The following is a 72,089-nucleotide window of genomic DNA, read 5'->3' on the forward strand; positions in this document are numbered from 1 at the left end:
AAGAGGCCATAAAAAAAGAAGGCCCAAACAAAAAAATGATGAGAGAAAGAGAGAAGGGACAATGTTACTATCCTTTTTCCACGCTTGTGCTTCAAAGTAGCACCATGATCTTCATGATAGAGAGTCTCTTATGTTGTCACTTTCATATCCTAGTGGGAATTTTTCATTATAGAACTTGGCTTGTATTTTCCAATGACGGGCTTCCTCAAATTGCCCTAGATCTTCGTGAGCAAGCAAGTTGGATGCACACCCACTTAGTTTCTTTTGTTGAGCTTTCATACACTTATAGATCTAGTGCATCCGTTGCATGGATATCTATTGATGGGCATCTCCATAGCCCATTGATACGCCCAGTTGATGTGAGACTATCTTCCTCTTTTTTGTCTTCTCCACAACCACCATTCTATTCCACCTATAGTGCTATGTCCATGGCTCACGCTCATATATTGCGTGAAAGTTGAAAAGGTTTGAGAATACTAAAGTATGAAACAATTGCTTGGCTTGTCATCGGGGTTGTGCATGACTGGAGCATTTTGTGTGACGAAAATGAAGCATAGCCAAACTATATGATTTTGTAGGGATGAGCTTTCTTTGGCTATGTTATTTTGAGAAGACATAATTGCTTGGTTAGCATGCTTGAAGTATTATTATTTTTATATCAATACTAAACTTTTGTCTTGAATCTTTCGGATCTGAACATTCATGCCACAATAAAGAAAATTACATTGAAAAATATGTTAGGTAGCATTCCACATCAAAAATTCTGTTTTTATCATTTACCTACTCGAGGACGAGCAGGGATTAAGCTTGGGGATGCTTGATACGTCTCCAACGTATCTATAATTTTTGATTGTTCCATGCTATTATATTATCTGTTTTGGATGTTTAATGGGCTTTAATATGCTATTTTATATTATTTTTGGGACTAACCTCTTAACCGAAGGCCCAATGCCAGTTTCTGTTTTTTTTCCTATTTCAGTGTTTTGCAGAAAAGGAATACCAAACGGAATCCAAACGGAATGAAACCTTCGCGATGATCTTTCTTGGAACGAAAGCAATCCAGAAGACTGGGAGTTGAAGTCTGGAACTCCGCGAGGCGGCCAAGAGGCAGGAGGGCGCGCCCAGGGGGGTAGGCGCGCCCCCACCCTCGTGGGCCCCACGGAGCTCCATCGTTGTACTTCTTTCGCCTATATATACTCTTATACCCTAAAAACATCAGGGGGAGCCACGAAACCACTTTTCCACCGCCGCAACCTTGTGTACCCGTGAGATCCCATCTTGGGGCCTTTGCCGGCGATCTGCCGGAGGGGGAATCGATCACGGAGGGCTTCTACATCAACACCATAGCCTCTCCGATGATGTGTGAGTAGTTTACCACAGACCTTCGGGTCCATAGTTATTAGCTAGATGGCTTCTTCTCTCTCTTTGGTTCTCAATACAAAGTTCTCCTCGATGTTCTTGGAGATCTATTCAATGTAATACTCTTTTGCGGTGTGTTTGCCAAGATCCGATGAATTGTGGATTTATGATCAAGTTTATCTATGAATAATATTTGGTTCTTCTCTGAATTCTTATATGCATGATTTGATATCTTTGCAAGTCTCTTCGAATTATCGGTTTAGTTTGGCCTACTAGATTGATCTTTCTTGCAATGGGAGAAGTGCTTAGCTTTGGGTTCAATCTTGCGGTGTCCTTTCCCAGTGACAGTAGGGGCAGCAAGGCACGTATTGTACTGTTGCCATCGAGGATAAAAAGGTGGGGTTTATATCATATTGCTTGAGTTTATCCCTCTACATCATGTCATCTTGCTTAATGCATTACTCTGTTCTTATGAACTAAATACTCTAGATGCATGCTGGATAGCGGTCGATGTGTCGAGTAATAGTAGTAGATGCAGAATCGTTTCGGTCTACTTGACACGGACGTGATGCCTATATTCATGATCATTGCCTAGATATTCTCATAACTATGCGCTTTTCTATCAATTGCTCGGCAGTAATTTGTTCACCCACCGTAATATATGCTATCTTGATAGAAGCCACTAGTGAAACCTATGGCCCCCGGGTCTCTTTCTTATTATATTGCATCTCTTTTATTTACATCGCATCTCGTTCTACTATTTTACAATCTTTACTTTCCAATCTATACAACAAAAATACCAAAAATATTTATCTTATTATCTTTATTAGATCTCACTTTTGCGAGTGACCGTGAAGGGATTGACAACCCCTTTATCGCGTTGGTTGCAAGGTTCTTGATTGTTTGTGCAGGTACTAGGTGACTTGCATGTTATCTCCTACTGGATTGATACCTTGGTTCTCAAAAACTGAGGGAAATACTTACGCTACTTTGCTGCATCACCCTTTCCTCTTCAAGGGAAAACCAAAGCATGCTCAAGACACAGCAAGAAGGATTTCTGGCGCCGTTGCCAGGGAGATCTACGCCAAGTCAAGACATACCAAGTACCCATCATAAACTCTTCTCCCTCGCATTACATTATTTGGCATTCGCCTCTCATTTTCCTCTCCCTCGCAAGTTGCCACTCCCATGAAGAAGCCCATAGCTAGACCCAAGCCTGAAACTGAGTGCTTCTACTGCAAAGGAAATGGTCACTGGAAGCGGAACTGCCCCAAATACTCTGCGGATAAGAAGGATGGCAAAGTGAACAAAAGTATATATGATATATATTTTATTGATGTGTACTTTACTAGTATTCATAGTAGCCCCTGGGTATTTGATACTGGTTCAGTTGCTATGATTAGTAACTTGAAACAGGAGTTATAAAATGAACAGAGACTAGTTGAGGGCAAGGTGACGATGTGTGTTGGAAGTGATTCCAAGGTTGATAAGATCACCATCGCACACTCCCTTTACCTTCAGGATTAGTGTTGAACCTAAAATAAATGTTATTTGGTGTTTGCGTTGAGCATAATATGATTGGATCATGTTTATTGCAATACGGTTATTCATTTAAGTCAAAGAATAATTGTTATTCTATTTACATGAATAAAACCTTCTGTGGTCATACACCCAAGGTGAATGGTTTATTGAATCTCGATTGTAGTGATACACATATTCATAATATTGAAGCCAAAAGATGCAAGGTTAATAATGATAGTGCAACTTATTTGTGGCACTTACGTTTAGGTCATATTGGTGTAAAGCCCATGAAGAAACTCCATGCTGGTGGGCTTTTGGAATCACTTGATTATGAATCACTTGATGCTTGCGAACCATGCCTCATGGGCAAGATGACTAAGACTCCGTTCTCCGGAACAATGGAGCGAGCCACTGACTTATTGGAAATAATACATACCGATGTATGCGGTCCGATGAGTGTTGGGGCTCGTGGCGGGTATCATTATTTTCTGACCTTCACAGATGATTTGAGCAGATATGGGTATATCTACTTAATGAAACACAAGTCTGAAACATTTGAAAAGTTCAAAGAATTTCAGAGTGAAGTCGAGAATCATTGTAACAAGAAAATAAAGTTTCTACGGTCTGATCACGGAGGCGAATATTTGAGTTACGCGTTTGGCCTTCATTTGAAACAATGTGGAATAGTTTCGCAACTCACGCCACCTGGAACACCACAGCGTAATGGTGTGTCCGAACATCGTAACCATACTTTATTAGATATGGTGTGATCTATGATGTCTCTTACCGATTTACCACTATCGTTTTGGGGTTATGCATTAGAGACAACTGCATTCACGTTAAATAGGGCACCGTCTAAAAATCCGTTGAGACGACACCGTATGAACTGTGGTTTAGCAAGAAACCTAAGCTGTCGTTTCTTAAAGTTTGGGGTTGCGATGCTTATATGAAAAAGTTTTAGCCTGATAAGCTCAAACCCAAATTGGAGAAGTGCGTCTTCATAGGATACCCAAAGAAATTATTGGGTACACCTTCTATCACAGATCCGAAGGCAAGATCTTTGTTGCTAAGAGTGGATCCTTTCTAGAGAAGGAGTTTTCTCGAAAGAAGTGAGTGGGAGGAAAGTAGAACTTGATGAGGTAATTGTACCTTCTCTCGAATTGGAAGTAGCTCCTCACTGAAATCAGTTCTAGTGATGCCTACACCAATTATTGAGGAAGTTAATGATGATGATCATGAAACTTCAGATCAAGTTACTACCAAACCTCGTAGGTCAACCAGAGTACGATCCGCACCAGAGTGGTACGGTAATCCTGTTCTGGAAGTCATATTGCTAGACCATGATGAACCTACGAACTATGAGGAAGCGATGATGAGCCCAGATTCCGACAGATGGCTTGAGGCCATGAAATCTGAGATAGAATCCATGTATGAGAACAAAGTGTGGACTTTGGTGGACTTGCCCGATGATCGGCAAGCCATTGAGAATAAATGGATCTTCAAGAGGAAGACGGACGCTGATAGTAGTGTTAGTATCTACAAAGCTCGACTTGTCAAAAAAGGTTTTTGACAAATTCAAGATGTTGACTACGATGAGATTTTCTCACTCGTATCGATGCTTAAAGTCTGTCCAAATCATGTTGGCAATTTCCACATTTTATGAAATATGACAAATGGATATCAAAACTGCATTCCTTAATGGATTTATTAAAGAAGAGTTGTATATGATACAACCAGAAGGTTTTGTCAATCCTAAAGGTGCTAACAAAGTGTGCAAGCTCCAGCGATCCATCCATGGACTGGTGCAAGCCTCTCGGAGTTGGAATATACGCTTTGATAAGTTGATCAAAGCATATAGTTTTATACAGACTTGCGGTGAAGCCTATATTTACAAGAAAGTGAGTGGGAGCACTATAAGTATATGTGAATGACATATTGTTGATCAGAAATGATGTAGAAAGATGGCTCTCTAAGGCGGCCCGTACGATCCTCATCAACTCGTCCCTCTCCAGCCTCCTCCTAGTCATCATGAGCTTCTACAGCTTCCCCGAGACTCTCCACCATGAGATTGGTTCGGTCTAGGCCCGGTTCTATTGGGCGGGTGAGGGTGACAATCAGAAGTACCATATGGTGCGCTGGTCCGAAATCTGCAAGCCCCGGGTCCAAGGCGGTCTTGGTATCATGTCATCCAAGCGCATGAACCTAGCGCTCCTCACTCGTTGGCTCTGGCGCATTGCGAATGGCGATGGAGGCCTGTGGTTGCAGATCGTGCGCCAGAAATACCTTCGTGGGTAACCCCTCGCCTTTTGCGTCCGGACCGGAGGGTCTCAGTTCTGGCAATCTGTCATTCAGCTACTACCGGTCCTCCGCATTGGGACCTCCACTCGATCGGAACTGGGTCATCCACGTTGTTTTGGCTGGAGCGCTGGGCTGGGGACCTCCCCTTCGCTGCAAGGTTCCCTGACCTCTTTTCCATCGCCGTTGACTCAAGGATTTTCGTTGAGACGGCCCTTATTGACTTAGGGCGCCTCGCGTTCCGGCGGCCTTTTGGGCCCCAGGAAGTTGCCGCTTGGCACGATCTCCTTGATGTCGTCGCTCTTCATGAGCCTGACCTGTCACAGCCTCATGACTGACTGTCTTGGTGCCTTGAGCCTTCGGGCTGCTTCTCCACGAAGTCCTTGTACCGCGCCATTGCCCCCTCTCCTAGCCCGGCTGTCTTCGAGTATATCTGGACCATCCGTCTGCCACTCAAGATCAGAATTTTCATGTGGCAATGGATCCGTGGCCATCTTCCCTCTGGCGTGGAGGTGATTAAGCGTCGTGGTCCAGGTGACGGTATCTGCCCCCTATGCGGGACGGAAGAAACTTCGAATCACATCTTCTTCTCGTGTGTGTCCGCCCAGTTCCTCTGGGGATGCCTCCGCGAGGTGATCGGTGGGGTTTGGTGTAACACCAACTTCCCTGACCTCCTTGCCGAGATTCAGGCCACCCCCATATCGGGCCACCACATTAGGTGGCTGCTCATTGGGGTTCTCACCTGGACGCTCTAGACTGTGCGTAATAAGCTTGTTATTCAGTGGGTTCCTCTCCGCCGCGCTACTGATGCTGTGTTCAAATTGTGTGGTTATTTGCAGCTCTGGCGGCTGCTTAGCCGTCACCAGGACCGAGATGCCATCAACACCATCATCTCCGACCTACGCGCGATGGCTCTCCGCTTGGCGCCGCCGCTACCTCCTCCATCGCCCGAGCCAGATTAGCTCCTCCATGCTGCTACGACTGTCCCGCAGTCGCTTTTTTGTTTCTTAGGGCTTGTCGAGCTGTGCCCTCAGCAGAACCTATTCGTACTCTATGTTCGTGTGACTGTGTGTGTGTGGGTGAACTTATGTGTACCGTTTGGCTGTGGTGGTTTGCTTTATTTATAAAGCGGGGCGAAAGCCTTTTTCGGTAAATGATGTAGAATTTTCTGGAAAGCATAGAGGAGTGTTTGAAAGGAGTTTTTCAAAGAAAGGCCTCGGTGAAGCTGCTTACATATTGGGCATCAAGATCTATAGAGATAGATCAAGATGCTTGATAAGATTTTTCAATGAGTACATACCTTGACAAGATTTTTGAAGTAGTTCAAAATGGAATAGTCAAAGAAGGAGTTCTTGCCTGTATTGCAAGGTGTAAAGTTGATTAAGACTCAAAACACGACCACGGCAGAAAATAGAAAGAGAATGAGAGTCATTCCCTATGCCTCAGCCATAGGTTTTATAAAGTATGCTATGTTGTGTACCAAACCTATTGTGTACCTTGCCATGAGTTTGGCAAGGGGGTACGATATTGATCCAGGAGTGGATCACTTGACAACGGTCAAAATTATCCTTAGAAGACTAAGGAGATATTTCTCGGTTATGGAGGTGATAAAGAGTTCGTCGTAAAGAGTTACGCCGATGCAAGCTTTTAGACCGATCCAGATGACTCTTAGTCTCAATCTGGATACATATTGAAAGTGGGAGCAATTAGCTAGAGTAACTCCATCCAGAGCATTGTAGACATAAAAAAATTGCAAAATACATACGGCTCTAAATGTGACAGACCCATTGACTAAGCTTCTATCACAAGCAAAACATGATCACACCTTAGTACTCTTTGGGTGTTAATCACATAGCGATGTGAACTAGATTGTTGACTCTAGTAAAACCCTTTGGGTATTAGTCACATGGCAATGTGAACTAATCATGTGGTGATGTAAACTATTGGTGTTAAATCACATGGCGATGTGAACTAGATTATTGACTCTAGTGCAAGTGGGAGACTGAGGGAGTGCTTGGATCTCTCGCCCGCTCACCTCCCTAGGCAAGGCTAGCCTTGCCAACGGAGGCTAGCCAAATCAGCTCGCTCACACAAACGAGGAAAAATCTGGAAACTGCAGGTAATGAGACGAGTTGCCGAGGAACCAAATGCTTCGCTTCTTTGCTTTGCGGGGCAAGGCAAGAGCTTGCCCAGGAACCAAATGTGCCCTGAAGGAAATATGCCCTAGAGGCAATAATAAAGTTGTTATTTATATTTCCTTATATCATGATAAATGTTTATTATTCATGCTAGAATTGTATTAATCGGAAACTTAGTACATGTGTGAATACATAGACAAAACAGAGTGTCCTAGTATGCCTCTACTTGACTAGCTCGTTAATCAAAGATGGTTATGTTTCCTGACCATAGACATGTGTTGTCATTTGATGAACGGGATCACATCATTAGAGAATGATGTGATGGACAAGACCCATCCGTTAGCTTAGCATAATGATTGTTTAATTTTATTGCTATTGCTTTCATCATGACTTATACATGTTCCTCTGACTATGAGATTATGCAACTCCCGAATACCGGAGGAACACCTTGTGTGCTATCAAACGTCACAACGTAACCGGGTGATTATGAAGATGCTCTACAGATGTCTCCGAAGGTGTTTGTTGGGTTGGCATAGATCGAGATTAGGATTTGTCACTCCGTGTATTGGAGAGGTATCTCTGGGCCCTCTCGGTAATGCACATCACTATAAGCCTTGCAAGCAATGTGACTAATGAGTTAGTCATGGGATGATGCATTACGGAACGAGTAAAGAGACTTGCCGGTAACGAGATTGAACTAGGTATGATGATACCGACGATCGAATCTCAGGCAAGTAACATACCGATGACAAAGGGAACAACGTATGTTGTTATGTGGTTTGACCGATAAAGATCTTCGTAGAATATGTAGGAGCCAATATGAGCATCCAGGTTCCGCTATTTGTTATTGACCGGAGATGTGTCTCGGTCATCTCTACATAGTTCTCGAACCCATAGGGTCCGCACGCTTAACGCTCGATGATGATTTGTATTATGAGTTATGTGATTTGATGTACCGAAGTTTGTTCGGAGTCCCGGATGAGATCACGAACATGACAAGGAGTCTCGAAATGGTCGAGACATAAATATCGATATATTGGAATGTTATATTCGGACACCGGAATGGTTCCGAAGTGTTTCGGGTATTTTCTGGAGTACCGGGAGGTTACCGGAACCCCCCGGGAGAGTAATGGGCCTTAATGGGCTTTAGGGGGAAGGAGAGAGGGGCCTCAAGGGGTGCCCCCCCATGGGCTGGTCCGAATTGGACTAGGAGGGGGCGGCGCCCCCCTCCTTCCCCTTCCCTCCTTCTCCTAGTTGGAATAGGAAGGGTGGGGGCGAATCCTACTTGGACCGGGAGTCCAAGTAGGACTCCTCCCTATGGCGCCCCCTCCTATGGCCGGACTCCTCTCCTCCACCCCTTTATATACGTGGGAGGGGGCACCCCAAAGGCACACCAAAGTTTCTCTTAGCCGTGTGCGGTGCCCCCCTCCACAGTTACACACCTCGCTCATATCGTCGTAGTGCTTAGGCGAAGCCCTGCGCCGGTAAACTTCATCATCACCGACGCCACGCCGTCATGCTGACGGAACTCTTCCTCGGCCTCAACTGAATCAAGAGTTCAAGGGACGTCACCAAGCTGAACGTGTGCTGATCGTGGAGGTGTCGTACGTTCGGTACTTGGATCGGTTGGATCACGAAGACGTTCGACTACATCAATCGCGTTACTAAACGCTTCCCCTTTCGTTCTACGAGGGTACATGGACACACTCTCCCCGCTCGTTGCTATGCTTCTCCTAGATAGATCTCGCGTGCTCGTAGGAATTTTTTTGAAATACTACGTTCCCCAACACCTCCTCCTTCCTTGTCGCCTCTAGGGGGGCGACCGGGCAAAGGCCGGTCGGTGCCGGTGCCGGCGGGGCATCCTCGTCCCCCGCGCGGTGGGGTTGGCGCGGGTCAACACCCCGAGCCGGGGCGTGTCTCTGACGCCGGGCGCCACGACGGTTCGTCTGCAGATGGGGCGCGACGGGCGGTGCGGTGGCGGTATGTGCCTGGGGCGGCGGCGGTCGTCTGTCCTTCTCCTCCGACGGCAAGGGCTGCGGTCGGCACAGATCGCGGGCGGCTGCCTCTTCTCCGGCGCGGGCTGGCGGAGGTGGCGGCGCGGCAGCGGTATGCTGGACCCCCTCCTCTACGCCCGTGGTGGTACATGAATTGGCTGCTGGTGGCGACTCCTCTTGTGGTCTGGTTTGGTTCGGCTAGCCGGTGGGTGGCAAGGGCGTCGTGAGGGCGGAGGCAGGGGTGCCTCCCGGACTCGTCGTCGCCGGGATTTGGAGGTGCCAGATCGGGCGTCTCAGGTAGCTACAACACAGCTAGCCACCGACGTTTTCCCTGCCTAGATCTGGCTGTCGCCCGATCCTGCCAAAGGAGCTTGTTTGGGGCGGAAAGAGGGGTCTTTGCTGCCCCTTAACCGGTTGACGATGTCGGTGTGCGGCGGCGGCGGTCGTGGAGTGGTTCGGGTGCCGGGGTTGCGACCTTTGTGGTGGGAGGCGCGATGCTCGTGCGCGGAGCTCGCGGCTCGGATGTTGACCGGTTACCATGGTCGTGCGGGCGGTGTGGTAGCTTGGGTACGACGGTCGGTGGTGGTGGTTCTGCAGCATGCTTGCAGCACTCCGTCTCGAAGGCGAAGAGGGCTTGCCGGGTAAAAACCCTATCTGGCTTTGCCAGGTCGGCGGCAGCGGCGCCTATGGGCGACTGCGTCGTCTCCTTAAGGCGTCCACGTGGTTCCTCTTTCTCCTCTGTGTTGCTCCGGGGGAAACCTCGATACTTGGGTGTCATGCCCTTGTTGAAGGCTCCGCCTTGGAGTAATCGGTTCGTCGTGCACAGCTCCGATTCTTCATTGTGATTTGTTCACAGTTGAGGTCTCCGGCGACTTCAAGCAGAGCTCTCTCTTCCTTCCTGTAGATGGCTTGGAGTTGTGTAGGGTGGTGTAGCTGTTCTCAACATTCTTATATCTTGCCCTGTTTGTGTTGGTGTAGAGTTGTATGAGGTTGGCTGGATCGTTGCTTTATATATAAAGAGGGGCGAAAGCCTTTTTCGGTAAAGCAAGATATTTTTTGTTGGTCCCTTACGTAGAAATTCAAGAGATTATTAGGCTGGTGGATAATATGGGTTGTGAGGGCATAGTTCTTCGTGAGAGATGTAGAAGTTAAGTACTTTAGAAATTCATATTATTACTTTATTTATATTTTTCGTGACACATTTCATATTCCGTGGCTACGCACGGGCATGCAACTAATTTATACTATAATGGTTGGACATGTTATCACATTTATCTGAGATCAGCCGGAGGAGGCGGCGGATCAGGCCTTTATATATATGGATGGAGATTGGAGAGAGTACCTTTGATCGGCGGAACCCTTATTTATATGTATATATGAGCAGAATGTCAAAAAAACGTATATATGAGCATACTTCGTAAAAGGAATGGACAGTTTTAATAGCCTTTTAGATATGATTTCACAAAGAAATTTGCCTATTTTCACAGGATATATCCCAAATTTTAAAGGACAGCCCGAGTGCAAAGCACCATCCTGATTTGTCAAATCGACAGCAGCCAAACAGAACCGAAAATGTTCATACAACCTCAAACGCCAAAACCAATTTCAGTTCAATGGACATTATGGTCGATCATACAACGGAATAATCAAACTCCTTGGTGCTAAACAAGACAATCACGGTCTTGCCTGGAAAAGATCTTGGAGATCGATTATATCAGCGAGAACTCCTGCGGCGGTGGTGTCGTTCCCGGCTCCTGCACCCTGGATCACCAGCGGGGAGCTCTCGTAGCATCTGCTGTATATCTCCACCTGATCAGGATAAATGATGCATTTGTAGTTAGACACTGGTTTTTAGAAAACAAAAGGTGAACTTTTAAAGTAACAGAGCAAAAAATTGGAGACCAAAAGGATTCCTTCGCCATTCAGGACGCTAATTGATTTGATAATTCATGGGACAGCGCCACTTTGAACATTAAAACATGTAAGACTTGATTCTGCTGTTGGTCCAAAAGATATCTATGGAAACTAGTAGAAGCTGAGATTTTTAATCAAACTGCTTCTAGCACATTATAAGCCAGTTTAAGCAGTACTGACTTCGGTACTTTTAGTGTTACCTCCGTTTATCCCAAATTGTCAACGGCACCAAAAAGAAGGGGCAATGCAACCAGTAAAAGGTAGAGCATTCTTTGCATCAATAAATGGTCTGGAAGGGTTGACAAGATACTGGCCCGTCTAGTGGAAGGCAAAAGAAACCCTACTCAGACCCAATAGGCAGGCTATGGCTTCTCTCACCATGCTTGTCTCTGGACAATCTGGAACGAAAGAAATGCTTGGATGTTCTGCAACAAGTGTGCCCTGCCGCCAATCCTTCTCAGCACCATCATTGAGGAGGCCGAGCTTTGGGTTACCGCAGGAGCTAAGAAACTAGAGCCTATCATTTTTCATGAGTAAGTGTCATGCCGTTTTTGTGGGTGCTTTGTAAAACTCTAAACTCTATTCTCTCCTTATTTAATGGATGAGGCAAATCTCATGCCTCCCTTTCGGAAAAAAAAGGCTGCTGACAGAGAAGTGGCATATGACAATGAAGGAACAAGAAAGAGAAAAATATAACATACCACATTGTCACTTCCCCTCAACCTCCCCAGTGCAGAATCTTTTGGGACCTCTTGAAGGCCCACTTGGCACCTACAAAATGGGGATATCAAGAACATTGAGACTAACCTACCAGCATGCACAAAATAAGCATTTAAAGAAAATGTCAAACAAACAGCATGGTTTTTTTATTTCAGCAAATGAGCAGAAAATAAATACTGCTGTAGTTTTGGAGAATAGATTGGAGGCTTTGATGTACAGGTAAAAGCACTGAGTGATGATGCAAAAGGACATTGCACAATGCACAATCCCATCAAATTGGGCAGGATACATACCCTGTCTTTCCAATGACACAAACATAGCGCAGAACATTTCCCCTCAAAGATGCTGCCTTGACCTTTTCTTCAATCGTCTCATCAAGTTTTGCCAACCCACTCTCAAGGAAATCCGTTGTGGACATAACCTCAGGTCCTAACTCACTCGGATATAAACTCTCAACCTGAAGAGAACTACAAAATTAGCTCATCTAAATAGTATAGAGTACCTATTCAGTTACACAAACTTCCACGCTAGAATGTAGGACAGTATATATGATGCAGCTTTCCGGCAAAAATAGGAACTCAAAAAAGCAATGATTTTTTTAGGTTAAAAACGGAAACTATTGGATCAATCAAATAATATCTTTACAGGCATTGGAGGGTACTTTTCCAAACTGTAGCATGTTATCTAATCTACTCACTAGTAGTCAAGAGAAGTCCTATGAATAAAAAACTAAGTGCCAGCATATGAATATATGAAGCAAGTTATCGCCAAGTAGAGTGATTTGGAAAGGAATTGATTCACCCAGAAGCTACTTGATCGTTTGTGAACAGTGAGACTAAGAGTAAGGTGGAACATGCATATTGGTTAAGCTATAACAACGAAAAACAGCATCCCGTGCACAAGGAACCATGTTTGTACAAAAACAAGCACATCAGAATAATTCAAATTGCTGAACAGTATTGAAGGTAGGCATACATTGATATTCTCCATGCTGATCTGCTGCCCGAGAAGCCTAGCTAGGATCAACGCCTGCACATATACCGAATATGTTTGACAAATTAAAAAAGGATCAAATGGAAGTTATTAAACATTTGAAACCTGAACATAAGTTCCCTTTCTAGAGAAACATAATATTATTTGATGTACACCAAATATAAATGGCTATCCGGAAGGTGAAGGTATTGAAATTCAAAATAGGATAAGTAGATAAAGTAGGCCTGTCCTGTTTGAATTGGATGGGCATTTTGCGTATTTGGTTGTACTGGTTAAGATTTTTTTTCTATCGGATCCTAGCAATAAAACATAAACTCATCAAAAGTAACATGAAACAGCAGTTAGAATATACATATCAGTTCACTACTTCACTTAACAGAAGAAGAAAAATACTGCCAAAGGCTAAACAAAGACACAAGTAAAGTGAATTCTGTTGATATTCATGAGTAGAGCACAGCTAACTAACTCAATGCATGAAGAGACGTGAGCTATCTAACCTTTCTAGCCACATCCATCCCACTGAGATCATCACGTGGATCTACAAAAAATAAACAGCAGGGTAAATATACTTCCCATGCAAAGCATAAGTTAAGCAAAGTACCTAGTCCTTAGTTAAAAACCAAAGTATATTCACCTTTAGCATGCTTTCACAAAGAAAAGTCAAAACACAAAAATATAACTCATTTAGTGAACTGGTTTTTCTGATTTCTTGTGTTTTTAGTAAAGTAGGTCAGGCCTATAGCTACGTTCCAAAACCTCATGCCTTAAGACAACCACAAATGCACGTTTTAGATTTTATTTCTAAAGTTTACTAATGAGAAGTAGAAAAATAGCATGAGAGCACATCAGTATATTTCCATCCTATAGTCTAAACTTTACCAATTTTCCATATACTCATCAAACAGCGGTCTGTTAGAAGAACTATATATATTAATATGGCATAATACAGATAAATGTAGCAACATATTGCTTCAGTCCGAATAAAATTACCCATTCTCCTTCCAACCCAATGATACACACTATACAACTATCTTTTACTTACATACCATAGTTTCCTGGAAATAAGCTTATAGTATCAACGTAATTTTCTTCTCATTGACCAATGGTAAACAACTAGACATATATAAATATCAGGATGACAGATATGAGGTGAGTATACATCTTTTAGACCTGGTTCTGTATAACCAAGAGCCTTGGCAGTTTTCACAACTTCACTAAAAAAATTTCCATCCTCCAGCTCACTCATCACATAGCCAAGTGTACCTACAATAGTGTATTAAGGAAAGAGTGTATTGTATTGTAATTTGTAAAACACTGCATTATCATAACAAACATGCTACAAATTATGTACCACTCAGACTGCCAACGATTCGGGAAACTGGATCTCCAGATGCAATAATGCGGGTTACAGAAGCTATTACAGGCAAACCTGCTCCAACCTGGAAGTAAGAATTGCAAAGATTGGTGGATGTCCTTTGTAAAAGTTGAAACATCAGATATCAAATAAACAGTGGAAAGAACCAAATAAGATAATGTAATATACACATTATCTTTTTGACATAAAATGAACAAGAATAATGTATGAACATGAGTGATGAACAAACTATCAGAATACTTCACAAAAAGATGACCAAATATACAATATGAAAAGAGCAAGAAATCAAGAAATGATTACTAGTAGCTTTTGCATACAGTAGATTCAAATCTTATCTGGCGGAAGTGGGACGTCAACTTTTTAAAATCCTCCTGCATGAAAAGCAAGCAAATCAGGTAAAGCACATACGAAATTTATCTCATTGACTGAATATAAACCAGTGAATCTTATACATCACTTGGTAAGACTAGGCGTCGAGATAGCCTTACATAAGCACATGTAAGAGGTTTTTTGTTTGCCAAAACAACACAGCATCCATGATCCACGGCATCCTTCAGCACACCAACAGTGTCATAAGTTGCAGAACAATCAACTATCACCAGACCTACAAAAAAGTGTTCCAAGTGTATCACAAGCAGTAAAGAAGATCCGTAGATGGAAAACAGGAAGTATCACCCAAATCATCACACAGAGCAAAGCTGGGATCTTCATTTTATGTTTTCTATTGATTGAAACAAATAACGTGGCTAGCATAATATATGGTGTCCGAGGGAAAATGGGTTGGTGTGTTGCCTGTGATATACTATGAGCAACAGAGTACAGAATCAACAAACCGGTTGTTCTTCCAAGCATGGTAGCAGCATCGATGACTTTCCCCATTGCCTCCGGCTTGTTGAACACCTGACAGTGCCCTGGAATTCCACAACCAATCCAGTCATACATCAAATTCCGTTGCATGTGCAGGAAGAAAAGTAGATTAAACTCCGATTTTACATAGTATTCTGATGAATGTCGCACCCACTTGCGCCGCAACATAAGGACCGATACGGATGGAATGAAACTTTACATACCGCGAGCGAGCAGCGAGGACAGGGGCGAGCCGGCGGACTTGGCGGAGCAGAGGTCGTTGAGGAGCGCGTCATCGAGGCCGCTGGCGCGGACGTCGTCTGCGACGAGCAGCGAGGAGCTGTCGGCAACGCCCACCACCCGGATGGCGACGCCCTATAATCAGAACCAAGTAGCACGCATGAGCGACGAGAGCGCCGCCGAATCGGGGAGGGGAAAGAGGCGGGTGGATGAACCTGACCTGGTTGGCGTGGAGAGACCTGCAGGAGACGATGTGGCGGAGGAGGTGGCGACCGACGCCGCCGCAGCCGAGGAGCACCACCGGCAGGACCGCCCTAGCCTGCGCCTGCGGCATTTGGAAAGTCGGATCGGCTTCGATTCGTCTCGTCCAGAGAGCAGCTGCTGGAGTGTTCGTAGCGCCGGCAGCAGAGTTTTTAGCTGCTCCGTTGGGGGTTCAGCAGTTTGGGCCGTACCTACCGCGGCATGGCCCAGTCGTGTACTGTGGTCGCTGACATATATGTTGTGATTCTCCTGCAAAAAAATACGCTAGTAATGCTATTTAGCGAACGTTTGCTCGGATGGCATTTGCGAACGTTTGTCACTGGATTTTATGTTGCGGGAATATGACAACTCCTTTTAGCGAACACAGCAACATCCTTTTGTTGCCACAATTTGCCACATGTTTCTAAAAGAAATTGCCATGTGTATTCTAAAGTACACCCGTTCCTAAATACAAGACCTTATAAAGATTTCAATATGGACTACATACGAAGCGAAATGAGTGAATCTACAATCTAAAATATGACTATATACACTTGTATGTAGTTCGTATTAAAATCTCTAAAAAGACTTATATTTAGAAACGACAGGAGTATTTGGGTAAATAACATTCGCAAATGCCATCCCGGAGTGAACATTTGCTGGCTAAAGGGGTCCAATAATTATGTTTAGATTTTGCTAAAAAAAAGTGTGATTATAGCTACATTTTAACCATCCAATAAAATCTAGCTATAAAACCCATAGAAACCTTACAAAATTTTATTTTATTTTTGCGAGAAAACCCCAACCAAATCTGCAAAACCAGCTTATCCAAAACGAGATTACCATAATCCTCAGATACCAACCACGTCGCAACGTTCGTTAACTAGAGACAGGGATCAATTATACACAGGAATGAGATTAATCACGCGCAGAATACATCTCGGTTCACAAAATCAGGGCAGGATCTTCATGACTCATCAGGCTCAGGAGCACCTGACATTTTCACTATAGCATAAAGGTTTTCCTCGTGTGTACATTCAATCATTGATACAACATAGTAACAGTGTGATAACTGCTCAAAGATAGAGCTTACAAAGACATGTCAACACTCTGGCAGCACTTTAACATGCCTACATATTCCAGTCATTTGTCCAGCCGCCAGTTGCTTCTGCGGCTCTGCCAATCCATTGGAAGCTTTCAGGACTGCAATCCAGTGAAGAAAATAGCACTTGTTAGTGTCATGCATCATTTATATCTGAATATCAAAGTCATAATGCAACCATGCTGAACACTGGAAAAAGTTTGTACTACTAGAACCCCAAAAAATAAACACCAGAGCGAAGTTGACCAAAAAATTGCCATTTCAGTCATGAGTGTTAGATAGAAACCTTGCTGGCTATATTGTTGGAGAGCCAGTCCAACCCTTCATACAGACCCTCCCCACTTGTGGCGCAAGCACTCTGAATATACCTGCAATAGAACGGAAAGTAACACCATGCTTATCAGAAAGCCTTAGCAAAATTATGATCTAGGTATAAAATTAGCAAGGGTCAAATACCAGTGTCGCTGACGCAGAGAGTGTAGACCAAGCTTATCTGTTATTTCAGCAGCATTCATGGCATTGGGAAGATCTTGCTTGTTAGCAAAAACAAGCAATACAGCATTGCGCAACTCATCCTAGTGACAGTTAGCAAACATTACTGAGGGAATTCGGTAAAAAAAACATTACTGTAGGAACTGACTTCACAGGTAGACATAGACAAAATTCAAAAGAATGATATACCATTGTAAGGTGAGAAAAGTATATGATAATGTAGACTTATTAGTTATTAATGGTGCAAAATCAAGTTCTCAAAATCACCATATGTAAAGCATGCAAAGTATTCTAGTTGCCGGGACACAGTATTATTGATATCCCCAAGATGTACCATGTGCAATAAGATAAGATTCTTTTTTTTAGAACAATAAGATAAGATTCTTCAGGCTGTAAAGTTTTACACATGTACTCTGAATGTAATGTTTAATACTTCTATAATACATGAGTTTCCAAAAATTAGACCGTGCATCTACAGAAGATAACACAGTCCAACATTTCAACAGGTATATATAGCACTTGCCTCATTCAGCATCCTGTGGAGCTCATCTCTTGCCTCAGCAATACGGTCTCTGTCGTTGCTGTCGACAACAAAGATAAGGCCCTGAGTGTTCTGGAAGTAGTGCCTCCACAAAGGCCTTATCTGTTTTGAAAATGGCATACATAAATCATCAGCTTTTCTTTACATAAATAGACTTTTGTCAATGAAACACTTTAGTAACTGCAAACAGGTGATTAGCATTTTATTCATGTGACGACAAAAAAGGAAATAACAGCCAAAGAGTAAACCAAGAAGAAGAAAATAGCAAAATCCTAACCTTGTCCTGGCCACCAACATCCCAAACAGTGAAGCTGATGTTCTTATACTCTACTGTCTCCACGTTGAACCCTTGTGTAAACAAAATGTCAAAACGATATCATCAGCGATATAATCCTTACTTCAGCCTCCCAACCAAAACAAGAAAAAACAATGAGTAAGCAACCACAACATTAACCTCTACTAACAGAAGTACAAACACCCTTAATTCGGCAAGTACTTCACTACTAACAGAAGTAACATCTGAAATAGAAGCCATATTGCAATAGAAGGGCCCTAACTGGATCGCTGCCAACGTTTTGGATTTGAAATGCAAATTGCTACTTTTCTCTACTTATTATTCTGGCAAACCTGAACATGTTTGACCACGGATTCCAGGACAACTTCTAATAGCAACCTAAGCTGCTGAACCTAACAAAATAGCTCTAACCGAACGAGAGTATCACAAAATCTTTGATTCAACTTACGCACCAGGCACCCACAGACAGACGAAGCAGTAGCTAAACGATAGGGGGTTCAACTGGCACAGGTACAAAATCAATTGCTCCAAGTACAGAACCCAATTGGTACCAGGCTAGCAGCACAGAAATCTAGCACACTAGATTAGACAGAAGTGAAAGAAAGCATATGGATAATTCAGGGTTCTAATTTTTCTCATGCTATACTAACGGCGGAAGCAATTCACGCGAGCCCGGCCAGCGGTTCCACCGCACATACAATTTGGGCGTGTGAGCGTGAGCGCGACAGGAAGAAACCGGAGCAGAAAATAGCAGCGCGGCGAACAGCGGCGGTACCGATGGTGGGGATGGTGGTGACGATCTCGCCGAGCTTGAGCTTGTACAGGATGGTGGTCTTCCCGGCGGCGTCGAGGCCGACCATCAGGATCCGCATCTCCTTCTTGGCGAACAGCGCCCCGAACAGCGTCCCGAACGACAGCCCCATCGATCTCCCTACCGAACTTCTCCTCCGTCGCCTCCTCCTCTGCTCTCCTCTCCTCTTCTCGCCTCGGATGGAATCGCCCAAAGCACAAGCGAGTAGAGGCAACGGAGTCGCAGAGGGAGGTGTGGATGCCTTTGGAGAAGAAGAAGAAGAAGAGGAGAGCGTGCGTCCTACGCGAGGCGGAGGGATTCGTTTTGACTGACGTCAAGTGGGCCCAGCATGTAAGCGAGATGTGAGAGGGCCCCCTCCGTGATTTTTTTTAGGGGGTTTGTGGGACCAGGTTGCCGCTGAATAAGGGCGGCGGCGGGATGGGAGCTGGGCCGTGGACTGGGCCAAAATCACGTTGTGCTTTTTGGAAAACCTTCAATTTATTCATCATCGATCATCGCAGTACAACTATCAGAAAAATATTTAAAAAAAACGAATATCAGAAATAAAAAAAACACCTTCAGATCCTTGGATCACCCAGCGATGATTTCAAGCCGTGAAGCGAACCGAAGGTGCATCGCCGGCATCGCCCTTCCCTCATCGGAGTCGGACAAAACTTATTGTAGTAGATAGTGCGGAAATCGGCGTGCTAAGGCCCCACAGGACCAACGCACCAGAACAACTACTGCTGCCGATTACAGAAAATCATAGATCGTAAGGGTTTAACCTGTAAACACACGAATTAAGAAGTTATCCACGAAGACTCGCTGAAGACCAACACCGACCAAATCCCTCGAGATCCACTAGAGACACACCTCTACACACTCTCCAATGATGCTAGACGCACCACCTGAACGGGGGTTGAGAGGAAAGGACATTATTCCTTCTCTAGGGAGTCACCGCCTCGCCTTCTCGAGTAGAACACAAACCCTAACCAAATACAAAAACCACCTAAAGACGAAGCAGGAGCCCAAATAGCAATCGTCGGTGGTTAGAGGGAAAGCAGGGATTATGCCTAATTGATGGATGTTAAACCCCCTAATCAGTGCTTCTTCTTACAATTATCATCTTGTTTAAAGTCTCCTCCAAAAATCCAACGCGAAAAATATGAGTGTATGTGGTATGCCATGAAAAAACTTCTTCCAAAAACATAGTGGGAAAATAAGGAGAAAATGAAATAGCACAATGCTTGTATTATTATTGCCCAATTGAAAATCTTCCATGAGAAACCATATAGGAAAAAACCTCATAGAGGAAGAGAGTGCAATATCAAAGATCTAAGGATCTCAAACAGGTTATCCTCGAGCGTACTCCCCCTGAACCTTGCAAATAACAAAATCATCTCATACCAATTCCATTAACATATTTCTAGAATGAAGGACTTGGTAAAGACTTTATGAACAAAACACTGAGATTATCACGTGACTTCTTTTGCAAAAATATTTAGCTCTCCGATTCTTTGCAACTTATGGGACTAAATAATTTCAGAGCAGTACACGTTCTAATATTGCTCTTTATAACATGTCTGCATCTGCCTAATACATACAACATTACCTTCATAGTAATGGTGGGGGTTCCTACCAACCGATCTCACTTGAACTTTCGAAGAAGTCACACAAATTCACATGATGCTTCATATAAATCAATGATTTTAGAATGATTAGTGAATGCAACCACTAAAGTTTGTCTTCTCAATTTCCAAGAGAAGGTTGTACCTTCATTTGAGAAGACAAAACTAGTTTGCGATATGGGATTTTTTTTTCTGGAATACGCTCGAGATCATATCATTGCATTGATAGAGAAGTCAGAAGTTACAGGGTTCCTACCCAACTACGTACACGGAGAGGCGTAGATGGGCACGATGGGAGCAGAAGAAGAGGGGGATGCTTAGCCCCAAATACACAACTTCAGATTACGGGGATGATCGCATTCAGTCCTTTCGCGCCGGCAGGAGCCGACTCGTGCACGCTGTCTTGGATGGTGGCTAGTAAGCGTGTTGAGGAGGGTTGTAGGCCATCGAAGATACATGCATTCCGGTGCTTCCAAAGGGACCATGTCGTGAGAATGGCAAGCAGGGCAAGGCCCTTGCGCAAGGCCACAGGTGATGAATCCAGCGTTGATGAAGCCACTCGAAGAACCCAATAGCACCATCCGAAGGTTGTGGTTAGACAACACCAAGATAACACATCATGCCAGATTATACGGTCAAAGACGCAACCAACCAGAAGGTGGTCCAAGGTGTCCTGATCTTAAGAGCATAAGATGCAGACGTGGTCATGAGGTAACCCATGGCGAGCAAGTCGATCTACTGTCCAACAGCGATGTTGAGCAGCCAGCCAAAGAAAAAAAAATCACGCTCAAGGGGGGCCAACTCCTCCAGATCAGCCTCCAGAAAAGGGGGCGTAGTGCTACCAAGGAAAAGCTCCTTGTAGGAGGAGGCCACGGTATAGGTACCAGAACTCGTCCATCACCATAGCCAAGAGTCGGGCAAGTCCGTAAGAGTCACCTGTTGTAGTAGTCGCCAAACGTCGATGTATTCGACAAGAGCAGCTGGCCCAAGGGCCCCGTGGATGTCCAGAATCCAACTCCGGTCAGAGAGGGCATCTCGGATAGTGCAGCAAGTTGCCATCGGTATGGGACTAAGGCCGTGAGGAAAGGAGCCTTCAGAAACAGATTGGCCGTTTAGCCAATGATCAGTCCATAACTTGCAAGTGCGACCATCACCGAGCATTCAGGCGGTTGATGCACGGAAAAAGCTGCGGACCTCCAGATCATGCAATAGCGTCAGGTAAGACCAGGGATGCGATGGATCGGTATCCTGCAGCCAGAGCCATCGGACGCAAAGTTAGACACCTATACGCTGGAGGTCTCGGACACCAAGGCCACCAAGCTCGTGAAGGAAATATGCCATAGAGGCAATAATAAAGATGTTATTTATATTTCCTTATATCATGATAAATATTTATTATTCATGCTAGAATTGTATTAACCGGAGACTTGATACATGTGTGAATACATAGACAAAACAAAGTGTGCCTAGTATGCCTCTACTTGACTAGCTCGTTAATCAAAGATGGTTAAGTTTCCTGACCATAGACATGTGTTGTCATTTGATGAACGGGATCACATCATTAGGAGAATGATGTGATGGACAAGACCCATCCGTAGCTTAGCATGTTGATCGTTCAGTTTTATTGCTATTGCTTTCTTCATAACTTATACATATTCCTTTGACTATGAGATTATGCAACTCCCGAATACCTTAGGAACACCTTGTGTGCTATCAAACATCATGTAACCGGGTGATTATAAAGATGCTCTACAGATGTCTCCGAAGGTGTTTGTTGGGTTGGCATAGATCGAGATTAGGATTTGTCACTCCGTGTATCGGAGAGGTATCTCTGGGCCCTCTCGATAATGCACATTGTTGGAAATATGCCCTAGAGGCAATAATTAAATGGTTATTATTATATTTTCTTGTTCATGATAATTGTCTATTGTTCATGCTATAATTGTGTTATCCGGAAATCGTAATACATGTGTTAACACATAGACCACAACATGTCCCTAGTGAGCCTCTAGTTGACTAGCTCGTTGATCAACAGATAGTCATGGTTTCCTGACTATGGACATTGGATGTCATTGATAACGGGATCACATCATTAGGAGAATGATGTGATGGACAAGACCCAATCCTAAGCATAGCACAAAAGATCGTGTAGTTCGTTTGCTAGAGCTTTTCCAATGTCAAGTATCATTTCCTTAGACCATGAGATCGTGCAACTCCCGGATGCCGTAGGAGTGCTTTGGGTGTACCAAACGTCACAACGTAACTGGGTGACTATAAAGGTGCACTACGGGTATCTCCGAAAGTGTCTGTTGGGTTGGCACGGATCGGGACTGGGATTTGTCACTCCGTATGACGGAGAGGTATCTCTGGGCCCACTCGGTAATGCATCATCATAATGAGCTCAATGTGACCAAGTGTCTGGTCACGGGATCATGCATTACGGTACGAGTAAAGTGACTTACCGGTAACGAGATTGAACAAGGTATTGGGATACCGACGATCGAATCTCGGGCAAGTAACGTACCGATTAACAAAGGGAATTGTATACGGGATTAATTGAATCCTCGACATCGTGGTTCATCCGATGAGATCATCGTGGAACATGTGGGAGCCAACATGGGTATCCAGATCCCGCTGTTGGTTATTGACCGGAGAGCCGTCTCGGTCATGTCTGCATGTCTCCCGAACCCGTAGGGTCTACACACTTAAGGTTCGGTGACGCTAGGGTTGTAGAGATATTAGTATGCGGAAACCCAAAAGTTGCTCGGAGTCCCGGATGAGATCCCGGACGTCACGAGGAGTTCTGGAATGGTCCGGAGGTGAAGAATTATATATAGGAAGTCCAGTTTCGGCCACCGGGAAAGTTTCGGGGGTTATCGGTATTGTACCGGGACCACCGGAAGGGTCCCGGGGGTCCACCGGGTGGGGCCACCTATCCCGGAGGGCCCCATGGGCTGAAGTGGGGAGGGGAACCAGCCACTGGTGGGCTGGTGCGCCCCCCATGGGCCTCCCCTGCGCCTAGGGTTGGAAACCCTGGGGTGGCACTTGGCTTGGGGGGCAAGCCACCCCCTTGGCCGCCGCCCCCCCCCCCCCTCAGATGGGATCTCCAGGGGGCCGGCGCCCCCCAGGGCTCCTATAAATAGGGGGGGAGGGAGGGCAGCCGCACCACAGCCCCTGGCGCCTCCCTCTCCCTCCCGTGACACCTCTCTCTCCCGCTTGTGCTTGGCGAAGCCCTGCCGGGATCCCCGCTACTTCCACCACCACGTCGTCGTGCTGCTGGATCTCCATCAACCTCTCCTTCCCCCTTGCTGGATCAAGAAGGAGGATACGTCGCTGCTCCGTACGTGTGTTGAACGCGGAGGTGCCGTCCGTTCGGCGCTCGGTCATCGGTGATTTGGATCACGACGAGTACGACTCCATCAACCCCGTTCACTAGAACGCTTCCGCTCACGATCTACAAGGGTATGTAGATGCACTCCTTCCTTCTCGTTGCTAGTAAACTCCATAGATGGATCTTGGTGATGCGTAGAAAATTTTAAAATTCTGCAACGATCCCCAACAGTGGCATCATGAGCCAGGCCTATGCGCAGTTACTATGCACGAGTAGAACACAAAGCAGTTGTGGGCGTAGATGTTGTCAATTTTTCTTGCCACTACTAGTCTTATCTTGTTTCGGCGGTATTGTGGGATGAAGCGGCCCGGACCGACCTTACACGTACGCTTACGTGAGACAGGTTCCACCGACTGACATGCACTAGTTGCATAAGGTGGCTAGCGGGTGTCTGTCTCTCCCACTTTAGTCGGAACGGATTCGACGAAAAGGGTCCTTATGAAGGGTAAATAGAAATTGGCATATCACGTTGTGGTTTTACGTAGGTAAGAAACGTTCTTGCTAGAAACCTATAGAAGCCACGTAAAAACTTGCAACAACAATTAGAGGACGTCTAACTTGTTTTTGCAGCATGTGCCTTGTGATGTGATATGGACAGAAGATGTGATGAATGATATATGTGATGTATGAGATTGATCACGTTCTTGTAATAGGAATCACGACTTGCATGTCGATGAGTATGACAACCGGCAGGAGCCATAGGAGTTGTCTTTATTTTTTGTATGACCTGCGTGTCATTGAATAACGCCATGTAAATTACTTTACTTTATTGCTAAACACGTTAGCCATAGAAGTAGAAGTAATCGTTGGCGTGACAACTTCATGAAGACACGATGATGGAGATCATGGTGTCATGCCGGTGACGAAGATGATCATGGCGCCCCGAAGATGGAGATCAAAGGAGCAAAATGATATTGGCCATATCATGTCACTATTTGATTGCATGTGATGTTTATCATGTTTTACATCTTATTTGCTCAGTACGACGGCAGTAAGTAAGATGATCCCTTATAATAATTTCAAGAAAGTGTTCCCCCTAATTGTGCACCGTTGCGAAGGTTCGTTGTTTCGAAGCACCACGTGATGATCGGGTGTGATAGATTCTAACGTTCGCATACAACGGGTGTTGACGAGCCTAGCATGTACAGACATGGCCTCGGAACACATGCAATACACTTAGGTTGACTTGACGAGCCTAGCATGTACAGACATGGCCTCGGAACACGGAAGACCGAAAGGTCGAGCATGAGTCGTATAGAAGATACGATCAACATGAAGATGTTCACCGATCTTGACTAGTCTGTCTCACGTGATGATCGGACATGGCCTAGTTGACTCGGATCATGTTTCACTTAGATGACTAGAGGGATGTCTATCTGAGTGGGAGTTCATTGAATAATTTGATTAGATGAACTTAATTATCATGAACTTAGTCTAAAATCTTTGCAATATGTCTTGTAGATCAAATGGCCCACGTTGCCCTCAACTTCAACGCGTTCCTAGAGAAAACCAAGCTGAAAGATGATGGCAGCAACTATATGGACTGGGTCCGAAACCTGAGGATCATCCTCATAGCTGCCAAGAAAGATTATGTCCTAGAAGCACCGCTAGGTGAAGCACCCATCCCAGAGAACCAAGACGTTATGAACGCTTGGCAATCACGTGCTGATGATTACTCCCTCGTTCAGTGAGGCATGCTTTACAGCTTAGAACCGGGGCTCCAAAAGCGTTTTGAGAAACATGGAGCATATGAGATGTTCGAAGAGCTGAAAATGGTTTTCCAAGCTCATGCCCGGGTAGAGAGATATGAAGTCTCCGACAAGTTCTTCAGTTGTAAAATGGAGGAAAATAGTTCTGTCAGTGAGCACATACTCAAAATGTCTGGGTTACATAACCGCTTGTCTCAGCTGGGAGTCAATCTCCCGGATGACGCGGTCATTGACAGAATCCTTCAGTCGCTTCCACCAAGCTACAAGAGCTTTGTGATGAACTTCAATATGCAGGGGATGGAAAAGACCATTCCTGAGGTATATTCAATGCTGAAATCAGCGGAGGTGGAGATCAAAAAGGAACATCAAGTGTTGATGGTGAATAAAACCACTAAGTTCAAGAAAGGCAAGGGTAAGAAGAACTTCAAGAAGGACGGCAAGGGAGTTGCCGCGCCCGGTAAGCCAGTTGCCGGGAAGAAGTCAAAGAATGGACCCAAGCCTAAGACTGAGTGCTTTTATTGCAAGGGAAGTGGTAACTGAAAGCGGAACTGGCCCAAATACTTAGCGGACAAGAAGGCCGGCAACACCAAAGGTATATGTGATATACATGTAATTGATGTGTACCTTACCAGTACTCGTAGTAGCTCCTGGGTATTTGATACCGATGCGGTTGCTCATATTTGTAACTCAAAATAGGAGCTGCGGAATAAGCGGAGACTGGCGAAGGACGAGGTGACGATGCGCGTCGGGAATGGTTCCAAGGTCGATGTGATCGCCGTCGGCACGCTGCCTCTACATTTACCTACGGGATTAGTTTTAAACCTCAATAATTGTTATTTAGTGCCAGCTTTGAGCATGAACATTGTATCAGGATCTCGTTTAATTCGAGATGGCTACTCATTTAAATCCAAGAATAATGGTTGTTCTATTTATATGAGAGATATGTTTATGGTCATGCCCCGCTGGTCAATGGTTTATTCTTAATGAATCTCGAACGTGATGTTACACATATTCATAGTGTGAATACCAAAAGATGTAAAGTTGATAACGATAGTCCCACATACTTGTGGCACTGCCGCCTTGGTCACATTGGTGTCAAACGCATGAAGAAGCTCCATGCAGATGGACTTTTGGAGTCTCTTGATTACGAATCATTTGACACGTGCGAACCATGTCTCATGGGTAAGATGACCAAGACTCCGTTCTCCGGAACAATGGAGCGAGCAACCAACTTATTGGAAATCATACATACCGATGTGTGTGGTCCAATGAGTGTTGAGGATCGCGGTGGCTATCGTTATGTTCTCACTCTCACTGATGACTTAAGTAGATATGGGTATGTCTACCTAATGAAACACAAGTCTGAGACCTTTGAAAAGTTCAAGGAATTTCGGAATGAGGTGGAGAATCAACGTGACCGAAAGATAAAGTTCTTACGATCAGATCGTGGGGGAGAATATTTAAGTCACGAATTTGGTACACACTTAAGGAAATGTGGAATAGTTTCACAACTCACGCCGCCTGGAACACCTCAGCGAAATGGTGTGTCCGAACGTCGTAATCGCACTCTATTGGATATGGTGCGATCTATGATGTCTCTTACCGATCTACCGCTCTCATTTTGGGGCTATGCTTTAGAGACTGCCGCATTCACTTTAAATAGGGCTCCGTCGAAATCCGTTGAGACGACACCGTATGAATTATGGTTTGGGAAGAAACCTAAGCTGTCATTTCTAAAAGTTTGGGGATGCGATGCTTATGTCAAGAAACTTCAACCTGAAAAGCTCGAACCCAAGTCGGAGAAATGCGTCTTCATAGGATACCCCAAGGAAACCATTGGGTATACCTTCTACCTCAGATCCGAAGGCAAGATCTTTGTTGCCAAGAACGGGTCCTTTCTGGAGAAAGAGTTTCTCTCGAAAGAAATAAGTGGGAGGAAAGTGGAACTTGATGAGGTGATGGTCACCCCTTCCGAACCGGAAAGTAGCGCAGCGCGGGAAGATGTTCCTGTGGTGCCTACACCGACTGGGGAGGAAGTTAATGATAATGATCATGAAGCTTCGGATCAAGTTACTGCTGAACTTCGTAGGTCCACAAGGACACGTTCCGCACCAGAGTGGTACGGCAACCCTGTCCTGGAAATCATGTTGTTAGACAACGGTGAACCTTCGAACTATGAAGAAGCGATGGCGGGCCCGGATTCCGACAAATGGCTAGAAGCCGTGAAATCCGAGATAGGATCCATGTATGAAAACGAAGTATGGACTTTGACTGACTTGCCCGATGATCGGCGAGCCATAGAAAATAAATGGATCTTTAAGAAGAAGACAGACGCGGATGGTAATGTGACCATCTATAAGGCTCGACTTGTCGCTAAGGGTTATCGACATGTTCAAGGGGTTGACTACGATGAGACTTTCTCACCCGTAGCGAAGCTGAAGTCCGCCCGAATCATGTTAGCAATTGTCGCATTCTATGATTATGAGATATGGCAAATGGACGTCAAAACGACATTCCTTAACGGCTTTCTTAAGGAAGAATTGTATATGATGCAGCCGGAAGGTTTTGTCGATCCTAAGAATGCTAACAAGGTATGCAAGCTCCAGCGCTCCATCTATGGGCTGGTGCAAGCATCTCGGAGTTGGAACATTCGATTTGATGAGATGATCAAAGCGTTTGGATTTACACAGACTTATGGAGAAGCCTGTGTTTACAAGAAAGTGAGTGGGAGCTCTGTAGCATTTCTCTTATTATATGTGGATGACATACTATTGATGGGAAATGATATAGAATTCTTGGAAAGTATAAAGGCCTATTTGAATAAATGTTTTTCAATGAAGGACCTTGGAGAAGCTGCTTATATATTAGGCATCAAGATCTATAGAGATAGATCAAGACGCCTCATTGGTCTTTCACAGAGTACGTACCTTGACAAGATATTGAAGAAGTTCAATATGGATCAGTCCAAGAAGGGGTTCTTGCCTGTATTGCAAGGTGTGCAATTGAGCACGGCTCAATGCCCGACCACGGCAGAAGATAGAGAAAAGATGAGTGTCATCCCCTATGCCTCGGCCATAGGGTCTATTATGTATGCCATGCTGTGTACCAGACCTGATGTAAACCTTGCCGTACGTTTGGTAGGAAGGTACCAAAGTAATCCCAGCATGGAACACTGGACAGCAGTCAAGAATATCCTGAAGTACCTGAAAAGGACTAAGGATATGTTTCTCGTTTATGGAGGTGACGAAGAGCTCGTCGTAAAGGGTTACGTCGACGCTAGCTTCGACACAGATCTGGATGACTCGAAGTCACAAACCGGATACGTGTATATTTTGAATGGAGGGGCAGTAAGCTGGTGCAGTTGCAAGCAAAGCGTCGTGGCGGGATCTACATGTAAAGCGGAGTACATGGCGGCCTCAGAGGCAGCACAAGAAGCAATCTGGATGAAGGAGTTCATTACCGACCTAGGGGTGATTCCCAATGCGTCGGACCCGATGACTCTCTTCTGTGACAACACTGGAGCTATTGCCCTTGCCAAGGAGCCCAGGTTTCACAGGAAGACCAGGCATATCAAGCGTCGCTTCAACTCCATTCGCGAAAGTGTTCAAACGGAGACATAGATATTTGTAAAGTACATACGGACCTGAATGTAGCAGATCCGTTGACTAAACCTCTCCCTAGAGCAAAACATGATCAACACCAGAACTCTATGGGTGTTCGATTCATCACAATGTAACTAGATTATTGACTCTAGTGCAAGTGGGAGACCGTTGGAAATATGCCCTAGAGGCAATAATAAAATGGTTATTATTATATTTCCTTGTTCATGATAATTGTCTATTGTTCATGCTATAATTGTGTTATCCAGAAATCGTAATACATGTGTGAACACATAGACCACAACATGTCCCTAGTGAGCCTCTAGTTGACTAGCTCGTTGATCAACAGATAGTCATGGTTTCCTGACTATGGACATTGGATGTCATTGATAACGGGATCACATCATTAGGAGAATGATGTGATGGACAAGACCCAATCCTAAGCATAGCATAAAAGATCGTGTAGTTCGTTTGCTAGAGCTTTTCCAATGTCAAGTATCATTTCCTTAGACCATGAGATCGTGCAACTCCCGGATGCCGTAGGAGTGCTTTGGGTGTACCAAACGTCACAACGTAACTGGGTGACTATAAAGGTGCACTACGGGTATCTCCGAAAGTGTCTGTTGGGTTGGCACGGATCGAGACTGGGATTTGTCACTCCGTATGACGGAGAGGTATCTCTGGGCCCACTCGGTAATGCATCATCATAATGAGCTCAATGTGACCAAGTGTCTGGTCACGGGATCATGCATTACGGTACGAGTAATGTGACTTGCCGGTAACGAGATTGAACAAGGTATTGGGATACCGACGATCGAATCTCGGGCAAGTAACGTACCGATTGACAAAGGGAATTGTATACGGGATTGATTGAATCCTCGACATCGTGGTTCATCCGATGAGATCATCGTGGAACATGTGGGAGCCAACATGGGTATCCAGATCCCGCTGTTGGTTATTGACCGGAGAGCCGTCTCGGTCATGTCTGCATGTCTCCCGAACCCGTAGGGTCTACACACTTAAGGTTCGGTGACGCTAGGGTTGTAGAGATATTAGTATGCGGAAACCCAAAAGTTGTTCGGAGTCCCGGATGAGATCCCGGACATCACGAGGAGTTCCGGAATGGTCCGGAGGTGAAGAATTATATATAGGAAGTCCAGTTTCGGCCACCGGGAAAGTTTCGGGGGTTATCGGTATTGTACCGGGACCACCGGAAGGGTCCCGGGGGTCCACCGGGTGGGGCCACCTATCCCGGAGGGCCCCATGGGCTGAAGTGGGGAGGGGAACCAGCCACTGGTGGGCTGGTGCGCCCCCCATGGGCCTCCCCTGCGCCTAGGGTTGGAAACCCTGGGGTGGCACTTGGCTTGGGGGGCAAGCCACCCCCTTGGCCGCCGCCCCCCCTCAGATGGGATCTCCAGGGAGCCGGCGCCCCCCAGGGCTCCTATAAATAGTGGGGGGAGGGAGGGAGGGCAGCCGCACCACAGCCCCTGGCGCCTCCCTCTCCCTCCCGTGACACCTCTCTCTCCCGCTTGTGCTTGGCGAAGCCCTGCCGGGATCCCCGCTACTTCCACCACCACGCCGTCGTGCTGTTGGATATCCATCAACCTCTCCTTCCCACTTTCTGGATCAAGAAGGAGGAGACGTCGCTGCTCCGTACGTGTGTTGAACGCGGAGGTGCCGTCCGTTCGGCGCTCGGTCATCGGTGATTTGGATCACGACGAGTACGACTCCATCAACCCCGTTCACTAGAACGCTTCCGCTCACGATCTACAAGGGTATGTAGATGCACTCCTTCCTTCTCGTTGCTAGTAAACTCCATAGATGGATCTTGGTGATGCGTAGAATATTTTAAAATTCTGCAACGATCCCCAACACACATCACTATAAGCCTTGCAAGCAATGTGACTAATGAGTTAGTTGCGGGATGATGCATTACAGAACGAGTAAAGAGACTTGTCGGTAACGAGATTGAACTAGGTATGATGATACCGACGATCGAATCTCGGGCAAGTAACATACCGATGACAAAGGGAATGATGCATGTTGCTATGCGGTCTGACCGATAAAGATCTTCGTAGAATATGTAGGAGCCAATATGAGCATCCAAGTTCCGCTATTGGTTATTGACTAGAGATGTGTCTCGTTCATGTCTACATAGTTCTCGAACCCGTAGGGTCCGCACGCTTAACGTTCGATGACGATTTGTATTATGAGTTATGTGTTTTGGTGACCAAAGTTTGTTCGGAATCCCAGATGAGATCACGGACATGACGAGGAGTCTCAAAATGGTCGAGAGGTAAAGATTCATAAGTTGGAAGGTTATATACGGACACTGGAATGGTTTTGAAGAATATCGGGGATTTTTTGGAGTACCGGGAGGTTACCGGAACCCCCCGGGAAAGTTAATGGGCCTCATGGGCCATAGTGGAGAGAAGGAGGAAGGATACAAGAGGTGGCGCACGCCTCCCCCCTGCCCAATCCGAATTGGACAAGGGGTGGGGGCGCCCCCCCTTTCCTTCTCCCTCTCCCCCCTTTCCCCTTTCCCCTTTCTGTTGGAAGGAAGGGGGCGAATCCTACTAGGAGTGGAGTCCTAGTAGGACTCCCCCCCTTGGCGTGCCTCCTCCTGGCCGCCGGCCTCCTCCTCCCCTCCTTTATATACGGGGGCGGGGGGCACCCCAAAGGCACATCAATTGTTCTCTTAGACGTGTGCGGTGCCCCCCACCACAGTTTACTCCTCCGGTCATAGCGTCGTAGTGCTTAGGCGAAGCCCTGCGCGGATCACATCACCAACACCATCACCACGCCGTCGTTCTGACGGAACTCTCCCTCGATCCTCTGCTGGATCAAGAGTTCGAGGGACGTCATCGAGCTGAACGTGTGCTGAACACGAAGGTGTCATATGTTCGGTACTTGGATCGGTTGGATCGTGAAGACGCTCGACTACATCAACCGCGTTAACCTAACGCTTCCGCTTTCGGTCTATGAGGGTACGTGGACACACTCTCCCCCTCTCGTTGCTATGCATCTCCTAGATAGATCTTGCGTGAGCGTAGGAATTTTTTTGAAATTGCATGCTACGTTTCCCAACAGCTCAAGAGGGCGGCAAACCTCGGGCCAATTTACTAGGCAGGCGCCGCTCTGACGTCCCTATGACCATGCCACAGGAAGTCACGTATAACCTGGCGAACCTTCTTGAGGATGGGAGGTGAGATGGCCATGGCAAGAAGAATGTGGACAGGCATGGTGGAAAGCACATGCCAGACATGCGCTAGCCACTCACCATAGGAGAACAAGGATGCCTTCCAAGTCACCAATTTCTTGATAAGCTTGTCAGCAAGCGGAGGCAGCTACGATGAGGGAACCTTGTGGATAAAGAGCAAAAGTTCAAGGTATTACACTGGGAAGGTTGTGACAGGGTAAGAAAGGGCCGTCGCAATGCCTTCGGAGACCACTTGCGAGCATTGGATTGGCGTAGCCGAGCATTTATTATAGTTGATGCACAAACCGGATGTCATACCAAAGGTGTTGAGTAGTGCACGAGCTGCCTGCAACTCGTCGATGTCAGGGTGGCAGAAGATGACCACATCCTCGGTGAAAAGAGAGATGTTGGACGCTACGTGATGAGGGGTAAGGCGCCGGAGAACTCCAATCTGAATAGTGTGTTGGAGAAGAGAGTTGAGCGCATTGATGACTATGGTGAAGAATATCGGCGATAAGGGACTACCCTAGTGGAGACCACACACATGCGGGATTGGTGGCCCAACAGTACCATTCATCAAGACCCAAGTAGAGGCGGTGGAGATGAGGATGGAGGTCCACTCGCGCCAACGAGGCCCAAAACCAAGGTGCTTGAGAACCTCGAGGAGAAATGGCCAAGATACCGAATCAAATGCTCGCGCGATGTCAAGCTTGAGAAGCACCCGCACTAACCAGTGGTTGTGTAGTTGCCTCACTGTTTGTTACACTAGCATGAAGTTGTCATGGACGCAGCGCCCACCAATGATATGGGATTATGGGGATCTGATATATAGCCAGCATCAGGATATCCAACCAAGATCATATCTTGATTTTTCACATTGATAGAGGCAAAGGTGTCCCGTCTTTCGATGAGATGGTGATACGTCTCCAACGTATCTATAATTTTTGATTGTTCCATGCTATTATATTATCTGTTTTGGATGTTTAATGGGCTTTATTATACACTTTTATATTATTTTTGGGACTAACCTACTAACCCAAGGCCCAGTGCAAATTGCTGTTTTTTTGCCTATTTCAGTGTTTCGCAGAAAAGGAATATCAAACGGAGTCCAAACGAAATGAAACCTTCGGGAGAATGATTTTTGGAACAAACGTGATCGAGAGGACTTGGAGTGGACGTCAAGAAATCAACGAGGAGGCCACGAGGCAGGGAGGCGCGCCTGCCCCCCCTGGGCGTGCGCCCCACCCTCGTGGGCCCCTCGTAGCTCCACCGACCTACTTCTTCCTCCTATATATACCCATATACCCCGAAACCAACCAGGAGCACCACAAAACCCTATTTCCACCGCCGCAACCTTCTGTACCCGTGAGATCCCATCTTGGGGCCTTTTCCGGCGATCTGCCGGAGGGGGATTCGATCACGGAGGGCTTCTACATCAACACCATAGTCTCTCCGATGATGTGTGAGTAGTTTACCACAGACCTTCGGGTCCATAGTTATTAGCTAGATGACTTCTTCTCTCTCTTTGGATCTCAATACAAAGTTCTCCTCGATCTTCTTGGAGATCTATTCGATGTAACTCTTTTTGCGGTGTGTTTGTCGAGATCCAATGAATTGTGGGTTTATGATCAAGATTATCTATGAATAATATTTGAATCTCCTCTGAATTCTTTTATGTATGATGTGTTATCTTTGCAAGTCTCTTTGAATTATCAGTTTGGTTTGGCCTACTAGATTGATCTTTCTTGCAATGGGAGAAGTGCTTAGCTTTGGGTTCAATCTTGCGTTGCTCGATCCCAGTGACAGAAGGGGAAACGACACGTATTATATTGTTGCCATCGAGGATAAAAAGATGGGGTTTATATCATATTGCTTGAGTTTATCCCTCTACATCATGTCATCTTGCCTAATGTGTTACTCTGTTCTTATGAACTTAATACTCTAGATGCATGCTGGATAGCGGTCGATGTGTGGAGTAATAGTAGTAGATGCAGAATCGTTTCGGTCTACTTGTCGCGGACGTGATGCCTATATACATGATCATGCCTAGATATTCTCATAATTATGCACTTTTCTATCAATTGCTCGACAGTAATTTGTTCACCCACCGTAATGCTTATGCTATCTTGAGAGAAGCCACTAGTGAAACCTATGGCCCTCGGGTCTATTTTCTATCATATAAGTTTCCAATCTATTTTATTTTGCAATCTTTACTTTTAATCTTTATCATAAAAATACCAAAAATATTATCTTATCATCTCTATCAGATCTCACTTTTGCAAGTGGCCGTGAAGGGATTGACAACCCCTTTATCGCGTTGGTTGCAAGGTTCTTATTTGTTTGTGTAGGTACGAGGGACTTGCGTGTGGCCTCCTACTGGATTGATACCTTGGTTCTCAAAAACTGAGGGAAATACTTATGCTACTTTGCTGCATCACCCTTTCCTCTTCAAGGGAAAACCAACGCATGCTCAAGAGGTAGCAAGAAGGATTTCTGGCGCCGTTGCCGGGGAGGCTTACGCCAAGTCAAGTCAAGATTTGATCTCCCAGCAACTAGCCATTTCTGGCGCTGTTGCCGGGGAGTCTATGCACAAGTCAAGACATACCAAGTACCCATCACAAACTCTTATCCCTCGCATTACATTATTTGCCATTTGCCTCTCGTTTTCCTCTTCCCCACTTCACGTTTGCCTTTTCTTCGCCCTTCTTCCCGTATGTCTTTTTGTTTGTGTTTCCACATGCCTTCTATTTGCTTGCGTCTTTGCTTGCTAAAAATTGATATGGATCCACTTAAAGTGTTCTACTTGGATCATCTTCGATCCTTATGCGCTCGTGCTGAAACCCCAACTGGCCTAGTTGATGGGAAATCTTTAGATGAGCATGCTCATTTTGTGCGTCACCGTTTGTCTGAAAAAGGGAGACTCTTGTGGGATCAAATAAACAGATTGTTGTGTTATGCTTGGAATCTTTGTGAAATTTATGATTTTACTTGTTGCTCTAAGAACCCTAAAAAACACCTTCCCTACCTATGTGAGTTTAATGAAAACAAAATCTTATCTTCTTATGCAAAAGGTGTTTATAGTTACTATGATATCGAACAAATTGAAGAATTTGTTGCTTTTAAGGGTGCTTATGAGGTTGCTTCTTTGATTGAAAAGTATGATATTACTCTCTACAAATCTTAAAATTTTGACATACTTAAATATTGCTATGAAAACTATGCTCATAATGTCTATGTCAAAGAATTTATGGAGAGAATGACCGTTGCTTTGGAAGAAAATAATGATATGCACGAATCTATAGATAATGATGATTCCTATGATTTGATTGAAATATCCCTTGATGAATGTGATGCTTGCTATTCTTGTGGCCATCATGCCAATATTTATGAAGATGAATTTGCTACAATTCCTTATGTTAAACATGAGATCGTTGCTATTGCACCCATACTTGGTAGTTCCTTCGATAAAAAGCATGATTGCAATGATTTTACTATAAATTCTCTTGATGTCAATTGTGCTAATAATATGCAAAACCCTAAGCTTGGGGATGCTAATTTTGCTGTGTCTACTACTTGTTGCAATGATCATGATTGGGGTGATTATTCTTATGATCTTGAAAATTTATTTAAGCCCCATGATGAATATGAGATTGATAATAATGTTTGCAATAATATTGAAAGTGGGTTTGGAAGAGTGTCAGCTTTAGATCCCACATATTTGGAGGATTTTCAATCTTATGAAATTTTTGATAAAAGTGGGTTTGGAGAGGTCATGACTTTAGTTAATGGTATTCCCACTATTTTGGAAGAGTGTCAACTTTGCATGCATGTGGATCGTGTTGAAAATATTTTATGTGATAGCTATTTTGTTGAATTTTCTTATGATCCCACATGTAATTATTATGAGAGAGGAAAATATGGTTGTAGAAATTTTCATGTTACAAAATTACCCCTCGTTATGTTGAGATTGCTATTGTTTCTTTCCACTTCCTTGCATATGCTAGTTTTTGCTTGCTATGATAATTTATTTGCCTATAAGATGCCTATGCATAGGAAGTATGTTAGACTTAGATGTGTTTGTCACATGTTTCATGATGCTCTCTTTGCGCTTCAATTCTTGTCTTTCATGTGAGCATCATCGAAATTATCTATGCCTAGCTAGGGGCGTTAAACGATAGCGCTTGTTGGGAGGCAACCCAATTTTATTTTTGTTTCTTGCTTTTTGGTTCTGTTTAGTAATAAATCTTTGATCTAGCCTCTGGTTATATGTGTTTTTATGTTTTAATTAGTGTTTGTGCCAAGTAGAACCTTTGGGAAGACTTGGGTGAAGTCTTTTTGATCTTGCTGTAAAAAACAGAAACTTTAGCGCTCACGAGATTAGATACAAATGTTTACTGGAGAGTGCTATTTAGTTGAATCTTTTTGCAGATGATTAATAGATAAATTCCTCACGTCCAGAAATTTATTTTAGAATTTTTGGAGTTCCAGAAGTATGCGTTTGATACAGATTACTACAGACTGTTCTGTTTTTGACAGATTCTGTTTTTCGTGTGTTGTTTGCTTATTTTGATGAATCTATGGCTAGTATCGGAGGTTATGAACCATAGAGAAGTTGGAATAAAGTAGGTTTAACACCAATATAAATAAAGAATGAGTTCATTACAATACCTTGAAGTGGTGTTTTCTTTTCTTTTGCTAACGGAGCTCATGAGATTTTCTGTTAAGTTTTGTGTTGTGAAGTTTTCAAGTTTTGGGTAAAGATTTGATGGATTATGGAACAAGGAGTGGCAAGAGCCTAAGCTTGGGGATGCCCAAGGCACCCCAAGGTAAAATCCAAGGACAACCAAAAAACCTAAGATTGGGGATGCCCCGGAAGGCATCCCCTCTTTTGTCTTCGTCCATCGGTAACTTTACTTGGAGCTATATTTTTATTCATCACATGATATGTGTTTTGCTTGGAGCGTCTTGTATTATTTGAGTCTTTGAATTTTAGTTCACCACAATCATCCTTGCTGTACACACCTTTTGGGAGAGACACACATTAATCGGAGTTTATTAGAATACTCTATGTGCTTCACTTATATCTTTTGAGCTAAATAATTTTGCTCTAGTGCTTCACTTATATCTTTTAGAGCACGGTGGTGGTTTTATCTTATAGAAATTATTGATCTCTCATGCTTCACTTATATTGTTTTGAGAGTCCTTTAGAACAGCATGGTAATTTGCTTTGGCTATAAAATTAGTCCTAATATGATAGGCATCCAAGATGGATATAATAAAAACTTTCATATAAGTGCGTTGAATACTAAGAGAAGTTTGATACTTGATGATTGTTTTGAGATATGGATATAGTGATATTAAAGTTGTGCTAGTTGAGTAGTTGTGAATTTGAGAAATACTTGTGTTGAAGTTTGCAAGTCCCGTAGCATGCACATATGGTAAACGTTGAGTAACAAATTTGAAACATGAGGTGTTCTTTGATTGTCATCCTTATGAGTGGCGGTCGGGGACGAGCGATGGTCTTTTCCTACCAATCTATCCCCCTAGGAGCATGCGCGTAGTGCTTGGTTTTTGATGACTTGTAGATTTTTGCAATAAGTATGTGAGTTCTTTATGACTAATGTTGAGTCCATGGATTATACGCACTCTCAACCTTCCATCATTGCTAGCCTCTTCGGTACCGTGCATTGCCCTTTCTCACCTTGAGAGTTGGTGCAAACTTCGCCGGTGCATCCAAACCACATGATATGGTACGCTCTATCACACATAAACCTCCTTATATCTTCCTCAAAACAGCCACCATACCTACCTATTATGGCATTTCTATAGCCATTCCGAGATATATTGCCATGCAACTTTCCACCGTTAAGTTCATTATGACGCGCTTCATCATTGTCATATTTCCTTGCATGATCATGTGGTTGACATCGTATTTGTGGCAAAGCCACCATGCATATTATTTCATACATGTCACTCTTGATTCATTGCCCATACCGGTACACCACCGGAGGCATTCATATAGAGTCATATTTTTTCTAGTTTCGAGTTGTAATCATTGAGTTGTAAATAAATAGAAGTGTGATGATCATCATTAATAGAGCATTGTCCCAAAAAAAGAGAAAGGCCAAATAAAAAAAGGCCCAAAAAAAGAGAAAAAAAGAAAAAGGGGAGAAATAAAAAGGGACAATGCTACTATCCTTTTTCCACACTTGTGCTTCAAAGTAGCACCATGATCTTTATGATAGAGAGTCTCTTGTTTTGTAAATTTCATATACTAGTGGGAATTTTTCATTATAGAACTTGGCTTGTATATTCCAGCAATGGGCTTCCTCAAATGCCCTAGGTCTTCGTGAGCAAGCAAGTTGGATGCACACCCACTTAGTTTCTTTTGTTGAGCTTTCATACATTTATAGCTCTAGTGCATCCGTTGCATGGCAATCCCTACTCCTTGCATTGACATCAATTGATGGGCATCTCCCTAGCCCGTTGATTAGCCGCGTCAATGTGAGACTTTCTCCTTTTTTGTCTTCTCCACATAACCCCCATCATTATATTCTATTCCACCCATAGTGCTATATCCATGGCTCATGCTCATGTATTGCGTGAAAATTGAGAAAGTTTGAGATTACTAAAGTATGAAACAATTGCTTGGCTTGTCATCAGGGTTGTGCATGATGAGAGCATTCTTGTGTGACGAAAATGGAGCACGACCAAACTATATGATTTTGTAGGGATGAACTTTCTTTGGCTATGTTATTTTGAGAAGACATGATTGCTTAGTTAGTATGCTTGAAATATTATTATTTTTATGTCAATATTAAACTTTTATCTTGAATCTTTCGGATCTGAACATTCATGCCACAATAAAGAAAATTACATTGAAGAATATGCTAGGTAGCATTCCACATCAAAAATTCTGTTTTTATCATTTACCTACTCGAGGACGAACAAGAATTAAGCTTGGGGATGCTTGATACGTCTCCAATGTATCTATAATTTTTGATTGTTCCATGCTATTATATTAACCGTTTTGGATGTTTAATGGGCTTTATTATACACTTTTATATTATTTTTGGGACTAACCTAACCCAAGGCCCAGTGCAAATTGTTGTTTTTTTTGCCTATTTCAGTGTTTCGCAGAAAAGGAATATCAAACGGAGTCCAAACGAAATGAAACCTTCGGGAGAATGATTTTTGGAACAAACGTGATCCAGAGGACTTGGAGTGGACGTCAAGAAATCAACGAGGAGGCCACGAGGCAGGGAGGCGCGCCTGCCCCCCCTGGGCGTGCGCCCCATCCTCGTGGGCCCCTCTTAGCTCCACCGACCTACTTCTTCCTCCTATATATACCCATATACCCCGAAACCAACCAGGAGCACCACAAAACCCTATTTCCACTGCCGCAACCTTCTGTACCCGTGAGATCCCATCTTGGGACCTTTTTCGGCGATCTGCCGGAGGGGGATTCGATCACGGAGGGCTTCTACATCAACACCATAGTCTCTCCGATGATGTGTGAGTAGTTTACCACAGACCTTCGGGTCCATAGTTATTAGCTAGATGACTTCTTCTCTCTCTTTGGATCTCAATACAAAGTTCTCCTCGATCTTCTTGGAGATCTATTCGATGTAACTCTTTTTGCGGTGTGTTTGTCGAGATCCGATGAATTGTGGGTTTATGATCAAGATTATCTATGAATAATATTTGAATCTCCTCTGAATTCTTTTATGTATGATGTGTTATCTTTGCAAGTCTCTTTGAATTATCAGTTTGGTTTGGCCTACTAGATTGATCTTTCTTGCAATGGGAGAAGTGCTTAGCTTTGGGTTCAATCTTGCGTTGCTCGATCCCAGTGACAGAAGGGGAAACGACACGTATTGTATTGTTGCCATCGAGGATAAAAAGATGGGGTTTATATCATATTGCTTGAGTTTATCCCTCTACATCATGTCATCTTGCCTAATGCGTTACTCAGTTCTTATGAACTTAATACTCTAGATGCATGCTGGATAGCGGTCGATGTGTGGAGTAATAGTAGTAGATGCAGAATCGTTTCGGTATACTTGTGATACGTCTCCAACGTATCTATAATTTTTGATTGCTCCATGCTATATTATCTTCTGTTTTGGACATTATTGGGCTTTATTATATACTTTTATATTATTTTTGGGACTAACCTATTAACCGTAGGCCCATCCCATAATTGTTGTTTTTTTTGCCTATTTTAGAGTTTCGCAGAAAAAGAATATCAAACGGAGTCCAAACGGAATGAAACCTTCGGGAACGTGATTTTCGGAACGAACATGATCCAGAGGACTTGGACCCTACGTCAAGAAAGCTACCAGGAAGCCACGAGGTAGGGGGGCGCGCCTACCCCCCCAGGCGCGCCCTCCACCCTCGTGGGCCCCATGATGCTCCACCGACGTACTCCTTCCTCCTATGTATACCTACGTACCCCCAAACGATCAGATACGGAGCCAAAAACCTAATTCCACCGCCGCAACCTTCTGTACACGTGAGATCCCATCTTGGGGCCTGTTCCGGAGCTCCGCCGGAGGGGGCATTGATCACAGAGGGCTTCTACATCAACACCATAGCCTCTCCGATGATGTGTGAGTAGTTTACCTCAGACCTTTGGGTCCATAGTTATTAGCTAGATGGCTTTCTCTCTCTTTTTGGATCTCAATACAATGTTCTCCCCCTCTCTTGTGGAGATCTATTCGATGTAATCTTCTTTTGCGGTGTTGTTGAGACCGATGAATTGTTGGTTTATGATCAAGTTTATCTATGAGCAATATTTGAATCTTCTGAATTCTTTTATGTATGATTGGTTATCTTTGCAAGTCTCTTCGAATTATCAGTTTGGTTTGGCCTACTAGATTGATCTTTCTTGCAATGGGAGAAGTGCTTAGCTTTGGGTTCAATCTTGCGGTGTCCTTTCCCAGTGACAGTAGGGGCAGCTAGGCACGTATTGTATTGTTGCCATCGAGGATAACAAGATGGGGTTTATATCATATTGCATGAGTTTATCCCTCTACATCATGTCATCTTACTTAAAGCGTTAATCTGTTCTTATGAACTTAATACTCTAGATGCATGCTGGATAGCGGTCGATGTGTGGAGTAATAGTAGTAGATGCAGGCATGAGTCGGTCTACTTGTCTCGGACGTGATGCCTATATACATGATCATACCTAGATATTCTCATAATTATGCTCAATTCTGTCAATTGCTCAACAGTAATTTGTTCACCCACCGTAAATACTTATGCTCTTGAGAGAAACCACTAGTGAAACCTATGGCCCCCGGGTCTATTTTACATCATATTAATCTTCCAACACTTAGCTATTTCTATTGCCTTTTATTTTGCTTTTATTTTACTTTGCATCTTTATCACAAAAATACCAAAAATATTATCTTATCATATCTATCAGATCTCACTCTCGTAAGTGACCGTGTAGGGATTGACAACCCCTTATCGCATTGGTTGCAAGGATTTATTTGTTTGTGTAGGTGCGAGGGACTCGTGCGTGGCCTCCTACTGGATTGATACCTTGGTTCTCAAAAACTGAGGGAAATACTTACGTTACTTTGCTGCATCACCCTTTCCTCTTCAAGGGAAAACCAACGCAGTGCTCAAGAGGTAGCAACTTGTCGCGGACGTGATGCCTATTTACATGATCATGCCTAGATATTCTCATAATTATGCACTTTTCTATCAATTGCTCGACATTAATTTGTTCACCCACCATAATACTTATGCTATCTTGAGAGAAGCCACTAGTGAAACCTATGGCCCCCGGGTCTATTTTCCATCATATAAGTTTTCCAATCTATTTTATTTTGCAATCTTTACTTTTAATCTTTATCATAAAAATACCAAAAATATTATCTTATCATCTCTATCAGATCTCACTTTTGCAAGTGGCCGTGAAGGGATTGACAACCCCTTTATCGCTTTGGTTGCAAGGTTCTTATTTGTTTGTGTAGGTACGAGGGACTTGCGTGTGGCCTCCTACTGGATTGATACCTTGGTTCTCAAAAACTGAGGGAAATACTTACGCTACTTTGCTGCATCACCCTTTCCTATTCAAGGGAAAACCAACGCATGCTCAAGAGGTAGCAGATGGTGGCTATCGTTTTGGAGGAAGTCGACTTTGACAATCCGACTACGAACGTGCGAGGACATCGCGCCTTAGCAATCGCTAAACCAACTCCGAGAGGTTATTGACCACGCCGGAGCACGATCAACCTGACTCTGTTTCCTACAGGCAAACGAAGAACAAGGAAGAAACTAAGATTGCAATCTCGATATTGTGAATATAAGAGGAAAGCTTTATTGATCAAGGTGGGGTTCTGTGACGCCTTTGTCTGGTCGTTGAACACAAACGAAGTACGCGAAGTTGCAGCTATGGCGAACTTTAATCTAAACAAAACCCAAAGTCTAAACGGTGCCCTAAGGGCTGTATATATGGAGGAAGAGGGGGGAATTTCGTGGCCCTTGGGAAGGGGTCCGAAACCAACCCTATCTCTTGTTTCCCCACACATACAGTCTCTAAAAACAGCCTATACTTATGTATTTCGAAATTACATGGGCCTGGCCCAATAATAAGGTGAAGCAGCACCTAGAATAGCCTCTGGACGAAATTTATGAAGTGGCATCTTGTATATTTCGTCCAAGGCTTCATGCACTCCTTATGATGGCTTCAAAGTCCTGAAATCATCACTTGTAACTCCGTTCTCTTTCCCCCTGCGCATGCCATCAACTCCATGCTTGTTCTTGCTCCAATGTTCATCCTTCTCCAAACTAGGCCCTTCATTTATAAGCAAACAAATGTATCCAATTTAGGCAGCATCATATTCTCATGAACATTAGAATCATTACCAAGAAACGAAAGTACCTGGTAATTTAATTGGCGTGCGCGAGCTCTAGTAATAGGTCCAGTATATGTAATAGTAGGGGCTGTGGGTGTAACAATGGTATTGATGTCCTCATATCCTCCTCTTCTTGAAATGAAGTCGTCCTCGACGGAAACTCGTCTTCCTCACCCAAATAAGGCTTCAAATCTGCAATGTTAAAAGTGGGACTAATCCCAAAATCTGCAGGTAGCTCAAGTTTATATGCATTATCATTTATTTTCTCTAACACCTTAAAAGGACCAGCAGCACGTGGCATTAGCTTTGATTTGGGCAAATTGGGAAATCTATCCTTACGCAAAATGTAACCAAACAAGATCTCCAGGTGCAAACACAACATGTTTTCTACCCTTATCTCCGGCAAGTTTATATCTAGCATTCATACGCTCAATGTTTTCCTTGGTTAACTCATGCGTTTTTAAAATCAATTCAGCACATTGTTTAGCATCAAAATTAACCTTCTCCGAAGATGGAAGAGGCAACAAATCAATAGGTGCACGAGGTAGGAAACCATACACAATTTCAAAAGGGCACGTCTGAAGGAAATATGCCCTAGAGGCAATGATAAAGTTATTATTTATTTCCTTATTTCATGATAAATGTTTATTATTCATGCTAGAATTGTATTAAAAGGAAACTTAGTACATGTGTGAATACATAGACAAACAGAGTGTCACTAGTATGCCTCTACTTGACTAGCTCGTTGAATCAAAGATGGTTAAGTTTCCCAGCCATAGACATGAGTTGTCATTTGATTAACGGGATCACATCATTAGAGAATGATGTGATTGACTTGACCCATTCCGTTAGCTTAGCACTTGATCATTTAGTATGTTGCGATTGCTTTCTTCATGACTTATACATGTTCCTATGACTATGAGATTATGCAACTCCCGTTTACCGGAGGAACACTTTGTGTGCTACCAAACGTCACAACGTAACTGGGTGATTATAAAGGTGCTCTACAGGTGTCTCCGAAGGTACTTCTTGAGTTGGCATATTTCGAGATTAGGATTTTGTCACTCCGATTGTCGGAGAGGTATCTCTGGGCCCACTCGGTAATACACATCACTATAAGCCTTGCAAGCATTGTAACTAATGAGTTAGTTGCAGGATGATGTATTACGGAACGAGTAAAGAGACTTGCCGATAACGAGATTGAACTAGGTATTGAGATATCGACGATCGAACCTCGGGCAAGTAACATACCGATGACAAAGGGAACAACGTATGTTGTTATGCGGTTTGACCGATAAAGATCTTCGTAGAATATGTGGGAGCCAATATGAGCATCCAGGTTCCGCTATTGGTTATTGATTGGAGACGTGTCTCGGTCATGTCTACATAGTTCTCGAACCTGTAGGGTCTGCACGCTTAAAGTTCTGTGACGATCGGTATTATGAGTTTATGTGATTTGATGTACCAAAGGTAGTTCGGCGTCCCGGATGAGATCGGGGACATGAGGAGGAGTCTCGAAATGGCCGAGACGTAAAGATCGATATATTGGACGACTATATTCGGACATCGGAAAGTTTTCGAGTGATTCAGGTATTTTCGGGGGTACCGGGGAGTTACGGGAATACGAGGAAGAAGTAATAGGCCTCATGGGCCAAGTGGTGGAAGAGAGGAGGCAGGGCGCGCGGCCCCCCTAGCCCAAACCGAATTGGACTAGGGGGCCGGCCCCCTTTCCTCCTTTTCCTCCCTCTCCTTCCTTCTCCTTCTCCTCCTTCCTTTCCTCCTCCTAGTAGGAGGAGGAAAGGGGAGTCCTACTCCTACTAAGAGGAGGACTCCTCCTCCTGGCGCGCCCTACAGGGGCCGGCCGGCCTCCCCCCTTGCTCCTTTATATACGGGGGCAGGGGGCACCCTAGAACACACAAGTTGATCTGTTGATCTCTTCCAGCCGTGTGCGGTGCCCCCCTCCACCATATTCCACCTCGGTCATATCGTAGCGGTGCTTAGGCGAAGCCCTGCGTCGGTAGCAACATCATCACCGTCATCACGCCGTCGTGCTGACGGAACTCTCCCGTGAAGTTCTGCTAGATCGGAGTTCGCGGGACGTCATCGAGTTGAACGTGTGCTGAACTCGGAGGTGCCGTACGTTCGGTACTTGGATCGGTCGGATCGTGAAGACGTACGACTACATCAACCGCGTTGTGCTAACGCTTCCGCTTTCGGTCTACGAGGGTACGTGGACACACTCTCCCCTCTCGTTGCTATGCATCACCATGATCCTGCGTGTGCGTAGGAATTTTTTTGAAATTACTACGTTCCCCAACAGTGGCATCCGAGCCAGGTTTTATGCGTAGATGTTATATGCACGAGTAGAACACAAGTGAGTTGTGGGCGATACAAGTCATACTGCTTACCAGCATGTCATACTTTGGTTCGGTGGTATTGTTGGATGAAGCGGCCCAGACCGACATTACGCGTACGCTTACGCGAGACTGGTTCTACCGACGTGCTTTGCACACAGGTGGCTGGCGGGTGTCAGTTTCTCCAACTTTAGTTGAACCGAGTGTGGCTATGCCCGGTCCTTGAGAAGGTTAAAACAACACTAACTTGACGAACTATCGTTGTGGTTTTGATGCGTAGGTAAGAACGGTTCTTGCTCAGCCCGTAGCAACCACGTAAAACTTGCAACAACAAAGTAGAGGACGTCTAACTTGTTTTTGCAGGGCATGTTGTGATGTGATATGGTCAAGTCATGATGCTATATTTTATTGTATGAGATGATCATGTTTTGTAACCGAGTTATCGGCAACTGGCAGGAGCCATATGGTTGTCGCTTTATTGTATGCAATGCAATCGCCCTGTAATGCTTTACTTTATCACTAAGCGGTAGCGATAGTCGTAGAAGCAATAGTTGGCGAGACGACAACGATGCTACGATGGAGATCAAGGTGTCGCGCCGGTGACGATGGTGATCATGACGGTGGTTCGGAGATGGAGATCACAAGCACAAGATGATGATGGCCATATCATATCACTTATATTGATTGCATGTGATGTTTATCTTTTACGCATCTTATTTTTCTTAGATCGACGGTAGCATTATAAGATGATCTCTCACTAAATTTCAAGGTATAAGTGTTCTCCCTGAGTATGCACCGTTGCGAAAGTTCTTCGTGCTGAGACACCACGTGATGATCGGGTGTGATAAGCTCTACGTTAAAATACAACGGGTGCAAGACAGTTTTGCACACGCGGAATAATAGAAGATATGATCAACATAGTGATGTTCACCATTGAAAACTAGTCCATCTCACGTGATGATCGGACATGGTTTAGTTGATATGGATCACGTGATCACTTAGATGATTAGAGGGATGTCTATCTAAGTGGGAGTTCTTTAATAGTTTGATTAATTGAACTTCAATTTATCATGAACTTAGTCCTGGTAGTATTAGCATATCTATGTTGTAGATCAATTGCTCGCGTTTAGCTCCCCTATTTTATTTTTTGATATGTTCCTAGAGAAAAATAAGTTGAAAGATGTTAGTAGCAAAGATGCGGACTAGCTCCGTGATCTGAGGATTATCCTCATTGCTGCACAGAAGTATTATGTCCTTGATGCACCGCTAGGTGACAGAACTATTGCAGGAGCAGATGCAAACGTTTTGACAAAAGCTCGGTATGATGACTACTTGATAGTTTAGTGCACCATGCTTTATGGCTTAGAACCGGGACTTCAAAAATGTTTTGAACGCCACGGAGCATATAAGATGTTCCAAGATTTGAAATTGGTATTTCATACTCATGCCCGTGTCGAGAGGTATGAGACCTCTGACATTACTTTGCCTACAAGATGGAGGAGAATAACTTAACCAGTAAGCATGTGCTCAGATTGTGTGAGTACTACAATAACTTGAATCAAGTGGGAGTTAATCTTCCAGATAAGATAGTGATTGACAGAGTTCTCTAGTCACTATCACCAAGTTGCTAGAACTTCGTGATGAACTATAATATGCAAGGGATAACGGAAAAGATTCCCAAGCTCTTCGTGATGCTGAAATCGACAAAGGTAGAAATCAAGAAAAGCATCAAGTGTTGCTTGCTACCTCTTGAGCACTGCGTTTGTTTTCCCTTGAAGAGGAAAGGGTGATGCAGCAAAGTAGCGTAAGTATTTCCCTCAGTTTTTGAGAACCAAGGTATCAATCCAGTAGGAGGCCACGCACAAGTCCCTCGCACCTACACAAACAAATAAATCCTCGCAACCAACGCGATAAGGGGTTGTCAATCCCTACATGGTCACTTACGAGAGTGAGATCTGATAGATATGATAGGATAATATTTTTGGTATTTTTATGATAAAGATGCAAAGTAAAGTAAACAAAATAAAAACGGCGCCAGAAATAACTTGTTGTCGGGAGATTAATATGATGGAAAATAGACCCGGGGGCCATAGGTTTCACTAGTGGCTTCTCTCAAGAGCATAAGTATTTACGGTGGGTGAACAAATTACTGTTGAGCAATTGACATAATTGAGCATAGTTATGAGAATATCTAGGTATGATCATGTATATAGGCATCACGTCCGAAACAAGTAGACCGACTCCTGCCTGCATCTACTACTATTACTCCACACATCGACCGCTATCCAGCATGCATCTAGAGTATTAAGTTCATAAGAACAGAGTAACGCCTTAAGCAAGATGACATGATGTAGAGGGATAAACTCATGCAATATGATATAAACCCCATCTTGCTGCCCCTACTGTCACTGGGAAAGGACACCACAAGATTGAACCCAAAGCTAAGCACTTCTCCTATTACAAGAAAGATCAATCTAGTAGGCCAAACCAAACTGATAATTCGAAGAGACTTGCAAAGATAACCAATCATACATAAAAGAATTCAGAAGATTCAAATATTGTTCATAGATAAACTTGATCATAAACCCACAATTCATCGGTCTCAACAAACACACCGCAAAAGAAGATTACATCGAATAGATCTCCACAAGAGAGGGGGAGAACATTGTATTGAGATCCAAAAAGAGAGAAGAAGCCATCTAGCTAATAACTATGGACCCGAAGGTCTGAGGTAAACTACTCACACATCATCGAAGAGGCTATGGTGTTGATGTAGAAGCCCTCCGTGATTGATGCCCCCTCCGGCGGAGCTCCGGAACAGGCCCCAAGATGGGATCTCATGGGTACAGAAGGTTGCGGCGGTGGAATTAGGTTTTTGGCTCCGTATCTGGTAGTTTGGGGGTACGTAGGTATATATAGGAGGAATAAGTACGTCGGTGGTGCAACAGGGGGCCCACGAGGGTGGAGGGCGCGCCTGGGGGTGGTAGGCGCCCCCCTACCTCGTGCCCTCCTAGTTGATGTCTTGACGTAGGGTCCAAGTCCTCTGGATCACGTTCGTTCCGAAAATCACGTTCCCGAAGGTTTCATTCCGTTTGGACTCCGTTTGATATTCTTTTTCTGCGAAACTCTGAAATAGGCAAAAAACAGCTATTCTGGGCTGGGCCTCCAGTTAATAGGTTAGTCCCAGAAATAGTATAAAAGTGTATAATAAAGCCCAATAATGTCCAAAACAGAATATAATATAGCATGGAACAATAAAAAATTATAGATACGTTGGAGACGTATCAAGCATCCCCAAGCTTAATTCCTACTCGTCCTCGAGTAGGTAAATGATAAAAACAGAATTTTTGATGTGGAATGCTACTAGGCATAATTTCAATGTAATTCTTCTTAATTGTGGTATGAATATTCAGATCCGAAAGATTCAAGACAAAAGTTCAATATTGACATAAAAATAATAATACTTCAAGCATACTAACTAAGCAATCATGTCTTCTCAAAATAACATGGCCAAAGAAAGTTATCCCTACAAAATCATATAGTCTGGCTATGCTCTATCTTCACCACACAAAATATTTACATCATGCACAACCCCGATGACAAGCCAAGCAATTGTTTCATACTTTTAGTGTTCTCAAACTTTTTCAATCTTCACGCAATAAATGAGCGTGAGCCATGGACATAGCACTATATGTGGAATAGAATGGTGGTTGTGGAGAAGACAAAAAAGGGAGAAGATAGTCTCACATCAACTAGGCGTATCAACGGGCTATGGAGATGCCCATTAATAGACATCAATGTGAGTGAGTAGGGATTGCCATGCAACGGATGCACTAGAGTTATAAGTGTATGAAAGCTCAACAAAAGAAACTAAGTGGGTGTGCATCCAACTCGCTTGCTCACGAAGACCTAGGGCATTTTGAGGAAGCTCATCATTGGAATATACAAGCCAAGTTCTATAATGAAAAATTCCCACTAGTATATGAAAGTGATATCATAGGAGACTCTTTATCATGAAGATCATGGTGCTACTTTGAAGCACAAGTGTGGTAAAAGGATAGTAGCATTGTCCCTTCTCTCTTTTTCTCTCATTTTTTTATATGAGCCTTTTCTTCTCTTTTTTTATGGCCTCTTTTTTTTCGTCCGGAGTCTCATCCCGACTTGTGGGGGAATCATAGTCTCCATCATCCTTTCCTCACTTGGGACAATGCTCTAAAAATGATGATCATCACACTTTTATTTTCTTACAACTCAACAATTACAACTCAATACTTAGAAGAAAATATGACTCTATGTGAATGCCTCCGGCAGTGTACCGGGATATGCAATGAATTAAGAGTGACATGTATGAAAGAATTATGAACGGTGGCTTTGCCACAAATACAATGTCAACTACATGATCATGCAAAGCAATATGACAATGATGGAGCGTGTCATAATAAACGGAACGGTGGTAAGTTGCATGGCAATATATCTCAGAATGGCTATGGAAATGCCATGATAGGTAGGTATGGTAGCTGTTTTGAGAAAGGTATATGGTGGGTGTATGATACCGGCGAAAAGTGCGCGGTATTAGAGAGGCTAGCAATGGTGGAAGGAAGAAAAGTGCGTATAATCCATGGACCCAACATTAGTCAGAAAGAACTCATATACTTATTGCAAAAATCTACAAGTTATCAAAGCAAAGTATTACGCGCATGCTCCTAGGGGGATAGATTGGTAGGAAAAGACCATCGCTCGTCCCCGACCGCACTCATAAGGAAGACAATCAATAAATAAATCATGCTCCGACTTCATCACATAACGGTTCACCATACGTGCATGCTACGGGAATCACAAACTTTAACACAAGTATTCCTCAAATTCACAACTACTCAACTAGCATGACTCTAATATCATCATCTCCATATCTCAAAACAATTATCAAGCATCTAACTTCTCATAGTATTCAACACACTCATAAGAATTTTTTTACTAGACTTGAATACCTAGCATATTAGGATTATTTAAGCAAATTACCATGCTATTTAAGACTCTCAAAATAATCTAAGTGAAGCATGAGAGAACAATAGTTTCTATAAAATAAAACCACCACCGTGCTCTAAAAGATATGTGAAGTACTAGAGCAAAAATATATAACTCAAAAGATATAAGTGAAGCACATAGAGTATTCTAATAATTTCCGAATCATGTGTGTCTCTCTCAAAAGGTGTGTACAGCAAGGATGATTTTTGTAAACTAAAAAATAAAGACTGAAATAATACAAGACGCTCCAAGCAAAACACATATCATGTGGTGAATAAAAATATAGCTCCAAGTAAAGTTACCGATGGAAGTAGACGAAAGAGGGGATGCCTTCTGGGGCATCCCCAAGCTTTGGCTTTTTGGTGTCCTTAGATTATCTTGGGGTGCCATGGGCATCCCCAAGCTTAGGATATTTCCACTCCTTGTTCCAAAATCCATCAAATCTTTCACCCAAAACTTGAAAACTTCACAACACAAAACTTAACAAAAAATCTCGTGAGCTCCGTTAGCGAAAGAAAACAAAACACCACTTCAAGGTACTGTAATGAACTCATTATTTATTTATATTGGTGCTAAACCTACTATATTCCAACTTCTCTATGGTTTATAAACTATTTTACTAGCCATAGATTCATCAAAATAAGCAAACAACACACGAAAAACAGAATCTGTCAAAAACAGAACAGTCTGTAGTCATCTGTAACTAACGCAAACTTATGGAACTCCAAAAATTCAGCCAAAATAGGAAGACCTAGAAAATTTGTTTATTGATCAGAAGCAATTGGAATCAATATTTTATCACGTTCTGGTGATTTTTAACAATTATTTTCGTGAACAGAAAGTTTCTGGAAATTTCAGCAAGATCAAATAACTATCATCCAAGAAGATCCTATAGGTTTAACTTGGCACAAACACTAATTAAAACATAAAAAGACATCTAACCAGAGTCTAGATCAAATATTTATTGAATAACAGCAAGGAAAAATATTGGGTTGTCTCCCAACAAGCACTTTTCTTTAAAGCCTTTTACCTAGGCATTGATAATTTTAATGATGCTCACATGAAAGACAAGAATTGAAGCACAAAGAGAGCATCATAAAACATGTGACAAACACATCTAAGTCTAACATACTTCCTAAGCATAGGCATCTTATAGAAAAAAAATTATCATAGCAAGCAAAAACTAGCATATGCAAGGAAGCGGAAAGGAACAATAGCAATCTCAACATAACGAGAGGTAATTTAGTAACAAGAAAATTTCTATAACCATATTTTCCTCTCTCATAATAATTACATGTAGGATCATAAGAAAATTCAACAATATAGCTATCACATAACATATTCTCAACACGATCCACATGCATGCGAAGTTGACACTCTTCCAAAATAGTGGGATTATCATTAACTAAAGTCATGATTTCTCCAAGCCCACTTTTATCAAAAATCTCATAAGATTGAATATTATCCAAATATGTGGGATCTGTAGGGGAACGCGACAGAAAACAAAAAAATTCCGACCTACGCACCAGCCCAGGACCACTATGGAGACTGCATACATGGTTTGATCTTTTTCGTTACCGACTCGTAGCGCAGCGGAAAGTAGAGTCGATGACGATCGGCGGTGCAGATCCCCGCAGCTAGGATTTACAACCTCCCAACCGCGAGGATGTATACCCTCATCTGCTCCACAGACAGCCCTCCGGGAGGCGGTCGAACAGCCCCCCGGACGGTGTCGCAGACAACCCTTCGGGAGGACCTTCGAAACTCGAATGGCCACTCGGACAGCCCTTCGGGAGGACCTTCGAAACTCGGACGGTCACACGGACAGCCCTTCAGGAGACACTCACGAACTAAGACCGAAACTACGATCTCTCTGCAGAGTTGCACACATACGGTGTCATCTATCCGGCAGGGCTTCGCCGTCCAGAACTAGTTCCTGCCGGAACCCAGACAGCCTTACGGCTCTACGAAACTATTTCGTTGGGAGGGAGAGAGAAGCCAGATCATGCATGGCACTTGTATGTGAGAAAGAGTGAGTGTGGAGGGCTACCCCTCCACCTCTATTTATAGGAAATCCCAAGGGGTAGGGTAGTTTAACATAGAAACCCAAAATGCACATGAATGAAGTCCTTCCTCAAGGACATAAGAGTGAAACCAAGGAACAAGAGGGGCTCCAAGGTGGAGCCCCAAGTGTGGCCGTCCACACCCCTTGGGGGGCCCCATGAGGGCCTCCCAATCCATCCATGTCATCCCTAGATCTTTTGGGCAAAGCTCTAAAAGGTGGCTTTCCATAAAATATCCCAAAAAGCACTTTCACTATTCATGATGACATTTTTCAGCGTCCGTTCGAACTGAAAATATTTATGTGGGCTTAGAACATTTCCAGTACCCACCATAATAATTTTCAACGCGTTCTGGAACAATTCCAGTTTAGTGATTTTCATCTGCGAAAAGCATCTGAACCGGTTCCTGCAGCTCCGGAACATTTCCGGTTTTATTTCTGAAAATTCCAAAAAGTTTCCAGAATGATTCTCGCACCCTCCAAGAATTATCAGGCATGTGCCGAAACCATTTTGACTTAATGGCATACCCCAAAACAACTATTTCGGTTTCACCGAAACTCATCCGGTGACCTCTCTCTGCGGAACTTTTCCGCTGTCCGAAACTTTTCGTTGTCCGAAACTTTTTCGATGATTTTCTCTCAGACTCCCTGTCTAGTATTCAGCAGATAGATTACCCTTAAGCATGTGACCCTATAGGTTTGGTGAAGTATATACATGACCCGGAACCCCTTCCGATCAATGATCAACATCGGAGCCGTGGACACCCATATTGACCCCTATACCCACACGAATAAATATTCGAGTGAACCTCCAGCTGCAGTGAGCTATTCCTGTTGCTTCGCGATATGCCACAAACACCCGAGGTGAGATTTGTTGCATCCCTGTGGACGAACAATTTGTCCACCATGCAAGTTACCTCGTTACCGGTTTTGTTCTCTTTTCTCGTTTCCGTGTTCCGGCATCCCAGTGATCAAATCACACTGTGTCTGGCCAGACGATGATGGATACCGTAATACCGAGAGGGCCCGAGAATATCTCTCCATCGTCGGAGGAGCAAATCCCAATCTTGAGCTATCAAGTTACTTGAAACACTTTTCCATGAACCCGTAAGCCGCCGTAATAGCCACCCATTTACGGATGACGTTTAACAAACCCCAAAGTTCATGAAGCAAGCATGAAGAAACTCGATACTCTCATGATAGAAGGAATCATGCAAACGTTAACCATCTCTGTGTTATGCACCATTAACTTGTGACGAATGATTCTCATAGCATAACATCAATCCGGGTCGATTCAACACAAATGTTCTCTTAACATTGTGCCGTCAAAATTGCTGGCATAGACATGCCCATGATCAGGAAAACAGAACCATCATACAACACTTGAGCTAGTCTTAGAGGCCAGACTAGGAATACTTCTTACCGTTTATTATTCCACATGTGCATATGAGTCTTCCTCCGAGCCTCGTGGATATTGCAGACTCGAGAATCATTGCAGTTATAGCATGGATCATAAACATAATTATGAACTCAGAGATAAATAATATCATTTATTATTGCCTCTAGGGCATATCTCCTACAGACTCCCACTTGCACTAGAGTCAATAATCTAGTTAATGATAATGCACTTTACACCTATGGCATACTGGTGTAAAAAATGCTTCACATGTGGTATAGCCTGATGTCCATCGGATCTGACAATTTCAGCTCCGTGTGTATCTCTGCATATCCTCGCATTTTCATGCTTTCACAAAATTCATATTTTGTGTGGACTTGGCGTTGTATGTATGTGAATCATAGGTCGAACCTGGATTCCTCAGACTGAGTTATGGAGCAACTACCTGCATGTAACATCCCAAATTTTCAATTTGGAATGTTATACATTAGATCATCATGCATAAAATGTTTTATTGCATTTTGGTTTGCGATCCTCGAAATTCTAAGCAACTCAAGGATCCGCGGAGAGAGTTGGGGATTTCACGATTTTCATATTTGATTTTTATCAAATATCGAAACGAGGATCATTTGTTTTAATTATTTTTCTTTCCGAAAATATTTCATATCAAAATACATGAGAGGGGATAATATGACTTCTCCAAAAATATTGAAATATTGAAGGAAAATATTAAAAACAAAGATTTTATTTTATTTGGATTTTATTTGATTTTATTTGAATTAGGAAAAATATGCGTTTTTCAAAATTGCATTTTAGGCTCAAATAAATGTTCATCTTGTCCGGCTTATTTTTAGAGCACGGGGAAAATTTATTTCGGGATTTTTGGATTCCATTTAGTATTTATTTTCTTTCTTTTTCTGCACGTCTGATTTAAAAAAAACGAACCGACCTACCGGGCCGTGTCCGGCTACGACTCTGGCCCGGCCGGCCTTTATAAGCCGGGAGGACAAGCCCGCAGCCCATCCCGAGCCGCCCGCCCCCGCGAAACCCTACCACCGCCGCCGAATCGCCCCGCCGCCGGTTCCGCGCCGCCACCGCTGCGTCGCCGCCCCGCCGCCCGGAGCCGCCGCTGTCGCCGCCCGGAGCCCCGCCGCCGACCCCGCCCGACGCCGGAGCCGCCCCGCCGCCGCTGTCCCGCCACCCGAGGTTGACCGCCTCGCCGCCGTTGGTTTTCTCCGGAAAACCGTGCGTGTTTTTTATAGAAAAACCCCGGTTTATTTTTTATTAGATTGGTTTTATTTTTTTCCGGTTTAGTCTATCTTGCGGACGTTCGTCTGTACGTTCGTTTTAACGAACGGGTTCCGTCGTTTAACCGCAGACAGCGAACGTTCGTTCGTTAGCCTGTTCGTCAGTTTTTCTTTTTCTCGGATTTTCCGCGATTATTTTCGATCGCGATTTCTGATCTGTTTTTCGTTTTAGTATAACTTTTCGCTCGTTTATCGGAATCAGGCGATTCAAGCGCCTAAAGTTTCGTCTCGAAACCCTCTTTCTGTTTAACCAACTCAAACAAGTTTTTGCTACTGTAAAATTTGACTTAGGTCCAGATTAGTAAACGAAGCTTGTTTCTTTCGCCGTTTGAGATTCGTTGCTTCGTTCGATTTGATTCTTTTTGCAAACCGGAGTTCTTAAGTTGAACTTTCTGGTTAGATCTCTTATTTCGAGTTTTACCCGTGCACCCTTGTTTGATTGCTTATGTATGTATTGTTTGTTTGCGATAGAGTACCCGGAGTGCGAAGCGTGCTACTACGAGTCTCTAGGTTTCACGGATCATCAGCAAGGCAAGTAACACCTTGATCATACCTCTTTACCACCCAGTTTTATTGCATTAGATCAATCCTCAAACTGTTGCATGGTTAGGAACTGTTTAACATGTGGGTTTTGGGAAGTAGATGAGGTAGTACCTATTGCCCTGTTTATTATCAAACCATTGGGAGTTACCTCTACGTTTGCTTATAGTGCTATGCTATGCTCGTAGACGTGGATTGGGTTTGAGAGTTTTCCATGACAGATGTGAGTTTGTTAATTAATGGTTCAACTTAAGGTGGCTACTTTAATTTACATCTGGGTGGATTGAGGCACCTGGAGAATCCAGTGTTGCCTGTATTTTGGATATCCCGGAGTACCCGTGAGATTATCCTATGGACCGCCACCCAGGTTCAAAGGGATCATGAGATTATTCATGCTAGAAACTTCCGTGTGCAGCCACAAGCTATTATGGGCTCTAGCATAGTTGAGTAGGTTACATGACCTCTTGAAGAGGTGGGCTAGCAGATGTAGGGGAAAGTAGGTGTAACTGTCCACCCGGAGTAAAGAGTATTGTTTCTGAAAGACTGTGTCTCGGTCATCCGTTTCTCAAACACCATGTAGTGCGAGAAATCAAGCGGAGGCGATCGAGTCTTGTGGGGAAAAGTGCGCAAACATCTGCAGAGTGTACAATCTAATCATGGTTAGCCGTGTCCCCGGTTATGGACATCTTGAGTATCTAGTTCTTGGATTATCATGTGAATCTCATCATCATGTTACTAAATTTAATTTGATTGGGTTAATCACGTTCTTAATTGGGATTGAGTTGGAGGTACCTTCTCAATGTTTAACAACCACCATGATAGTTAAATAAAATTTATTCCTTTGTGGTAGGGAAAAATTGGCTTTTCGCAAAACTGTAACCACAGAGCTTTCCACCAGCCAAATATGCATGTAGTGATAGCATTATTCTTTTCATTACTCTCTATGTGTTATTTTGCCAGCATATTCCATGTGCTGACCCGTTTTCGGGCTGCAACGTATCATGTTGCAGACTTTTCAGACGACGAGTAAGGAGCCTTAGGTCGTGGTCTTATACTCAGTGATGCCGTTGGAGTTGATGGACTCACTTTATCTTCCAAGCCCTCCGTTGTTATCGTTTTAGATGGCCTTAAGCCGCATTTATTGTAATAAGTTCTCTCTTGAACTATTCGATGTAATAAGTGTGTGATTGCTACTCTGTTATAAATCCTTCAAGTACTGTGCGTGTCAGAATTACCGATCCAGGGATGACACTGATGCACGGAGACTAGACTGTTTGAGGTCTCGTCGCTACACTGCAGTAGTGTCCCATTGACAAAAAGCCATCTTGGAACCATACTAAGTTCATGAATGAACTATATAATTCAACATCTTCTTTTGTCGCTTCTAAAGCATCAACATACTTAGTCATTTGTTATAGAATTCACCACAGTATCCTGTTGGGAACAATTTCCAACTACCGTGCCACCATATTGTGTATTACACAAAACCCTTAACTTAAATCGAAAATCGCATGGAGAAAAGTTGAAGACTGTATCGATGTAACATTTTACAATGAACTCTTCATGATCTCCGCTTGCAAGAAAACATATCATCAGTACTTACTCTAGTACTCAATGACATCTTTCACTGTTGTCCCACGAATAGTACTTTGATCACTTTAGTATCCATACTCGCAACACCTTGGGAGTATCGGACATATCTGGTTGTTTTACATACCATGGAATACATGATTAATCCAAAACACGAAGGTGTGTGGAATCTCCATCATGTATTTTACTCAGTGTTTTGGGACACCGAGTCTTGTAAAAACTCTTTCCATGTGACTTAGTCAAGAATCACTCCTTGGCGTTTAAATGCTAAATAGGTTTTAGCACCTTGTCAATATGTATTCATTGCTTAGCCATATTAGGTAAATCTATCTCCATAGATCAGCATGCCTAAAATTGAGGCTATTTAGCCTAAGCACTTCATCAAAAACAATTTCAAATGAAGTCCTAATTCGTGTTAAGAAATTTATTTCCAATTAACAATGTGTCAAGCACACAAGGTTTTTAGAAATATTATTACGCTCCCACTTACTTTCTTGAATTACAAGCATCTTCGTTACCCATTGATGAAGTCAGAACCCTTTGACCATTTCATCAAAGCATGAAGATTCCAACTCCATTTTGCTCTCTTCTGTCCATCGCTGGAACTCTGAAGTTTACACCCTTACTAGCATCCTCTGGATAGACAAAATGCCTTGGACTGTAACACATGCAAGTCCTTGGTTTCATTTCCATCAGATGGAAATCCTATTGTCATCCATGTTTCATATCTCATGACTGAATTATGTATTAATTGCTAGTTCAACCGAACCGACTTTAAGCATCGCTACGATGAAAACAACCTTATCGTAGTCAACTCTTGAACTTGTTATTTCAACAAGTCGAGCTTTATGGATAAAACATTTTTATCCGTATCAGTTTAAAGTTCCATAAATATTCGTTGGACTCTAAGTCTTCCGAAAGGTGTATCAAGGTTTTAATCTTGAATCACTTATATGGAAACTAACTCGGGTTGTATTGGCATTTAGCCAATTCTGGAGTCAGGGCCCATCAACGCTTCCTTGTGTATCGTAGGTATAATGTTGTCTAACAACAATATCTCGTTTGCGCACCTGAGAGGTTTGCACGAGCCTTGCCTACGTGGTTCAGCTGCAAGTTCGACCGAAGTTCATACATTTTGTTGTAGAGACTTCCGTATCAGTCGCAGTAGGAAACTCTGGAATTACTTCCAAGGTTTCTTTCCTTTGATCTGATGATGAAGATACTGTTTATCTCGTCGAGTTGCACTATTCTCCCACTCACCTTTTTGAAAGAACCATTCTCTTTAAAAGCACACCGTTTCGCGGCAAAACTATTTGCCTCGGTATAGTGAGGGAGGAATACCCAACATTTTGGTATAACCTACAAAGTAGCACTTGTCTGATTTGGAATAGGTTTGTAACCTTTTACACAAGCCCCATATTCCAAATGTTAAGAAAAGATATAACATGGTTGGGCGTACCATACCATGGCTTCATTTCAACAGACCCGATGTAGCTCTTTTCAGTGTAAAAGCCGCAGTCTCTAAAGCATCACTTTAAAAGGGATAATGGCAAATTTATTTATGTCATCTTTGACCTTACCATGTCATAAATGGTTTGATTACATCTTCACAGACATTCCACTCATAGTGGTGTTCCGGAAGGTGTAAGTTATGAAACTCTTTTCACAACTCATTAGACATTCGCTAAACTTGTAACTCAGATATTCCTTTCTGCAATCAAATTGTAGAAACATAATTTCCTGATTACAATAACTTCTACTTCATTTTTGAAAACCTTTCGAATGATTTCAAAAGATCCAGACTTACGTCTCATCAAGCAAATATCCATATATCTACTTGAGTCATTTATGAAGATATATAAATCCACTACTTGCAACAACATTTATTGAACTACACACATCAAAATGTATGATCACCAATAAGTTTGTTGCTCGTTCCTTATGGCCTGTGAACGGTATTTCAGTCACTTCACTTTTCGGAGGAAAGTTGCAAGTTTCAGATGATTCAAAATCAAACGACTTCAAAATCCATCATAATGGAATTTTTCCATGCGGGTTTCTCCAATGTGACCAAATGCAGTTCCACACATGTGTGGTATTCTCATAGTCTTGCGACATTTAGCGTCAGTGTTATGGATGTATCATTTTACCATCAATATTCATAATATACATCCCATCTTGGATGGAAGCATGCCCTTCATGTTATTCATAATACTGAACAACAATTGTTCTTTTATGAACAACCCTTTTGCAATAAACATTATGCAATGGGCTAGAGTGTAAGAAACTCTAAAATGAATTATGAAAGTAAACCCAGAGGTATTGTATTATTATCAATATTTATAACATACATCTCATTCATAATGAAAGTATGGCCCTTGTGTTATTCATAACATCGAACATAAAAAGTTCTCTTATGAACAACCTTCTTGCAAGATACCTTATGCAATGGGCTAGAGTTTGTTAAACTCTAAATGAATTATGAAAATAAAAACAGATGGCAATACACCGATGGAAGGTATAGTAACATTTACTATGTTCCCTGTGTATACCTTAACCTCATTTCTGGCTAGTATTTTTAGGCCATAGTAGCTCTTACATTGATTCGCAACAGAATGCAATCGCGCGGGTATCTTTGTGATTAAATCACAATACCCAGGGATTAGTGATTAACATGTTTAACCATAATTCCCAAGAACTATATCTTTGACCAGCCTACTATACATAAAAAACTTGTATGACATTCATACATGAGCTGGATATTCCAGTCATCTCTCTTTCTGCCTTTATACTTCTAACAGTTTAACTTTTTGTATTTCTCCTACTCGCAAAAGAAGCACCCAACTTAAGAGTGGCGTTAGCCCCGGACTTCCTAGGTGTGTAAGTCATACTAACACCCTTTGGACACTTCCTTTCTCTTTAAGTTGTTGTTTTATTCACCTTTCATTATATGACAGGCGTTCTTCTGGATCCCTTTCCCAACAGTCAAATGCATAGTAAACACTTTTACTAATACTTGCAAACAAACATTGCTTTGTTTGTATCTGAAAACAATTTTCAGTTCCATGAATATCATATAACTATCCCAACTTTCGAAGTTTGGGTTTCATGGAAGCAAACATATTCCACTTGACCATAACAGAATTCTAGCTTTTGGATCGAAGGACGAGAGTCACATGATCCATAGCATTAGCGGGAGGATACGGAAAGCATGCGATAGGACAAAGTCCTTCTCGGCACTTTTGAGGACAATCCTCACATTATGTTACCAATCGTAAAGTTTCAACCAGATATTTAACAACTATTCAATTTTAACAGGGAAGGTGGAAACGCGAGCCATTATTCTACAACTATTTTGCAAGAAACACTTAGATAGTGTTCATAATTAATTGCACTGAGAATTAAACATGCTAATTCAGCAGTGCGCTCCCACTCAAATCAATATCTCTCATAATTTATTTAGAGTGATTCAAGATCCATATTTCTATTCGATGCCATTGACGGGTTCATCACTGATGACACAAATTTCAATCGGTAGGCCAACTTGCCGATCACATCTCTATGTGATTCTTGTTCATCTTTCGATGGGCGTGTTCCGAGCCCAGGACTCTCCTGCCTGAACGTCAAAGACAACCAAGTGATCTTGCTGCGAGGTCTGACCTCACCCGCTTCATTCCTCTCGATTCGTTCGTGCTCATGTGTACATGGCGCACCCCGAAAAGATACGAATTTCAGACGGTGCTACACTTGGGTGAACACTAACTACTTTGATATTTTAAGTGAGAGATCACCCTAATAAAAAGCAACTACCGTGCAATCAAGAAGGGTGCATCATAAGGGATAAACATCTCAGGCAATTCATAATAGCATGATATGGTATAGCCCTTTCTGACAGAGAAGTATTTCATTTCTTCGTCTTCGGCATTCGCGTCGGTGTTCACCTTCACGAAGATTGCCACTACCCTGTTGATGCACCAGATAATATTGCTATCTCTATAGCTAATAAAATAAGTGCATTACTTAAGGTTGACACGTAGGTCATTAAAGTGACAATCATATGGCTCCAGCCATCATGCCGAATCATGACACGCAGGTCATGTTAATTACATCATATAGTCATCTCATACATAATCAAATTGAATATGAGCATTGCTATACCACATCACATGCATATCCTGCAAAACCAAGTTAGACGCCTCTAATCGGTTTATGCAAAATTTAATTTTTCGTGGCTTCTAAGGTTTTGACTTAAACCGCAGCTACCAACGTTTTATCATCAAGTAAGATTATTCAAGTTGCTAGATTAACATCTCGGGGTGTATGAAACACGAGATAATTAAATATCGAGCCCCATAATAAACTTCGTCATACGCATGACCCCCGTGCAGATCATATCTGCAATGCCCTTTCATCTGCGAATTTCATCTTTCTTTTGACTACGGCAGAACCCAAAGAACTGATAGCACGTCCATGATCAATCAGGATCACGGATTGCCAGAACTTTGTCAAGTTCCACCATGTTGTCTCGAGATTGAGAAAACGCAAATTCTAGGGAAGCAACAAGAACGTCGGGTAACAGATTTCATCTGTCACCCGCATAAATAATTTTCAGCAATAGATCTCATCTACTACCTAATTATATTATGCAATACCCATACATCTCTATGTATTCTAGATCGCAACCTGCATCTACGCATAGCATGGCTCTGATACCACTGTAGGGGAACGCGGCAGAAAACAAAAAAATTTCGACCTACGCACCAGCCCAGGACCACTATGGAGACTACATACATGGTTTGATCTTTATCGTTACCGACTCGTAGCGCAGCGGGAAGTAGAGTCGATGACGATCGGCGGTGCAGATCCCCGCAGCTAGGATTTACAACCTCCCAACCACGAGGATGTATACCCTCATATGCTCCACAGACAGCCCTCCGGGAGGCGGTCGAACAGCCCCCCGGACGGTGTCGCGGATAGCCCTTCGGGAGGACCTTCTCGAATGGTCACTCAGACAGCCCTTCGGGAGGACCTTCTCGAATGGTCACTCAGACAGCCCTTCGGGAGGACCTTCGAAACTCGGACGGTCACATGGACAGCCCTTCAGGGGGCACTCATGAACTAAGACCGAAACTACGATCTCTCTACAGAGTTGCACACATACGGTGTCATCTATCCGGCAGGGCTTCGCCGTCCAGAACTAGTTCCTGCCGGAACCCAGGCAGCCTTACGGCTCTACGAAACTATTTCGTTGGGAGGGAGAGAGAAGCCAGATCATGCATGGCACTTGTATGTGAGAAAGAGTGAGTGTGGAGGGCTGCCCCTCCACCTCTAGTTATAGGAAATCCCAAGGGGTAGGGTAGTTTAACACAAAAACCCAAAATGCACATGAATGAAGTCCTTCCTCAAGGACATAAGAGTGACACCAAGGAACAAGAGGGGCTCCAAGGTGGAGCCCCAAGTGTGGCCGGCCACACCCCTTGGGGGGCCCCCATGAGGGCCTCCCAATCCATCCATGTCATCCCTAGATCTTTTGGGCAAAGCCCCAAAAGGTGGCTTTCCATAAAATATCCCAAAAAGCACTTTCACTATTCATGACGACATTTTTCAGCGTCCGTTCGAACTGAAAATATTTATGTGGGCTTAGAACATTTCTAGTACCCACCATAATAATTTTCAACGCGTTCTGGAGCAATTCCAGTTTAGTAATTTACATATGCGAAAAGCATCTGAACCGGTTCCTGCAGCTCCGGAACATTTCCGGTTTTTATTTATGAAAATTCCAAAAAGTTTCCAGAATGATTCTGGCACCCTCCAAGAATTATCAGGCATGTGCCGAAACCATTTTGACTTAGTGGCATACCCCGAAACAACTATTTCGGTTTCACCGAAACTCATCCGGTGACCTCTCTCTGCGGAACTTTTCCGCTGTCCGAAACTTTTCGGTGTCCGAAACTTTTTCGATGATTTTCTCTCAGACTCCGTGTCTAGTATTCAGCAGATAGATGACCCTTAAGCGTGTGACCCTATAGGTTCGGTGAAGTATATACATGACCCGGAACCCCTTCCGATCAATGATCAACATCGGAGCTGTGGACACCCATATTGACCCCTATACCCACACGAATAAATATTCGAGTGAACTTCCAGCTGCAGTGAGCTATTCATGTTGCTTCGCGATATGTCACAAACACCCGAGGTGAGATTTGTTGCATCCCCGTGGACGAACAATTTGTCCACCATGCAAGTTACCTCGTTACCGGTTTTGTTCTCTTTTCTCGTTTCCGTGTTCCGGCATCCCAGTGATCAAATCACACTATGTCTGGCCAGACGATGATGGATACCGTAATACCGAGAGGGCCCGAGAATATCTCCCCATCGTCGGAGGAGCAAATCCCAATCTTGAGCTATCAAGTTACTTGACACAATTTTCCATGAACCCGTAAGCCGTCGTAATAGCCACCCATTTACGGATGACGTTTAACAAACCCCAAAGTTCATGAAGCAAGCATGAAGAAACTCGATACTCTCATGGTCTAAGGAATCATGCAAACATTAACCATCTCTGTGTTATGCACCATTAACTTGTGACGAATGAATCTCTTGGCATAACATCAATCCGGGTCGATTCAACACAAATGTTCTCTTAACATTGTTCCCTCAAAATTGCTGGCATAGACATGCCCATGATCAGGAAAACAGAACCATCATGCAACACTTGAGCTAGTCTTAGAGGCCAGACTAGGAATACTTCTTACCGTTTATTATTCCACACGTGCATATGAGTCTTCCTCCGTGCCTCGTGGATATTGCAGACTCGAGAATCATTGCAGTTATAGCATGGAACATAAACATAATTATGAACTCGGAGATAAATAATATCATTTATTATTGCCTCTAGGGCATATCTCCTACATGATCTAAAGTTGACACTCTTCCAAACCCACTTTCAATATTATTGCAAACACTATTATCAATCTTATATTCATCATGGGGCTTAAATAAATTTTCAAGATCATAAGAAGAATCTCCCCAATCATGATTATTGCAACAGGTAGTGGACATAGCAAAACTAGCATCCCCAAGCTTAAGGTTTTGCATATTATTAGCATAATTTACATCAATAGAATTTATAATAAAATCATTGCAATCATGCATTTTATTCAAAGATCTATCGTGAATCACCTCATAAAGCACTTCATCACAATTTTCAGATTCATGGATTTCAATCAAAACCTTATAAAGATAATCTAGTGCATCCAAATCACTAGGAATTGGTTCATCATAATTGGATCTCTTAAAAAGATTGGCAAGCGGATGAGGATCCATAGATATTAGCTTCTATGTTTAGGAATAAATACTCAACTATTTCAACCAAACGAGCAAACGAGCCAAGTAAGACATCAAGGCAAACGAAAAGGCGAACGGAAAAAAGGTGAATAAAACGGCAAGGGTGAAGTGGGGGAGAGGAAAACGAGAGGCAAATGGCAAATAATGTAATGCGGGAGATAAGGATTTGTGATGGGTACTTGGTATGTTGACTTTTGCGTAGACTCCCCGGCAACGGCGCCCGAAATCCTTCTTGCTACCTCTTGAGCACTGCGTTGGTTTTCCCTTGAAGAGGAAAGGGTGATGCAGCAAAGTAGCGTAAGTATTTCCCTCAGTTTTTGAGAACCAAGGTATCAATCCAGTAGGAGGCCACACACGAGTCCCTCGCACCTACACAAATAAATAAATCCTCACAACCAACGCAATAAGGGGTTGTCAATCCCTACACGGTCACTTACGAGAGTGAGATCTGATAGGATAATATTTTTGGTATTTTTATGATAAAGATGCAAAGTAAACTAAACAAAATAAAAACGGCGCCAGAAATAGCTTGTTGTCGGGAGATTAATATGATGGAAAATAGACCCCGGGGCCATAGGTTTCACTAGTGGCTTCTCTCAAGAGCATAAGTATTTACGGTGGGTGAACAAATTATTGTTGAGCAATTGACAGAATTGAGCATAGTTATGAGAATATCTAGGTATGATCATGTATATAGGCATCACGTCCGAAACAAGTAGACCGACTCCTGCCTGCATCTACTACTATTACTCCACACACCGACCGCTATCCAGCATGCATCTAGAGTATTAAGTTCATAAGAACAGAGTAACGCCTTAAGCAAGATGACATGATGTAGAGGGATAAACTCATCCAATGTGATATAAACCCCATCTTGTTATCCTCGATGGCAACAATACAATACGTGCCTTGCTGCCCCTACTGTCACTGGGAAAGGACACCGCAAGATTGAACCCAAAGCTAAGCACTTCTCCTATTGCAAGAAAGATCAATCTAGTAGGCCAAACCAAACTGATAATTCGAAGAGACTTGCAAAGATAACCAATCATACATAAAAGAATTCAGAAGATTCAAATATTGTTCATAGATAAACTTGATCATAGACCCACAATTCATCGGTCTCAACAAACACACCGCAAAAGAAGATTACATCGAATAGATCTCCACAAGAGAGGGGGAGAACATTGTATTGAGATCCAAAAAGAGAGAAGAAGCCATCTAGCTAATAACTATGGACCCGAAGGTCTGAGGTAAACTACTCACACATCATCGGAGAGGCTATGGTGTTGATGTAGAAGCCCTCCGTGATTGATGCCCCCTCCGGCGGAGCTCCGGAACAGGCCCCAAGATGGGATCTCACGGGTACAGAAGGTTGCGGCGGTGGAATTAGGTTTTTGGCTCCGTATCTGGTAGTTTGGGGGTACGTAGGTATATATAGGAGGAAGAAGTACGTCGGTGGAGCAACAGGGGGCCCACGAGGGTGGAGGGCGCGCCTGGGGGGGTAGGCGCGCCCCCCTACCTCGTGCCCTCCTGGTTGATGTAGGGCCCAAGTCCTCTGGATCACGTTCGTTCCAAAAATCACGTTCCTGAAGGTTTCATTCCGTTTGGACTCCGTTTGATATTCTTTTTCTGCGAAACTCTGAAATAGGGAAAAAACAGCAATTCTGGGCTGGGCCTCCGGTTAATAGGTTAGTCCCAAAAATAGTATAAAAGTGTATAATAAAGCCCAATAATGTCCAAAATAGAATATAATATAGCATGGAACAATCAAAAATTATAGATACGTTGGAGACGTATCATTGATGGTTAACAAGACCACTAGTTTCAAGAAAAGGGCAAAGGGAAGAAGGGGAACTTCAAGAAGAACGGCAAGCAAGTTGCTGCTCAAGTGAAGAAGCCCAAGTCTGGACCTAAACCTGAGACTAAGTGCCTCTACTGCAAAGGGACTGGTCACTGGAAGCGGAATTGCCCCAAGTATTTGGCGGATAAGAAGGATGGCAAAGTGAACAAAGGTATATTTGATATACATGTTATTCATGTGTACTTTACTAGTGTTTATAAGCAACCCCGCGCTATTTGATACTAGTTCAGTTGCTAAGAGTAGTAACTCAAAACGGGAGTTACAGAATGAACAGAAACTAGTTAAGGGTGAAGTGACAATGTGTGTTGGAAGCAGTTCCAAGATTGATATGATCATCATCGCACACTCCCTATACTTTCGGGATTAGTGTTGAACCTAAATAAATGTTTTTTGGTGTTTGTGTTGAGCATGAATATGATTTGATCATGTTTATTGCAATACGGTTATTCATTTAAATTAGAGAATAATTGTTGTTCTGTTTACATGAATAAAACCTTCTATGGTCATACACCCAATGAAAATGGTTTGTTGGATCTCTGTAACATCCCAAATTTTCAATTTGGTATGTTATACATAGATCATTATTGCATATCATATTTTATTGCATTTTGAAAAATCCTCGATAAATCCTAAGCAACTCAAGGACCCTCGGAGAGAGTTGGGGATTTTCTCAAATTTTCATATTTGATTTTCATCAAATAATAAGACGAGGATTTTGGTTTTAATTATTTTTCTCTCCGGAAAATATTTCACTTTAAAATAAAATGAGAGGAGAAAACATGACTTCTCCAAAACAATTGAAATACTGGAGGAAAAATGTTAAAATCATTATTTGGAATTTATTTGGATTTTATTTGCAATTTTTATTGCATTAAAAATATTGCATGTTTTCAAAATATTTATTTTGATTTAAAAAAATGTTCACCCTATTCTAGATTTTCTAACTAGACGGGGAAAATTTATTTCATATTTTTCCGATTTTTATTTATTTTTCTACGTATTATTTTCCGCGGAACTTATTTAAAAAAAAAAGACGCGCGCGCCCGCTGGGCCGAGCCCAGGCCGCGGCCCACCCCGTCGCCCCTCTCCTCTCTCCTCACGCCGCCGCCGCCGGAGTCCGCCATGGCCACGACGCCGTCGCCGCCTCGGTTTGCCCCTCCCCCAAGCCGCCTCGGACCCCCCTATATATATAGCCCCCCTCTCTCTCTCCCCTCAACCCGCAGCCGCCGCCGCCGCACGCGCCGCTCGCCGCCGCCGCCGCTAGCCAGCGCCGGAGCCGCCGCCCTCGCCTCGCCAGACCCCCGAGCCCCACGCCCAAGCCCGGAGCCCCGCCGGAGCCCCTCGCCGGAGCCCGTCCCGAGGTACTGCCCGCCGCCGTTGACTTTGCCGGGTTTCGTTAAAAAAAACCCTAGATCGGTTTTTTTTCGGTTTTATTATTTCGCGAGCGTTCACCGAACCGCTCGTTTTAACGAACGCGTTCGTCGGTTTTTCTCTGTTAACGAACGTTCGTTATTTAACCGTTCGTCCGTTTTTCTTTTCGTCGGATTTTCTCGTTATTTTCTCAGATTCGATCTCTGATCAAATCTTCGATTCTGTTTATTTTCTCGCTCGCTTATCGGAATCAGGTGATTCAAGCGCCTAGAGTTTCGTCTCGAAATTCTCTTTCAATTCTCTTTCCGTTTAATCTACTCAAACAAGTTTTTGTTACAGTAAAATTTGACCTAGATCCAGATTAGCAAACGAAGTTTCTTTCTTTCGCCGTTTGACTTTCGTTGCTTCTTTCGAGTTGATTCTTTTTGCAAACCGGAGTTCTTAAGTTGAACTTTCTGGTTGGATCTTTCATTCGAGTTTTACCTGTGCATTAGATGAGTACTGATTGTATGCTTGTTTGTTTGTTTGTGATAGAGTACCCGGAGTGTGCCGCTTGTTACTTCGACTCGCTAGGTTTTGCGGATCATCAGCAAGGCAAGTAACACTTTGATCATATCTTCCATACCCAGTTTTATTGCATTAGATCTATTTCCTCAAACACTTGCATGATTAGGATCTAATTAAATTGTGGGAACTGGGAAGTAGTTGAGGTAGTACCTATTACCTGTTTTCTTATCAAACCCTTGGGAGTTACTTCTACGTTGCTATTATATTGCCATGCTATGCTCGTAGACGTGGATTGGGTTTGAGTGATATCCATGACAGATGTGAGATGTTTATTAATGGTTCAACTTAAGGTGGCAACTAAAACTCACATCTGGGTGGATTGAGGCACCTGGAGAACCCAGTGTTGTCTGTATGTATAAGGTCCGCCACCCAGGCTCAAAGGGATCATAAGATTATTCATGCTAGAAACTTCCGTGTGCAGCCACAAGCTATTATGGGCTCTAGCATAGTTGAGTAGGTTACAAGATCTCTTGAAGAGGTGGACTAGCAGATGTAGGGGAAAGTAGGTGTACCGGTCCATCCAGAGTAAAGAGTGATTTTTTCTGAAAGACTGTGTCTCGGTCATCCGTTTCTCAAACATCATGTAGTGCGAGAATCAAGTGGAGGCGATCGAGTCTTGTGGGGAAAAGTGCGCAAACCTCTGCAGAGTGTATAAACTAATCATGGTTAGCCGTGTCCCCGGTTATGGACAACTTGAGTATCTAGTACCTGGATTATCATTTGAATCTCATCACCGTGAAACTTATAATTAATTTTGTTGGGTTAATGATGACACTTAATTGGGATTGAGTTGGAGGTACCTTCTCAATGTTTCAACCACCATGATAGTTAAATAAAATTCATTCCTTTGAAGTAGGATAAAATTGGCTTTTCGCAAAACTGTAACCATAGAGCTTTCCACCAGCCTTATATGCATGTAGTATAGCATTATTGTTGTTCATTACTCTCTATGTGTTACTTTGCCAGCATATCCTATGTGCTGACCCGTTTTCGGGCTGCAACGTTTCATGTTGCAGACTTTTCAGACGACGAGTAAGGTGCCTTAGGTCGTGGTCTTATACTCAGTGATGCCGTTGGAGTGATGGACTCACTTATCTTCCAAGTCTTCCGCTGTTATCGTTTTAGATGGCCTTAAGCCATGTTTATCATACTTAAACTCTTCGGAGTTATTCGATGTAATAAGTGTGTGATTGCTACTCTGTTATAAATCCTCCATTTGTACTGTGCGTGTCAGCATTACTGATCCAGGGATGACACTGGTGCACAGCAGCACAGGCCATTTGAGGTTTGGTCGCTACAATCTCGATTGTAGTGATACACATATTCATAATATTGAAGCCAAAAGATGCAAAGTTAATAATGATAGTGCAACTTATTTGTGCACTGCCGTTTAGGTCATATTGGTATAAAGCGCATGAAGAAACTCCATGCTGATGGGCTTTTGGAATCACTTGATTATGAATCACTTGATGCTTGCGAACCATGCCTCATGGGCAAGATGACTAAAGACTCCGTTCTCCGGAACAATGGAGCGAGCCACTGACTTGTTGGAAATAATACATACCGATGTATGCGGTTCAATGAGTGTTGAGGCTCACGGCGGGTATCATTGTTTTCTGACCTTCACAGATGATTTGAGCAGATATGGGTATATCTACTTGATGAAACATAAGTCTGAAACATTTGAAAAGTTCAAAGAATTTTAGAGTGAAGTGGAAAATCATCGTAACAAGAAAATAAAGTTTCTACGATCTGATCGTGGAATATTTGAGTTACGAGTTTGGTCTTCAATCGAAACAATGCGGAATAGTTTCGCAACTCACGCCACCTAGAACACCACAGCATAATGGTGTGTCCGAACATCATAACCGTACTATATTAGATATGGTGCAATCTATGATGTCTCTTACTGATTTACCACTATCGTTTTGGGATTATGCATTAGAGACAGCTGCATTCACGTTAAATAGGGCACCATCTAAAATCCTTTGAGACGACACCTTATGAACTGTGGTTTGGCAAGAAACCAAAGTTGTCGTTTCTTAAAGTTTGGGGTTGCGATGCTTATGTGAAAAAGTTTTATCCTGATAAGCTCAAACCCAAATCGGAGAAATGTGTCTTCATAGGATACCCAAAGGAGACAGTTGGGTACACCTTCTATCACAGATCCGAAGGCAAGACATTCGTTGCTAAGAATGGATCCTTTCTAGAGAAGGAGTTTCTCTCGAAAGAAGTGAGTGGGAGGAAAGTAGAACTTAATGAGGTAACTGTACCTGCTCCCTTATTGGAAAGTAGTTAATCACAGAAATCTGTTCCTGTGACTCCTACACCAATTAGTGAGGAAGCTAATGATGATGATCATGTAACTTCAGATCAAGTTACTACTGAACCTCGTAGGTCAACTAGAGTGAGATCCGCACCAGAATGGTTCGGTAATCTTGTTCTGGAGGTCATGTTACTTGACCATGACGAACCTACGAACTATGAGGAAGCGATGATGAGCCCAGATTCCGCGAAATGGCTTGAGGCCATGAAATCTGAGATGGGATCCATGTATGAGAACAAAGTGTGGACTTTGGTTGACTTTCCCGATGATCGGCAAGCCATAGAAAATAAATGGATCTTCAAGAGGAAGACGGACGCTGATAGTAGTGTTACTATCTACAAAGCTAGACTTGTCGAAAAAGGTTTTTGACAAAGTTCAAGGTGTTGACTACGATAAGATTTTCTCACTCGTAGTGATGCTTAAGTCTGTCCGAATCATGTTAGCAAATTGCCAAATTTTATGAAATCTAGCAAATGGATGTCAAGACTGCATTCCTGAATGGATTTTTGGAAGAAGAGTTGTATATGATGCAACCTGAAGGTTTTGTCGATCCTAAAGGTGCTAACAAAATGTGTAAGCTCCAGCGATCCATCTATGGACTGGTGCAAGCATCTCGGAGTTGGAATATACGCTTTGATGAGTTGATCAAAGCAGATAGTTTTATACAGACTTGTGGTGAAGCCTGTATTTACAAGAAAGTGAGTGGGAGCACTACACCATTTCTGATAAGTATATGTGGATGACATATTGTTGATCGAAAATAATGTAGAATTTTCTGGAAAGCATAAAGGAGTATCTGAAAGGAGTTTTTCAAAGAAATACCTCGGTGAAGCTGCTTACATATTGAGCATCAAGATCTATAGAGATAGATCAAGACGCTTGATAAGCTTTTTCAATGAGTACATACCTTGACAAGATTTTGAAGTAGTTCAAAATGGAACAGTCAAAGAAAGAGTTCTTGCCTGTGTTACAAGGTGTGAAATTGATTAAGACTCAAAGCCTGACCATGACAGAAGATAGAGAGAGAATGAAAGTCATTCCCTATGCCTCAGCCATAGGTTCTTTAAAGTATGCCATGCTGTGTACCA

At 43.2% G+C, this 72,089-nt stretch overlaps 2 protein-coding genes across 2 annotated transcripts; both read right to left on the bottom strand.

Annotated features, from left to right (window-relative positions):
* Positions 1 to 10,761: 10,761 nt before the first annotated feature.
* Positions 10,762 to 15,866, bottom strand: LOC123120420 (bifunctional aspartokinase/homoserine dehydrogenase 1). The gene is made up of 12 exons (XM_044540410.1): positions 15,616 to 15,866; positions 15,380 to 15,530; positions 15,143 to 15,220; positions 14,798 to 14,913; positions 14,627 to 14,680; positions 14,286 to 14,373; positions 14,105 to 14,197; positions 13,432 to 13,472; positions 12,917 to 12,970; positions 12,235 to 12,398; positions 11,923 to 11,992; positions 10,762 to 11,116 (listed from the first exon to the last, which is right to left on the bottom strand). The coding sequence occupies exons 1-12, from the start codon at positions 15,727 to 15,729 to the stop codon at positions 10,982 to 10,984; spliced, it is 1,158 nt and encodes a 385-aa protein (XP_044396345.1). The 5' UTR covers positions 15,730 to 15,866; the 3' UTR covers positions 10,762 to 10,981.
* A 735-nt stretch (positions 15,867 to 16,601) lies between these two features.
* LOC123120421 (ADP-ribosylation factor 1) lies at positions 16,602 to 19,148 on the bottom strand. Its single transcript, XM_044540411.1, has 6 exons — positions 18,841 to 19,148; positions 18,048 to 18,118; positions 17,753 to 17,872; positions 17,194 to 17,312; positions 17,024 to 17,105; positions 16,602 to 16,838 (listed from the first exon to the last, which is right to left on the bottom strand). Exons 1-6 carry the CDS (start codon positions 18,986 to 18,988, stop codon positions 16,833 to 16,835), a joined length of 546 nt encoding a protein of 181 aa, XP_044396346.1. The 5' UTR covers positions 18,989 to 19,148; the 3' UTR covers positions 16,602 to 16,832.
* Between the last annotated feature and the right edge of the window lie 52,941 nt (positions 19,149 to 72,089).

Source organism: Triticum aestivum, chromosome 5D (genome assembly GCF_018294505.1).
Source record: "Triticum aestivum cultivar Chinese Spring chromosome 5D, IWGSC CS RefSeq v2.1, whole genome shotgun sequence".
Lineage (NCBI taxonomy): Eukaryota > Viridiplantae > Streptophyta > Magnoliopsida > Poales > Poaceae > Triticum > Triticum aestivum.

Bases quoted from the DNA above. Each gene is read 5' to 3' on its own strand.
- LOC123120420 (XM_044540410.1), bottom strand. From the start codon at position 15,729: ATGCCGCAGGCGCAGGCTAGGGCGGTCCTGCCGGTGGTGCTCCTCGGC. The intron at 14,374-14,626 runs GTATGCAAAAGC...TCTTACTTCCAG, and splicing joins AGATAAGATTTGAATCTACT to GTTGGAGCAGGTTTGCCTGT. The intron at 12,971-13,431 runs GTTAGATAGCTC...GTATATGTGCAG, and splicing joins GGATGGATGTGGCTAGAAAG to GCGTTGATCCTAGCTAGGCT.
- LOC123120421 (XM_044540411.1), bottom strand. From the start codon at position 18,988: ATGGGGCTGTCGTTCGGGACGCTGTTCGGGGCGCTGTTCGCCAAGAAG. The intron at 18,119-18,840 runs GTACCGCCGCTG...TGTTTACACAAG, and splicing joins CACCACCATCCCCACCATCG to GGTTCAACGTGGAGACAGTA. The intron at 17,873-18,047 runs GTTAGGATTTTG...TTTTCAAAACAG, and splicing joins ATGTTGGTGGCCAGGACAAG to ATAAGGCCTTTGTGGAGGCA.